The 69809-nt window shown below is 34.1% G+C and overlaps 8 protein-coding genes, 1 long non-coding RNA gene and 3 other non-coding genes across 14 annotated transcripts; 3 read left to right on the top strand and 9 right to left on the bottom strand.

Annotated features, from left to right (window-relative positions):
• The first annotated feature begins 15882 nt into the window (after positions 1–15882).
• Positions 15883–17762, top strand: LOC106402529 (ubiquinol-cytochrome-c reductase complex assembly factor 1). The gene is made up of 7 exons (XM_013843286.3): positions 15883–16183; positions 16295–16508; positions 16598–16764; positions 16861–16985; positions 17105–17165; positions 17279–17327; positions 17523–17762. Exons 1-7 carry the CDS (start codon positions 16031–16033, stop codon positions 17588–17590), a joined length of 837 nt encoding a protein of 278 aa, XP_013698740.2. The 5' UTR covers positions 15883–16030; the 3' UTR covers positions 17591–17762.
• Positions 17763–18145: 383 nt separating this feature from the next.
• On the bottom strand, positions 18146–18999 carry LOC106402530 (oleosin 14.9 kDa). Its single transcript, XM_013843287.3, has 2 exons — positions 18606–18999; positions 18146–18470 (listed from the first exon to the last, which is right to left on the bottom strand). Exons 1-2 carry the CDS (start codon positions 18920–18922, stop codon positions 18338–18340), a joined length of 450 nt encoding a protein of 149 aa, XP_013698741.2. The 5' UTR covers positions 18923–18999; the 3' UTR covers positions 18146–18337.
• A 4592-nt stretch (positions 19000–23591) lies between these two features.
• On the top strand, positions 23592–24589 carry LOC106375664 (ethylene-responsive transcription factor ERF105). Its single transcript, XM_013815633.3, has one exon. The coding sequence runs from the start codon at positions 23704–23706 to the stop codon at positions 24370–24372; it is 669 nt and encodes a 222-aa protein (XP_013671087.2). The 5' UTR covers positions 23592–23703; the 3' UTR covers positions 24373–24589.
• A 745-nt stretch (positions 24590–25334) lies between these two features.
• LOC106402485 (putative lipase ROG1) lies at positions 25335–27838 on the bottom strand. Its single transcript, XM_013843236.3, has 10 exons — positions 27472–27838; positions 27320–27387; positions 27174–27244; positions 26869–27087; positions 26589–26752; positions 26430–26485; positions 26293–26345; positions 26102–26213; positions 25782–25879; positions 25335–25600 (listed from the first exon to the last, which is right to left on the bottom strand). The coding sequence occupies exons 1-10, from the start codon at positions 27603–27605 to the stop codon at positions 25529–25531; spliced, it is 1047 nt and encodes a 348-aa protein (XP_013698690.2). The 5' UTR covers positions 27606–27838; the 3' UTR covers positions 25335–25528.
• Positions 27839–43353: 15515 nt separating this feature from the next.
• LOC125579692 lies at positions 43354–43446 on the bottom strand. Its single transcript, XR_007317747.1, has one exon. It is a non-coding gene; the product is annotated as a small nucleolar RNA snoR31 (small nucleolar RNA).
• Positions 43447–43522: 76 nt separating this feature from the next.
• On the bottom strand, positions 43523–43620 carry LOC125579616. The gene has a single exon (XR_007317675.1). It is a non-coding gene; the product is annotated as a small nucleolar RNA R30/Z108 (small nucleolar RNA).
• An 81-nt stretch (positions 43621–43701) lies between these two features.
• Positions 43702–43811, bottom strand: LOC125579675. Its single transcript, XR_007317733.1, has one exon. It is a non-coding gene; the product is annotated as a small nucleolar RNA Z107/R87 (small nucleolar RNA).
• A 281-nt stretch (positions 43812–44092) lies between these two features.
• On the top strand, positions 44093–45947 carry LOC125578934 (U6 snRNA phosphodiesterase 1-like). 2 transcript variants are annotated; one of them, XM_048742082.1, is made up of 6 exons: positions 44093–44328; positions 44428–44520; positions 45004–45250; positions 45327–45423; positions 45492–45557; positions 45664–45947. In XM_048742082.1, exons 1-6 carry the CDS (start codon positions 44157–44159, stop codon positions 45859–45861), a joined length of 873 nt encoding a protein of 290 aa, XP_048598039.1. In that variant the 5' UTR covers positions 44093–44156; the 3' UTR covers positions 45862–45947. The 2 variants fall into 2 exon arrangements, with proteins under 2 accessions (XP_048598039.1, XP_048598040.1); XM_048742083.1 differs by having other exon boundaries at positions 44154–44328; positions 45327–45427; positions 45497–45557; positions 45664–45721.
• Positions 45948–46183: 236 nt separating this feature from the next.
• On the bottom strand, positions 46184–48623 carry LOC125578933. The gene is made up of 8 exons (XM_048742081.1): positions 48189–48623; positions 47969–48108; positions 47800–47899; positions 47635–47733; positions 47157–47504; positions 46974–47066; positions 46688–46894; positions 46184–46613 (listed from the first exon to the last, which is right to left on the bottom strand). Exons 1-8 carry the CDS (start codon positions 48504–48506, stop codon positions 46347–46349), a joined length of 1572 nt encoding a protein of 523 aa, XP_048598038.1. The 5' UTR covers positions 48507–48623; the 3' UTR covers positions 46184–46346.
• Positions 48624–49675: 1052 nt separating this feature from the next.
• Positions 49676–50708, bottom strand: LOC111216001. Its single transcript, XR_002664709.2, has 2 exons — positions 50175–50708; positions 49676–50064 (listed from the first exon to the last, which is right to left on the bottom strand). It is a non-coding gene; the product is annotated as an uncharacterized LOC111216001 (long non-coding RNA).
• Positions 50709–52752: 2044 nt separating this feature from the next.
• LOC106406416 (zinc finger transcription factor YY1) lies at positions 52753–55274 on the bottom strand. The gene is made up of 6 exons (XM_013847077.3): positions 54918–55274; positions 54790–54848; positions 54516–54721; positions 54348–54437; positions 54113–54256; positions 52753–53528 (listed from the first exon to the last, which is right to left on the bottom strand). The coding sequence occupies exons 1-6, from the start codon at positions 55001–55003 to the stop codon at positions 52965–52967; spliced, it is 1149 nt and encodes a 382-aa protein (XP_013702531.1). The 5' UTR covers positions 55004–55274; the 3' UTR covers positions 52753–52964.
• A 6899-nt stretch (positions 55275–62173) lies between these two features.
• On the bottom strand, positions 62174–64105 carry LOC106402814 (polyadenylate-binding protein 1-like). 2 transcript variants are annotated; one of them, XM_048742223.1, is made up of 6 exons: positions 63801–64105; positions 63606–63708; positions 63261–63328; positions 62838–63029; positions 62647–62762; positions 62174–62524 (listed from the first exon to the last, which is right to left on the bottom strand). In XM_048742223.1, exons 1-6 carry the CDS (start codon positions 63957–63959, stop codon positions 62479–62481), a joined length of 684 nt encoding a protein of 227 aa, XP_048598180.1. In that variant the 5' UTR covers positions 63960–64105; the 3' UTR covers positions 62174–62478. The 2 variants fall into 2 exon arrangements, with proteins under 2 accessions (XP_048598180.1, XP_048598181.1); XM_048742224.1 differs by having other exon boundaries at positions 62653–62762.
• Between the last annotated feature and the right edge of the window lie 5704 nt (positions 64106–69809).

The following is a 69809-nucleotide window of genomic DNA, read 5'->3' as shown; positions in this document are numbered from 1 at the left end:
CGAAAGTGGAGAAGAAAACGCTTGGTGCGCAAGAAAGAGTGGATGGTGATCTCATTTGCTCGGATCTTGGTGTTGGTGGCTTGGTACGGCTCATATGGTAACGGTGCGGATCCCGGTGGATTGTGAGGATTCCAGCGTCGAGTGATGGTGAAGAGCGGCATCTCCAACATTGCTCTCTCCTCCACGTCTCAGTTCCTCTGCATAACAGCAACAAGAGTAAAGATGAGATGACTCTATCACTCTATGGACAACAGTGGTGGTGACGATCGGAGACGAAGAGGAGGATTTCAGGGACGAACCAAGAACAATACGAAGTCTGAAGGAGGGGAAGAAGAGAAGATATAAGTATTTTTCAAAAAAAAAAAAAAGAAGAGAAGATAAGAAAAAGGAGGTTGTGGTGAGAAGCATCAGTGTTTACTACACAAAGAAGATGATTGGCTTTAGGTAGATGGAGATATATATATACTTATAGAATATATACACGGGTTAGGTTAAAGTGAATAAAAGAATTGAGTTTTGGTGTGATAAAAAATATAATTAGACAAACCAAACAAATTATAGTAAACCAGGTTATTACAATTTATTACTAAATTGGTGAAATCGGAGACCATATAACATGACACTATTAGGGATCATAAGTAACATTCAAACATGCAGAAGATCACAAATTTACAATCCATAATTCCCTCTGGTGAAGAAGCCACAAACAATCAAACCGATGGTGGGATTATTTGATGAGTTGTTAAGTTCAAACTAAGCTGAGATTGCCTCAAGAATAATTATTTTTGAAACTATAGAAGAGTCGGTCATACTAGATTTGGTTCTAACTGCTAAGAAGAGTCGACCATACTAGCTATGGTCTAATTATGATGCAGATGGCCGGTTTCATTCTCAAAGTTGGTAGCCAAGTTCATCAAAATGAAAGAGCAACTACATCAGCAAATAAAGAATGCACAAACAATTATGTGACAAATTTTATCAAAAATATCACATAATATATTCTATGTAAAATATTTTTCAAAAGCCAATACTAATATTGGTGATGGAGAATATTTACTGAAATCATTTTACAAAATATATTATTTTAACAAAGGTTAATTATTTTACTACAATATTGAATTTATAATTTGAAGTGAAGTGAAGGACATTTACTACAGTAGAACATCTATAAATTAATATTCAATAAATTAATAATCTCTATAAATTAATAAATTTTGCTGGTCCCAATTTGGACCGGTTTAAAATTTGACACAAATCGATAAAATAATAAGATAATATTTTTTTAGAAAACTCTGTGTAAATATATGGTCTCATTCAAATTATAAATTAATAATTTATATATATATATATATATACATATTTTATATAAGTAAGAACCTTTTATTATATTGTTTGTTTTATATTCACAGTAAAATTATCTATATATTTTCTTGATACTTATTATATTTTTGATGAAATTTAGTAATTTTATATCTAAAACTTCATTTAAGTTCTATGAAATTTATATTATATACCCAAATAATATAATAAAGTTAATAAAAATGTCAAATTCAAAAAAAAATAACAATTAATGTCTAAACACTAAAACCAAATACTTTTCCTATCTTAGAATAAATCTTATATATTAAAATAGAAGTCATGACTTCTTTGATGTGTGATTTTTTTTTTTAATTTGGACCATCACTTAAAATTTTTATTAAATGTATTTTATTAAGACTAATAATACATATAATCTTTAAAATACTGTAATCATAATATCTTTTGATATCTTTTCATTTTAAATATAAATATATTTATTTTAAAATTCTAACAAATCTGTTTTAAAATATTTTTACAAGATCTTCATTTTCGAAATTATATTTAAATATTTTCACTAATTTCGAAATTAGTTTGAAATATTATTATACATTAATAAATTCTGAAATCGTTTATAAAATGAAAAATAAAAACATTGTGTAATATTTTATATATTATATAATCATAATCAATCATATATTAAAAGAAAATTGTTATATTGAGATAAATATAATAAATTTTTATTAAATTTATAAATTTTATAAATTTTATTTTCGTAAGATAAAATATTTATGTTCAAAAATAAAATCTAATACGTTGGTAAGATGGGTTAACATTAGCAAGCTATATAATACATGTAAATTAACATGTATTTCTTTAAATCTAATAATATAAAATATTTGTAACTACTTTAATCATAATATATTTTTATTTTAAATATAATATATATTTATATATTATATTTTAAAATTCTAATAAATCTGTGTAAAAATATTTTAACAATAATTTAATGTATTTTAAATTATTATTTATAAAATGAAAAATAAACAAATTATATCATATTTTATCTACTTTACAGTCATGATCATGTTAAAATACAATTACTATAGTTAAATAAATATGATAAAAGTATATTCAATTGATAAATTTATAAATTTTATTTTCATAAATATAAATTATTTATTTTAAAAATATAATATGATGATAGAACGGCTTAAAATTAGCAAACCATATAATACATGTCTAAAAATTAACATATTTTAGACTTTTGTATATACAATAATATATTATCTAAAATGAATAAGCATAAAAGATATTAGTAAAAAGAAATCCAGCTTTGAAACCCGGGTCAGAATTTAGCAAAATTAAATACTAAATAATTTTCAAATATGTTTTCTCATGAATATATTAATTTTCTTAATAATTAAATGCAAATACAATAAGATAAATATATAATAAGAAATAAAAATACATACGGTTTTAAACAATTGATTAATTATAACATGTAAATTATAAAATTATTGTATTTGAAATAGTAATATAAACATTTAAGTATATGATTAACATTAAAGATATATACCACTAATGTTTAAAAACAATAATTTATGTATAGAAAAGTGAAAACAAACACCCGCGCGGTTGCGCGGATCAAAATCTAGTATATCTTAAAATAAGAAATCTAAATAAGGAAACTTTTGCAAATTAATATCTCTATAAATTAATAAAATTTCAAAGTTTCAACATTATTAATTTATAGAGGTTTTACTGTACAATGTTGAATTTTAAATTTGGTGAACCAGAAAAGCGTAGGAAAAGAAATGAATTGGACTTCTATCCTTAACCTTAAACTCAATTTAAAAAAATAAATGAATAATCAAGTATAACTATAAAAGTGATAACAAAAATTTAGCGTATATCATTTAGTAAGAAGGATAGAATACGAAATCGAAATAAGGATCAAATACATAAGTCTTGTTATAAAGCGGCTATCAAATATACACATTAAGAAAATTCTTAAGTTCTCTATATTATTTTAATTATAATTCCACATTATTTTTTATTTGATCGATACATAAGGTAAAAATAAGGATTAAACTGATTTCTTATATATAAAAATGTAAAACTGATATTTATATTGAAACAAAATTTTAAATACAAAATACTTTTATGGAATGGAAAGAGGATAGTATAAGAGTCTTTTAGACCACAAACTGGAACCTAAAACCCCAAAAAAAAAACAGTGAGATTTTACACCACCAACTCGAGAGAAAAGGTGCAAAAAAATTAACTTGGAAGCTAATCTGTTAAAGATTAATATCAAATAAATAATTATTATACAATAACCAAAATTTAAAAAATACAATGTATGTCTAGATTTTAAATATTTAGATACAAAACTTATATTAATATAATTATTCATTTATAAAATAAAAATATTTTATAAACAATAAAATAAAAAATACCGCAGCGTAGCACGGGTAATTACCTAGTACTATTTAAAATACGTTTTGCTTTTCAGGAAACCTTGGACTTTCACTTTGTCATACAAGTAGTGACAACACAACAACTGTTGGTCTTACTCACTCTCATGTGCATACCAGTTCCCAGTACCGGCCTTGAGGGGAAGCCAAAGAAACATTAGCTTCCGGCCTTCCGTATTATTAACAAATATCGGCCCTAATTTCGTTAAAATGTCTTTAGTGTAGTGGTTTACTTAACATTGCATTTGTGTAAAGGGCCTAGGTTCAAACCGTGATGGCAGCCTATTTTTCATATTTTGCTTCCAGCCTTCTCAAAGTCAAGACCGATGCTGCCAGTTCCTCTCCTCGGAAATGCTCTTAAACAGATAAATATGAATCTTGGTTTAGGTCTCAGGCATAAGAACGTGGTGTCGTATCCACTGATCATCATGCTTTGAAAATAGTTGTATATATATTGATATTGGGTTAGATAGATCTGGTATAACATAACCGGTTTGATGGGTTAGCTGCTTATCGTCTTGAGAATTTTTTGGGGAATTTAATAAAACAAACCCTGAACTATCCGGTCATCCATTTTTTAACCCTCAGCTATTTTATTAATAAGACAACCTCTAAACTAAAGTCTGTTAGTATAATTAACCCTTTACTTTTAAGAACGTTTAATCCCTAGACAGCTTCCGTCAACAATAAGAAAGTGTTGTTTTATTGTAACAAAACAACATGTTGTCAAAATTCTACAAGTGAAACAACAAGGTGTCTTAATCTTTAGTAAAAAAAAACACACTTTCAGAAAACAGAGTGTGCGACAATCATCATCATAACTAACCTAAGAAAACAAATCTTTAATTCTAAAATTTAAGACTTGAACGTGAACAAGCATTATCATTGTCATTCCTTAGTTTCTACGAACAAACTTTCAATTTTCTTGTAAGATTAATAAAACTATAGAACTTGAATAAGCTGAAAACGAGTTATAAAACTAAATATTCTCATTTAAAAAACATCTCCTTAAACCATTATCTTTTGTTTTACCAACAACATAGATCAAACTAGCATAATTTTATCATTAAAACAGAGCATCGCATTGTATACCAAAAAAAACAGAGCATCGCATTGTATACCAAAAAAAACAGAGCATTATATACCTAAAAAAAACAGAGCATCATAAAGTGTAACATAGTTTCACCAAGACAAACGGACATCGTCAAAAGGCATTACGTAAGAAAAGAAACGTTTGTATCATCTTCTAAGAAACTATGGAGGATTGTGTTGGCTGAGTGATAACGTCTTCTTCTACCATTATCTTCTGCTTTTTGCTCGGTCTTCCTCGAGGTCTCTTAGGTGGTTTAGACACGACTTCACGCTTGCATGAGCGTACATTGTGTCCGACTTGTTGACAATTACTGCAGGTCTGTAAACGCAAATAGAGACCAGAAGATGATAATGTCAATTGATACTACTCAGTGTAAAACAGAGTAAATGTGTAGTAAATGCAAATACCATTTAAATCTTTTCAAGTGCAGATAAAACCTGGGATGGAAGAGCTTCAGCTGCCTCACGGATTCTATCATTGTTCTTTGGTCTTCCTGGCATGATCCTGTCCGGAGGAGGCATAACTACAACATCAGTGTGAGTTTTCCACAATTGCATTCCATTCACAGGACGAAGCACTGAAGCAGTGAACTATAACATTGTTTCCACTTCTCAACTGAATACCATATATGGTCCACAAGCACTGATAGCATATATCAGCCCTTTTTGCTGATCCGATGATAGTGCAAGTCCATTTCCAAGCTCTAAATCTAAATATTCTTGAAGCAATGTCATGAACCACTCCCAGTTGACTTTGTTCTCTACAGAAACGATAGCCCATGCAATGATAAATATTTGGTCATTTGGATCTCTTCCCACAGCAGTTAACAGTTGTCCTTTCATCTGTTCTTTAAGAAATGTTCCATCCAAATGAATAACACGTCTACATGCACTTTTCCATCCAGTTTTCTGAGCTTCAAAGCATGTGTAAAACTTATCAAAAACCTTATCTTTTGTCCCTAATATCACAGTCGAACCAGGATTTGACTCACGAAGCTCTTCTACATAATCAAACATCTTTGTAAACTGCTCAGCATATTCATCACTAATTATGTGTAACATAATTTGTCTTGCATTCTGACATTTTGTTTTAGGAACCCGAAGACCTTGGATTAGCAACATTTGCATCATCTGATCTGCACTCAAATTTTGATTAGTCCTAAACTCATTCAAAAAATCAGCAGCTATCTTAGGTGCGCTATATAATTTGACTACACCTGTTGAATAACAAGTGTGAGTGCAGTTGTATGATCTCACAAGCATATTAGTTGACCGGCTGTTTACTGAGGCATATATCCTCCAACTACAACAATCTTGTAAACATGCTGCCGCTACTTTCTTACTTTCAGATTTTTGAAAACGAATATTGACCTTCTCTTTGATAGCATACTTCTCAATCGTTTTCTTGCAACTTTCCTTGGAGAGAAACGCTTGACCAACAAAAAAAGAAACTTTCTGGCCATCATCATCTGAATCATCAGTCTCAGCATAATCATGACGATAAAAATCAGTAGGTTCATCTTCAGGTTTTTCTTCCTCTTCCTCTTCTCCAACAAGCACATCTTCCAAATATGGATCATCATCCCTAACAACATATAGATTCCTACTTTCCAACTCATGAGTGCAATTAATCATTTCTACAACATCAACATCACAAGACAATTCCTTCTGATTATTGTCTTCTTCAGATGGGAAATATGAAAACTTCTTCATATTATCTGCAAACCCTTCATTCTGAACCATATCAACTAACATTGATAAACTTGGATTTTCGAACTCTACCTTGCACCGCCTTATATCACCGCCAATATATAAACTTTCTAAGGTCCAGTATCCACCACATATAATCGAAAAAAGCTGGTCCTGCATACAAACAAAGAAAAGCTCAGTATGTTATTATTTTGTTTGCTTCTAAGTTTTGATCATATATTTTGTGATACAGATCAGTTTTTGTTGAAACTAATGTTGACATACAAAAACCAACAAACGAATTTGATTTACCTTATCATATTAAACCTATAAGAAGTAGAAATCTCAAAATCTTAGTTGACTACAGAGAATGGTGAGTAAGGAACACTCAAATCGTACTAACAAACTGTCTTTATCGTCTACACCAATTATTTTGAGACATGTATCATACTTGCCGTAACCTTTTGAAATTTTAGGGTTTTTGATACCTGATTTTTCTTGGTCTTCAAACCGATGTTTTTTTATTGTGGTTTAGTGAGAGCCAAACTTCCTGTGGCTTTTAATAAAAAAGGCTTGCCGTTTTTTTGTAATAAATCCATATGCCTCGTCGTTTTGTTCATTTAATTGGCATTACAACAATTGTTTTTGGGTTTAACGTTTCCATTGACGGAAAGTTAAATTTTCTAACAGTTTTTAGTTAAGGAATTATTTCATTATTATAATACTTAAGGGTTAAAAAAAAACGGAGATTAACTCCATATACCCCATACCCCCTTAAATGAATTCTTACTGCCCCTTCTCTATTCTTCCTACCCTTTTATCCTTGCACTTCCCAAACTAGCCTTTCATTTATTCTCCAATTAAATAAACCAACCATAATTCAACAACCAACATGGCCCACAAAACAACCTTAACCAATCAGATTTCTCCTGACCCACATGTCTCCTTCTTCATCGTACAAGCTTCTTCCTCTCATCCTCCATTAGCGTTTTTTGAAGCTCAAAAAATAGGCAATTCAGGTTCGTTTTCGATGATTTTTTTTGTGATATTACATTTAAAAATCGTGTATATGATGGGTAACGTTAAAAAAGTAAGATTTGATGAAAATTTGAGAGATTAAAAACGATTTCAAAAACTGTGTTTAGGGCTATCGGGTATTTTTAACGTCCGTTTTGGATGAATTTTTTTGCTGAAATGTTATTAAAACAAGTGTATATCTCGGCTAGTGTAAAAAAAAGAAGATCCAGTGAAAATTATGAGAGATTTAAAAAGATTTTGAAAACTGTGTTTATAGATTTTGGGTATTTTTATGTGTGTTTCGATGATTTTCTGTGTGTAATTTCATTTAAGATGAATTATACATCATGGTTGATGTAAAATACTAACAATAGGGTCCTAAAAGCGAATTAGTTAGTTCAAGGATAAGTTCTGGGTATTACTGGTATAACTAGTTTTACTAAAGAAAAAAGGTTTACTGGAAATACTAGGATTACTATATTGATATTTCTTACTGTGATTTCTAGTATTACTATGTATAGTACTGAATTAAATTAGTATTAGTAAGAGAAGATTGTACGGTGTGATAATTAATTCTAAACATCTTAATAATGAGAATTCTAATGATATTCTATTTTATTTCAGGAAAATGCAAAATCCGAATTGCACAATCATTTGTTTTGATTATGGGGGATATTATATGAAAGATGGGGCTGAAATAAAATGGATCTCAGGAGGTGGTGAAGGAGAAGATGAAATCCACACGATTGTGTTGAGGAAATCAATGGAAGATATCACTTACTATGCTTTGGTTGAGCGTATTTGCAGAAAGATAAGGGTAGATGAATCTAAGGTGCAAGTGAAGATTAGTTACTTTCCAATGGTATTGTATTCGTACAAGCCATCATACATCTGGAATGATGAAGACGTTTTTGGTTATCTACTGCAAGTAAATCATGAGAAGTGTAGAAGTGTTCTACATGTGGAGTTCATCAATGAAGAAGTGCAACTTTCAGAAGAGGATGATGAAACTGATAGCTATGTCGGTCTATCTGATAGAGAGGCTACAGAGGCTGGTGATGAGGAAGGAGGCAGCTGAAATACCATACACACTGAAGCTTGTGCCTATTTTGGAAACCGAAATGTCTAAAAGATGTATTGATGCGGGATTTCTTACAATTGACGAACTAAACAGCTTCCATCTTGAGTACAGTGTGCATGGTACTGACGGCAAGGTTTATACTGTTGACATGGCTAGGAATACTTGCAGTTGTGAGCAATTTGATAAAGACAAATACCCTTGTGTGCATGCAGTGGCTGCTGCCACATTCATGTCTAAGGCAGCGGGAAGGGAACTTCATCTATCTGAGTATTGTTCAAAATACTATTGGGTGGAGCAATGGGCTTTGGCTTATCACAGGACCATATATCCTGTTCCTCATATGTCTGATTGGGTTATACCAGAAGATGTTAAAGCAAAGAAAATACTTCCTCCAGATTATGACAAGAAGAAAGGAAAACCACAACAAACAAGATTTCCATCAGTAGGAGAATCCCGTGGAAGAGGCAAGAGAGGCAGAGGGGGAGCTAGAGGAGCCAGAGGCAGAGGCAGAGCCAGAGGAGAAGGTATGGCATCGTATTTTGAATGTGGGAGTGGTTCAGGTACTACCTAGGGTTTACTGAAGATTACTAGGTTTATTATGTGCAATTTGTACTACTAGAGATTTCTGGTATTATTATGTGAAATTTGGATTACTGTGTTTGACTTGTATTATTATGCGCAATTTGGATTACTAAGTTTTACTGGTATTATTATGTGCAATTCGAAACCAATATATATCACTAGGTTATGTGTAATTTAGAATATCATTATATGATTATTTTAAATTCGTAGGCTACGTATGTGATAAATATATAGATTAGACTATTTTTGGTAATTATTTTCAATATTTTAAGAAAATCTTAACGGTTTCCCCAAAAACTTCCTTAACTTTCATTGTTAGTATGTGAATGGTAGAGAATATAGTAAGGAGAATTTAACAAAATACATATTTCTGGTATATTGTTTATGTAAATATCTTCTATGACGATAATAATAGGGAAATGACTTTGGTTCTACTACCAAACATTTATCTCGGAGATGGTTTTACTAGAAAAACGTAAAAATTGCAATAGTCTTACTATGTGTATGGTAGTATTACTACCACCTTGAGGATTACCATAGGTATTACTAAGTGTTAAAAATAATATTTTGATATTTATGACGGCTGCACGTTTTACATGTGAAATGCATTTTTTAATTATTTTTTAAATAATATTTTTTTCATTTTTAGTGTTTTACATGTGTTTACTAGTTTTTGGTATATCTTTTTTTCTTTTTTTTTGTGCTTTTGAGGCGTAAGAAACCTAGTAATTCTAGTTATCTATCTTACTCGTTTTTGGACATAGTAACACTTGTAAATCTAGTTTTCCATACCTGTTTCAAACATCCAAATTATGCAGTTCAAACATTCTACTACCAAGTTTCAAACATCCAAAATACTTAACATCCCAAATACATAAAAGCCAAAATACTTATCATCCCAAATACATAAAAGCCTAAGGCTTTGTTTTACGCTTCTTCCCCTCCGTGAAAGGAGTCTGCACCCACTGTGATTTCCTCTTTGGTCTGCCACTCTTCTTAGGTGCAGCAACAACGACATTCTCCTTGCACCTATGCATGATCCAAGGACTCGGTGCTTCCTTGTAAACGACCATGATCCACCTTTGCTTTTCTTCCTCACTGTATTCCTCAACAACTTCCTCAGCATGTTCCTTCACAATCTCTTCCTTTTTTTTCTCTTCATCCGCAACTTTCTCCCTGCTTTTTTCCTCTGTTTCCACAGCCTCTTTCTTTTGTTTCTCTTCTTCCACAACTTTCTCACCTTTTCCAGGTTCATCCTCCATACGCCTAATTATTGGTCTCCTTGCAGCCATTGCCTTAGTCCTACCACGTGGCGGTGTTGGAGTTCCCTCTGACTGACTCCCACGTGGTGGTGTTGGAGTTTCACCGGTTCTGTTTGTCTCAACCCGAGGCTCAGTGTTATCAACTTTGGGAGTTCCCTCTGACTGACTCCCATGTGGTGGTGTTGGAGTTTCACCGGTTCTGTTCGTCTCAACCCGAGGCTCAACCCGAGGCTCATTGTCATCATCTTTGGGAGTTCTCTCTGTCTGATTCCCACGTGGTGGTGTCGGAGTTCCTTTTTCTATCTCTGTCTCCCGTGCTTCTGATTCCACCTCCTCAGTCTCATTTTTCTCCTTTTCTTTCTCCCTGGTTTCAGACTCTTTCCCTTCAACTTCTTCTTCTTCATCCTCCTTCCCTTCAACTTCTTCTTCTTGATCCTCTTTCCCTCCAACCTCTACTTGATCATCTTCTCCTTCAGCCTCAGATTCCACCACTTTTTCTTCATCTTTCTCATCATTGTTCTCATCCTTTTCCTCACTGGTTTCAGCTTCTTTCTCTTCACTTTCTTCTTCATCATGTTTCCCTCCAATCTTTTCCTCATTCGCAATTTCCTTCCACAATTTAGCAGCTTGTCTTCTACTTCTCTCCTTCATTTGCTTCAACTCTTCACTTTCACTCTCATTGTCTTCTTCCTCATCAGCCTCACTATTTTCCTTCTCTTTCTCACCCTCTTCCTCAGTATTCTCGATGTTATCCTTTTCTTTTCCAGCCTCGTGCTCAGCATTAGCTTTCTCCTTCTCAGAACAAGCTTTGTCCTTCTCTTCATATGTATCATTGTCCCACTGTCGAAAATCCATGTCTTCACCATGACTCGGCTCCACTTTACTCTCAATAGAAGTTAGCCTGTCTTCTATTTTCTTAGCCCTTCTTCTCAAAAGCCGCTGGTTCTTTTCAAGAACACTCATCCTTGAGCTTTGAGCCTCTAACATTGTCTCCACCGTGACGTGAAGTCCAACAAATCTTTCTCCCATGAACTCCAAAATCCTCTCTTCCATACCTTGCAACCTCGAATCTAATCCAGAATTAGAGGATGATCCTTCTGCAAACGTCACCTTCTCTTTGTCTTTCTTTTTTGGCAACACTCCTCGTGCAGCTTGATCCAACTCATATAGCTCTTCCCACCAAATATTCTTCTGCTTCACATTTAACCAGTAGTTCCAAGTATCACTTGGGCTGCCCTGACGGTCATACTCTCGCTCCTCATCAATGATACGAGCCAGCATAATTTGCTCACCAATAGTTGGAACTAAGACACTGTTGATAACCTGAAAATAAAACAAATGTTAGCTCAAATGAGTTTTTTGTTCTACTAGCTTCTACTATACATATATACATGTACCTTTGTTTCTCCAACAGCAGCATATATGTCTTCCAAAGGATAACCCCTAAGACTGGACTTTGTAAACCGGCTCTTACACATCCTTGGACATTCTTCACTGGCGTCCTCTGAATAGATTCTAAACGTCTTCCCCAGATCCGGAATACACTCAAAAGCCAGAACCTAGAAAATCCATTGTCACAGGAATTATAAAACAATTAAAATTTTTCTAAACTATATGCTTTACCTCTAAAGGGATGATGAAACCAGGAAAGGCGCATGCCTCTTTCACTTCACCCTTCAGATGGTTCATCACGTGCTTAATCTCCTTTATTGCATCCTCAAACGTTAGACGACCCCAGGGAAATGATCTGCAAGCATCTAAATCGTCCATCATCCTTAATATGAAGTCGTCTAAATTTCCAGCATCCTTCGGCTTTCCTCTGATAACCCGACCAAGAAAAAACAAGACTGTCATCTTCAATCTATCTGGACACGGCGGCATAGACAACATCTTCTGCTTCACATCAGTGATGGTGATCTTCTTTCTGTCATGGAAGTAATAATCCACAAACTTATAACCTCCCAACTTCTCATAGTTTGGTGGATAATCACCGCAGTCTAACCCAGAGATGAGGGCATGCTCCCTCATAGAATAGCGGATGGGTACACCATTAACCGCAAACCATGCAACATCATCTTCTGGAGTACAAATGGTGCGCAGTAGTAACATCCACATCCCCTGAAGCTTCAGGTTATCTTCGTCTGGCATGTGGAAGAAATGTCGAAACTGAGGATGGCTTGTGAACCACGCAGCCTCAGGCTTATCCCTGATGAGCTTTACTGTCCTGGTCACGAAGCACTTAGTTTGTATCTTCGAACTCTGGGGGAACTCGCTGCTTTTGAAGTAGAACTCAAGGGGTTGATTCGGTTGCATTTCCTGCAATCAAAATAAATTTATACATGTTAGTAATGCTAGTAATACAAAAAGTACTTGTATTACTGCTAATTACTACTCAGCATTTCTCACAAACAATAACAATGAATACAAAATATATACCTCTCTTTCAGACCCCTCACTATCGGACCCCTCTCTTTCGGACTCATCTGAGACTGAGAGCGATTCTACACTCGGTGCTCTCGCTGGCTCTCTCACTGGCCTACTCTTCTTACTCTTCTTACTGCTTTTCTTGCTCTTCTGAACTCTCGGTTCTGGTTTTTTTTGCAGCCGAGTCCGGTTTCCTGACTCTAAGAGACTGACGACGACTTTCATTGGGGACTACCTTTTGATTTTTCTTCATAATTTTCCTGTACAAGACATTACAACACTCAATCACTCTAAATTCAAACCGCAAAACAACAACACAACATCAACTAAGTTTCCCCAATACAATTTTATTAACAAAAATTAAATACAATTTATAACTCAAATCGGAAACAATAGATTCTATGTAATATATACCTAAACAATAGATTTACCAAGTTCTTATCCAATTTCAAAACCAATATCTAAACATAAGACACATTCAAAGTTTTCCCCAAATTTGTTTTCAAATCTACATACAAATTCGACCAAATAACAACCAAATAAAGGGAAAATAATCACTTACCACAAGGAACAAAGATGGAGCCTCGATTTCGACAAAGGAGGATGAAGAAACAAAGCGGTCTCGACTTTAGGGTTTCAGACAAGAGAGACAAAGAGATAGTTGAGACACGAACCAACAAGGAAGAAGGAAGATGGATTTTCGATTTAGATAGAAAACAAACAAGGAAGAACGAAAATAGATACTCTAGGGTTTCAATCTCCGATTTTGCAATAGAGAGTGTCGCAAGAGGAGGGAGAGACAGACCCGATGATTGAAAATTTTGGAGAAGAGAATGTTGAGTGATACAAAACGACATCGTTTTGGTTTAGATGGGTCGGGTTTTAGGGTTTGTATTGTATGGGTCGGATCTTTCTGGTTGGATCTTGTAAATAACTAAATTAGTTTAGGGCAATCTGTCTTTAGCCACGTTTTCTATTTAAAAAAAAATGAAAAAGAAATTATATTATAATAAAGGGATAAATGGGGATTTTTTTGGAGGGTAGAGGGCATATGGAGTTAATCTCCAAAAAAAACAGATGGGCCTATAATTGATGGTTTGTTTCATTAAAATCCCAAATTTTTTTTGGTAACTCAGTTTATAGACATGAAGATTTCTGGAAACATGATTGAAAACTGTTAGGCATTCAAGGGGAGATTTTAAATTGAGGAGCTTTCTCAGACGATGAGCAGAATGATAACTGAATAAACAAAGATCAACTCTAAGAAGAATGGAGGATGAAGCCACTGATAATTGGTTCATTTTTCTATGCCGTATTGCCAGAGCTCACGAGAGAGGAGGACATTAATAAACTCTTCTCTAAATTTGGTCTCATGCAAGAAACATTCTAAACTAATTTTCATCCATGGTTTTTATTTTTCTATTACAGCTCTCTATAAGGTTGCAAGGAGCTTTGCTCTATGGGAAGAGCCAAAGATATCTTATATATTAAAACATAAGTCATAACTTTGATTCATGTGTGATTTTTTTTTAAATAGATCTAATGGACTTATTCCTAGAATGTCATATTACATTTAATATTTAATCTTATCATTTCAGTTTTGGGCCTGCCAGAAATATTTATTGGGCTATCAATAATTGAATTTAAAGATTAGATGATCCATTGGATTTATAGATAGTATAAACTAAATAGATATAATTTAATGTTGTAATACTATACTTCTATATGTTAAATATTTAAATATTTGTCGATGTTAACTTTTAAAATTATAAAGATTTTTTTAAAAATAACAAAAATCATATTATCTAACAATGATTAATTTTTACTACCTTAAACCAATGAAAAAAAAATTTAAACAATATTGTTTATTTTAAAAATTAAACAAAAATTAAATGTTTAATTATTTACTCGATAATATAAATCAATGAAGCAGAAAGTTTAATTTTTTATAAACTTTCTAAATTTGTGAAATGTTACAATATCTTTGAATATAACAATAAAACAATATTTTACTAATCTTTATATATATTGTTACGATTTTAATAATGAAATAATAATCCGAAAATATATACATAGAAGAAGATACAAATACATGTGAAAGTTTAAAACAATCTATTCAATGAAAAAGAATACTATAAACTTATTATGTTTTAAAAATTGATAGACACATATATTATAATATATACCAATTTATAATTGAAAACAAAATATTTATATAAAAATAAATGAAAACAAAAATCTGCGCGGTTGCGCGGATCGGGATCTAGTTTGTGATTAAACTTTTAAATTAGATATAAAATCTTTATACAACAAATGTTGGGTTTGCGAAATCTCATGTCAAACTCTATATTGTCCGATTAGTATGATATTGTCCACTTTGTGATAACACCAAATATATTTTACATCTAAAATAAGATTTCACTTTTATTCATAAATTTAAGATAAATAACGACAAAATTAAATATAATAAAACCAAAAAATGTCAATTATAACACATTATTTCTCAACTAGTTTTTAAATATTTAATTAGAAGAAAAAAAAGAACAAATTTATACGCATTGCAGGAATGAGAGTCTCATTGTTCTGAACCTTTAGAGGGTGTTATTGAATTGGGTAATTGGAGTAAGTATTGGAATTTTAGTATGCAAGTACTTTGATGGAAAAGATATTCAAGTCTCGTTTCCTTCAAAATATTGATAAAAAAATGTAAGATTTGTTTTAGTTAAAAAGATACATTGAATTCTAGTAAAATTCACCATAACTGAATTCTAACTAAATCTAAAAAATATTGAATAACAGGAGTTTTTAATAGATTTAAATTTTATTTACCAAATACCCAGTCCAATAACACTGAATTTAGGTCTAGATTTAAATTCCACTCAATTCTATTAAAATCAGACATTATTAATTCAAACTTTTCCAATGGGTTTTGCGCAAAATTGATGTCTTCGTGACGAAGGCGTAAGATAGCGTTATTAGTAAATAATAATAAAAGGCTGAATATAGTCGCTAACGTAGAGGAGTAAAGATCCACACGAAAGTCGGCGACGGAGAGGGTTTTAGAGAAACGCTGCATCAATCCAATCCCCTCTCTTACTCGAGTCAAAATGTTTCCCAGATTAGGTCGAGCTGTCTCTCAAATCTCAAAGCTCCGATCTTTCTCCTCAAATGCCTCGCCCTTTTTCTCCCGCTGTGGCTACGCGACTGTAGCTCAGGCTGATGATGCTCCGTCGCAGAATGATTTCCCCAGCAAATCTCCGGTAACATGCTTATAGAAATTCCTATTTGAATCTTGTGGGTGTTTTAGATTAGTGCTTCTTCTACTGGTTCTGGATGTTATGTGTGTGGTCTTTGATTAAACGTTTTGGCAGGTAAACTTGGATAAGCTGTTTTGGTCAAAGCCATGTTCACTGGCGCTTCCCAAAGACTCTCCTCTCAGAGTTGATGAGCCAGACTACCAAGGGGTTCGTCGCTTTATACTAAAGATGCTTTTGTTCTATAGCAAACAGAGCACTTCTATCCGTGGGGCAAACGTTATCTACAAGCGCATCATTGCTCAAGTCGACACACCTGCTATTTATGATGGTATCATTTGCTTTCTACCACAATTAAGATTATCTTTCTTCTTTCCTTTCTTTAACGCATTTGATCTTTGTGCTTTGTCTCTGCTGCAGTGTTCAACTTGGAGAAAACCTTCAAAATAACATATTCCTTGCTTGTCCTTCATATGTGGCTCGTCTTACGCCGTTTGAAGCAAGAGGGAAAGGAAGGTGTTGATCTTGGTCAATATGTGTATGAGATCTACAATCATAATGTGGAAGTCCGGGTCTCTAAAGCCGGGGTTCGTCCTAGACTTGGTTCTTGCTATACACTAGTTTCCAAGATGAATCTTATCCTTAAAAATGAGATGTGTCTTGATCTTTCTTTGAAATTGCAGGTTAACTTGCTTCTCTTGACATGGATGAAGGAACTGGAGAGAATCTTTTTTGGAAATGTTGTTGCCTATGATGAGGCACTACTTCCAGATGCTAAACCAAATGATCTACAAATCAAATTATGGAGGTAAAGCTTGTATAACGCCGTGCTTTTATGCATTTGAGTTCGGTAAAGATTACGCAGCAGCGAGAATAGCTCGAGTTGAATTGTATATAACAGAACCTTAAATGGATTTGAACTTGTAGGAATGTATTTTCTGATGATGGAACAACAACACCTGATGAAACGGATTTGAAAGCAGCAAAGGCATGATGAGTTTCCCCCCTCTTCCTCTCTCACAAACACATAAACATACATACAGGTTTAGCCTTTTTTGTACTAAACTGTTTGAGGTTTGAGACATCGCTTGTGTTTTACAGGCAATGGCAAGATATGTCCGGAGAGAAGTTGGTTCTCTTTCTCTAACAGGTGAATTACACTAACCTCCATTATCTTATAATGCTTTATAAGCTGGAACCCCCCCCCCCCCCCCCCCCCCCCCCCCCCCTCAAGGTTCATTGATGCAGATGCTCTAAGAAGCTGGAGTTGGCATGACTGAATCTGTGACTCGCATTTGCAGTTGAAATAGATGTGTATAATGATCTGTTTTTTTTTAATGCACAGATAAAGAGTCCATATTCTCCGGCAACTTCTCCTTCACCCCCTTGGAGAACAAAGCCTCAGGGACTTGAAGGAACTGTGGCGCTTTGAGAATCAATCTTTCATCTGTTTCTTTTTTTCTCTCAATATTTTCTTATATCCAACAAGAGAAACCTACACAAGCGAATATGCTGGTTGGTAACAGCCGGATAATCACGAAAACATGGTGAAAGTTAAATAAGATTACTGCATTGCTTTTTCTAATATGCAAGATTGTAGTATTTAAAAAGACCGCTCGACCAATAATAATAGGTTAGGACAACAAATCAGTTATGCCAGTGAAATTAAACTAAGTTACTGACTTGCAAGTGTAACGTGTATATAAAGAAACAAGCACAACTTATGAAGATTAAGATACAGAGCGATGCATATATGCAGCAGAAAGAGAATTGTAAACATTGAGAATATCAGAAATGTCACCTTAATTCGTCTGTCTCAAGAATATCCAAGTCTGTTCGTTAGAAAACTTTGATATAGATGTAATGATCATTCAGGTTTTGCTTTCTGTAAAAAACCCTATTAATTATATCTTTTTATGAATAAAAAGGAGCTAAATAAAACCGTACACATGCCGATGTATGACAAAGGATAAAACATTACTTTGATACATTTTGTTTTGAAAAAGATAAAAAAAAAAAACTAAGATGACAATGTTGACAGCATACACTCATGTTATTATTACACGTTACGTTACAGCACAAGCAGTGAGAAAACGAAGAAAAGAGATCAAACGATGGATATGACAATTTGTGTGGAAATAGTTTTATCTGACATTAATTTTAAGAAGCTGCTTGTTGGTGTTGCTGATGGACTCCAATGTTGTGCTGCCCAGACTTGGTATCATACGCTCTACTTCCCACCTTCATTCGAGCACTCTCTATCTTCTGATCCGATCCAGACCCCGTCATGTGCCTAGAAACATTCACCGTATATATATTATTTCTCCAATATTCAAACTCTTTATATAAATAGGTGAAGAGAAAGGTATGATTTGGAAACGTAGGTCACAGTTTTGTGTGTTTACGTCATCTATATATTATATATTACCTGTAGAGCCAAGAGAAGGCGGTTATGGCGGCTATACCAAAGCCACCGGAGGCAAGGAACCCAGTGATGATGAGAACCACGGTGATCACCGCTGGGACCAAGACAGGGCTAAATATAATAAGCAGAGGAGTGGCTACAGCGAGTGCTATCACTGTACCGGCGAGTGTTAAGCCTGAGAGGACTAGGAGGGATCCACCGGCTGCGACACCAGTCGCTACCTTCACCATCTGCGCCCCTGTCTTCGGATGGTCTCTGTCTAGGGTACTTCTACTGTCTCGGACTATGATGTCTTGATGAGTTCTTGTTTGATTCGCCATTGATTCTTGTTATGATCTCTCCGACACAAAAATAGAAGAAATCAGCAGAGGGAGATTAGATAGTAATATATTGGGCGTGAGCAATGATGATATATGAATAAGGGAGATGGGTAGAAAGCTGGTGAGTCCCCTTTGCTTGGCCGTTCCACGTGTTGAGAATGTTTTCATGCAGCCGTAGCATCTGTAAAAAGGGGGCTCCCTTTTGCGACACGTAAAATTTGTTTGTTTTGAAGTTGTTCGTCGTTGGAGTAAATAAGACCAAACGGAGCACAGAGGGATCGGGTCGTCAGTTATGGGCTTGATCTTTACTCTATGGGTTGTCATCAACTGACCCTATGTACATCCAAACTTTTAACTCCTCCATTTTTCCTCTACATTAATTATTTGATTAATTTTCCAAATTTTTCATCTAATTATATCTAATCATACATAAACAAAACCTAGTATTTTCAGTCGAGTAAAATCTAAATCCGATCCTTAATCCTTATCGGAGAGTCAAGATTTATATTTATGAGTTTAGGATAAAAAAGTCGAACTTAGGTTTAATCGGCTGTAACTATTGGATAATCACATTAAACAAAACACATTTATTAATTAAATATGATTATACGTAACTAAATAAAAATTGTGGAAATTGATTAAATAATTAGTATAGAAAATAAATTGAGGAGCTAAATTTTTTCGTGCAGATAGTACAGAGAGGTCAATTGATATTAAACTCTTACGTCTTACCCTATAAATACATGTTTTGAATCAAGTCCAACTTAGCTAGTCCAGAAAGAGTAGTTGTAATAGTTTGTTGCCTCTAAGAGTAAAGCGCTTAAAATTTAAAATTCGATTCTTGATTATAAACTTAAACTAGATTTTGATCCGCGCTTCAAAAACGCAGATTTTATGGGTTATATACGAAATTGGATATGAAATAGTATTTTGAGTATATTGTGTATTATTATATTATAAAGTCGTATTATATCGAATACAAAAATTTGTTTAAAATTATATAACTTATATGTAGGTTTATTCGAGATTTTTTATATACACTCTTATGTAACTATTTCTTAAGTATGAAAATTTTACCTAAATTTGATAAACGAACCAAACCAATACGAAATATAGGTTGAGGTTCGGGATTGGAAAAAAAATACCTATTAGAATTTTTTGGATCCGCGGGTCTCTGTTGGATTTCGGGTACCCTGTATATTTGAGTAATTCATATATGTTTTCAGTATAAAAATATTATTGTAAAATTTGGATTCGTATTTTCTGTTATAGTTTCAGGTTTTGGATAAAATTTCAAATTTCAAAAATTTATTTAAAATATTGGATATTTTTGGTTCTCGAGTAAGATTTTGGTCTTTTAGATATTTAGTTATTTCTCGATTTTATTTTTGGTATTTTCGTGTTTTGATTTTTTGGCTTTTCGGATTCTTTAGATATTTTTGTCCTAAATACTCGAACCGAGCTAGATTTATTACGTAGCCAAATTACATAGTAAATTTTACAGATACTTGAATTATTGACTCAAACTGAACTGGAATTAAAAAGAACCGATCTGAACAAAAAAAAATTCAAATAACTAAAGACATATTTTTAAACTTATCTTAATTATATGAAGTTGATGAGATATATTTAGAGAAGAATATAATAAAGTGTATGTAATATTCTATTTTCGTGAACCAAGTCTATGTGGTTGTATATATATATGGTATAATCTTTTCATTTATAAAAAAATATGGGTCCATAAATAAAAGCTTTGACTAAATGATTGTTAGAGAAATTTAAGGTAACATATTGTTTGTCCAAATTAAAGTAAGACCAAAATATTATTAGTTAATGAAAGGGTCCAAACAATTTTTTTAAGTAAATTTATTAAAATTCATTCCCTTTTAATAGTATTGATAACTTGAAATATCAGGGATTGTTTCCAGAATGTCATGTGAATCTTTCAAGGGAAATTGCCACAAATACCACATTCATAGTACCACTTTTCATGTTTACACTAACCACTTTTACACTCCCTTTTAATGAAGGGTAAAATACAATTATACCCTTAGGGTTAACTAATCTAGACTTAGGGTTTAGAGTTGAGGGGTGGGGTAGGATTTTTGGAATGTGAAATTTATGATTCTAATAAATATATAAATACTTAAAAAATATATAAAAAATAGTTTCAAACATAATTTTCGTTTTTCAAAAAGAAATTTGAAAAAAAAAATAAAAAAAATTCAAAAAAAATTCAAAAATTTTTTTTATAAAAAAGTTAGAATTTGAAAAAGTATAATTCGAAATTATTTTTTTTATTTTTTTATTTTTTTTTATTTTTTTTATTTTTTATTTAAATAATAATTTATTATATATATAAATAATAAGGGCATAAGAGTCTTTTGCCACTTAATGAAGAAGGTATTTTTGAAAATGTCTCATTAGTGGTGGTAAAAATGAAAAGTGGTACCATGAAAGTGGTAAACATGTAATTTCCCCATCTTTCAAACTATGTAAATCCCATATCAAAACCAAAAAAAAAAAAAAAGGTTCCTGAGATGAGCGCTCAAAATATATCACTCACATCTACGACATCTGAAAAGGAAATAAAATCGGTATTCATGAAAAAGCTTATGGCCAGATGATATGACAGCGTTCTTATCAACAGTCCTAGACTATTATCAAAGCTGATATCATTAACATGGTTGACGAGTTCTTACAGACGAGTTCCTACAGATGAGTTATTTTGATGAGATGCTAAATTTAACAAATATTTCTCATTCCAAGAACAATGAGACCATGTGTGAGGTATACGTTCATATCGAAGGTATTATGTTAGTGGCTGAAACTTTTAGACTCCCACAATTGATTTTAGAGATTCAGTCTACTTTGTTTCAAGAAGATTGATTTCGGATAAAATTCTTATAGCTCAAGAAATGTTATATTGGCTTAGAACGATGTAAGTAAAAAAATTTGGCTATCAAAATGAATATGAGTAAAGCAAATTATAGGTTAGAATAGCCATTTATACAAGGTTGATGATGATGGAGTATCTCATCGGTTAAGTACAAAATACTAATAAATAGACAACCAAAAAGACATATTATATCAAAGAGGGTGTTAAGACAAAGAAGATCTTTTATCATCATATTTGTTTATTTTGGGTATGGAAGCACTCATGGTAAATATTCAAAATGAGGAAAGGAAAAAATATTAAACATGTTTAAAGATAGCAGAAGAAGTCCAGTGATTTCCCAACTATTATTTACAGATTACCGGTAAAGAGAAATCTAAAAATATGAGTGATGAAATATGACACAGTTTGCAAGATGTAGAGCAGACGAGAAAACGATGAACCACGTCCTCTTTGAATGCCTCCCAACGATTCATATATCGACTCTCTCAAGGATTCTCACAAAGCCAGTTTCTTATGCAGTTGGCTTTGCTAATATGAATTATTTGTTTTGGAGAATAACACCACATCAATGATCATTATTTCGCTTGGATTCTATGATATATTTAGAAATGTCGTAATAACAAGATATTTAACAGTATTGACAATGATCGTTCAGATATTTTGTGGTTACTAGAGACAAAATCCATACTATGGAATAAAGTGCAAATGGCAATAGTCCAAACTAAAACACAAACATTAAACACTATGAAAGAGGAAGTACAAAGTATACCACCTAGATTAAAAAAATAGTACTTGAAAAAAAAAGAGTTTTCGAAGGATAAAGACAATTCTCAAGACAAAAATGGTATAGTACACTAGTAGGGTTTGAAGGTTTAATGTCGCAAGCAATACAAGAACCAGCATTTACACTTTTTCACACCGAATTTGAATCCCTCAGCTGGACGTAGAGTGTGAAAACTTGTATACAGTTACACCTGACTTTTGCGATAGATTGTTGTTAATTGGTGAAGATGATTTAAAATCAGATGTATGGTATGCATTTATAACTCACTTAAAACTTAAAAGAAATATAACGAGCAAAAAATAGTTTTAACACGATCATGCATCCCGAATTCAATATACAAAGACAGATAAATTTACACAGTGTTCGAAATCAATCAACTCATAGTTACCAATTTGATTAACACAGCGTTGATAGTTTATGTTGATCACAAAAAAAAAATTAACATTTTTTTTTTAATTTTGATTCAGATTTGGTTTTAATAATTAAGAAATATATTAATTTTTTATTTATCAAAAAAATAGCAGAAAACTAAATTACATACATTTAATTATTTTACGTATAATGAATATCTATTTTTAGTTATAAAATTAGCAATTTAAATTTATATTTTATAGAAAAAATTGTAGTTTTTCTATTTTGACAATTTGAAATTAATGGATGTTTATTTCAAACTAAAGTTGACGAATATTAATTTTGAAATTGAAATTTATTTAATGTATTTAACATAAACAAAAATCAATATATTAAAATAGAATTTCTTCAAAAGGAACTGTGACATACACAAAAGAACTTTATAAAAAAAGACCATTTTTATGTCTCTCGGATATGAACAAGTTCGTAGATAGACACTAGCTGATGGTCCCTCACAAAACAAAGGACAAAAACAATAAAGATACAGTCCACTTGCCACACTCCAAAGCAACAGTGAAGCCAAACAAGTCAATAAAATTGAAAAGGATCCTTCCCCTCTCCAACCCAAGAAGCTAACTAGGAAACTTCTCAGTCTCACTTCCTTCTTCTATATAACCTCCCCAAATCTCAAATCCAAAACTCCACAACACAATCAAAACCATAAACCAACGACTCCAAGTCTCATATATGGCTTCTTCACAAGACCAATCAGCTTTGGACCTCATCACTCAACACCTCCTTACCGATTTCCCTTCATTGGAGACTTTCGTCTCTAGCATCCATCAGAGCACCACCTCCACTCTTAGCCAACGCAAGCCATCTCTTGCCACCATTTCAGTTCCTACTACTGCACCGGTGGTTCAAGAGGATGATGATCATAGGCATTACAGGGGCGTGAGGCGTAGGCCGTGGGGTAAGTATGCGGCTGAGATCAGAGACCCAAACAAGAAAGGCGTTCGTGTCTGGTTAGGTACTTTTGACACGGCCGTGGAGGCTGCAAGAGGTTACGACAGGGCGGCTTTTAAACTAAGAGGAAGCAAAGCCATTCTTAACTTCCCACTAGAAGCAGGCAAGCACCAGGACTCTGGAGAGGACAACAAGAACAACAAGACTGTGTCTTTGAAAGCCAAGAGGAAGAGACCAGTATCAGAGGATGAAAACCATGAGAGAAACCTGATCAGCCATAAAGCTGTGAAAAGGGAAGAGACGGAAGCTCAGGGTGAAGCTTGTCCGTTAACACCGTCAAGTTGGATGGGGTTTTGGGACGGAGTAGACGGTATAGGGATGGGACTATTCTCTGTGCCTCCGTTATCTCCTTATCCATCGCTAGGACATTCTCAACTCGGAGTTAAGTAAGCTTATGGTGTCAAATTGGGAACAAACCAACATTGGGTGACATCTGCAACTTTGGATCATCGGAAAGCAAAACGCAAATAAGACAGTAATGACACAAAAAAAAACTTGTTAAGGATTGTATTCAAGATTCCTCATGGAGTGAATTAGTTTCTAGATTGGTGATTGTAAATGATTTGTTATATTCATTCGTTCTTTTCAATGCAATTATCTCTACTAACGAGTACTTCGTACAAAATGAGGCCGCGAATTCAAGACTTGTGTGGTCATCTGAAAGGACAGACTACCATATGCAGATGCACCTTGCTTAGTTGCTCTGACTTTTCACACCATAGAACAAAAGGAAATCTTAGCAGCTAATTAAGTAGATGGCAGCACATTGGTTTGGTAATGACCGACCCACTGGTCCTACAAAGACAAGAAAGCTACTTGGGAACCCTTTAGGCTAAGCTGAAATACATGCTGCACAACATCAAACCAACTGAACTCTTGATAAACACACAGAGTTCAAAATTTTTTTTTGATCATTAAGCTTTGGTTCAAGGAAAGAAAAAGAAAGATCCTTAAGCTTCTCTTTCTCTGCATGACATCTGAAGTAGAACACTTAAGAATGAATGAATATTGCAGATCATTATCAGCGTCTTGGCTGCAGATACAGAATGCCCAAGAGGCCTAGACGCATTGAATTCGATATGATAATGAAAAACAAAGCCATTCCGCTGTCATGCTCCACCAGTGCATCTGCTTCCAGATGTACGTGTGATATGTTAACATATGTTCTAACAACAATGATAAAATTACATTACCTTTTCTAAGTTCCAAATCAAAGGATAACATCTGTTCTTACAACAATGATAAAATTTTCTTGCCTTTTCTGAGTTCCAAATCAAAGGAAACAACCAGTGGGGAATACTGAAGATCGGAGTTCAGAGGTTGATTATTAAGTGACTCAGTTGGAAGGAATATATAGGCACAAAACTTCCGTTCACGCTACTTTATACTTTCAGTGCATCACATCCATGAATACATGATACAATTGAAATGAACAAAATTTCCTTTGTTGCTAACATCATGTATCATGTGAACTGGTCATAACTGACGTCAATCAGTCCTTAGTTGTTGTGTCCCCAGACTCGTGGGTGATGAAAATTATACTGATTTAGGGATGGAAATGATCAATGATATGCTCTATGACATCTGCTCCTTCTATATGCATAGTTTCGCTTTTAACCTGCAAACGGCATAACACATGCAATTAGATTTCATGTTTATACAACAAGGCATGTGGACACTAATCTTATCTGGAAATGTAACGTTCAAGGTTACAAAAACGGAACGATAAACATCAAGAGAAGATGCATTTAAAACCAACCCTTAGGAGGGAAATGTTATATCTTAGGAGAGTGAGAGACCTGTATAACACTATGAGCAGCGAATCTCTGCCTACTACTGTGAAAGCTAACATCAACTTTTTCCCATGAGACAGTGGAGAGTCCTTTGATCATTTCTTCTGCAAATTTGAAAAGGCACCACGTTATTAAAACATGAAAGTAAGAAAACAGAAGCACTACACATGGGTAGACAGACCCACATACGAATTGTTTGTATTCTTTTACCAGCTAATGAGATCTAAAACATAGAAAACAGAAATACAAATAAGATAGAGGAGCAGTGAGTAATAACTCTGCAACAGAACCAATAAATATCTAAACAGGTACCAGCGCAAGCTTACCTTCAATGTCGTTCGAATGATTTTCGCCTTCTGGTACGTCCTCACCATCACATGACTTGCAGAGTTCTTCGTAAACAATATGAGGATACTTCTCGTCCAGAGAATCTTCCCACTGGTAAACCAAGAAAATAATTCACATATAAGAGACCCATCGCATCAAAATCCTGAACCAAATGGAGTAAGTCATATACCTTAGGCAACTCACTGTCACGTCTAATAGAAGCCGTCCTCCAGCCAACGATGTCTATTCAGGTCTAGTAAAGGAAAAGAAATGTAATGGCACATGATAAATAGCATATTATTACTAAAAGTAAACGAGACAGGATACGATCATGGCCCACATTTGAATAAACCACCCGCCTTTTGAAGGCACGCAGTGCAGACCTGCAATAGAGGAAAAACATGTTTAGTGAGAAGAGATTCCCAGACATGGTTAAGTGAACTAATAGCTTGTGACAAATGGGGGGCATAGACTGCATTGGCATACATGAAATGACAATCATCGGTATCTTCCACCATGCGTCGAAGCAAGGGAGGTTTTCCCTCTTCTTCATCTTTCAAGAAAAGGTGACGTCCCGTTCTTTTAAATATCCAGTGGATAACGAGACCTGCAACTTTCTCGAAGGAAGAAACCCCAAATAGAAACGGAACCTGGAAGCAAATACCAAAATTGTGTATAAGATAGTCATGTCACCAGAATCAATGTTATGAAATGAAGTTTTGGCTTCTTTTCAATTCCAAAACAAATGAAGAGAAAGCAGAGTTACCTGTCTATTACCCATAGAACCCAAATGGGGTGTAGCAACAGTGATGAAGTTCACAGCCTCTAAGCCACAAATAGTGCCTTGGGAAGGCCCAGAGGAGTCTCGCAGAATAGGTGGCTTGTAAAGCTTCCCAATAGCATATCGTGCAGCAAGCCCTCCCAAAGAATGAGCAACAAAGGAGATTTTGCGGATGTTTGGCCTTGTTTCAACAATTTCAAGGACCTGACACATAGAAAGAGCGCGGACTTGGCTACTATGAATGAATGAAGGAGAGAGGGAAGAGAATGTAAGGATGCTTGCTTGCTAACCTCAGATGCAAGACGCTCGCCCATTACATCCACACCATCTAGAGTAAGGGCAGACGCATTTTTCTCACTACCTGCTTAAACAAGAAGCATCATTAGCAGAAAGATTAGGCTAAAGGAACCATCTCTATCTAGTTGTTAGTTGTTACAGTGAACAAAGAGTTTGTCAGGTAGCCTTTTAACGAATTGCTCAGCTCCAAACTTCCAATCGTCCGTACTGAATTTACCAAAAATCAGGAAATTAAGATTACAGATAACCTATTTAATCAAGATTACTGTACAAGAATGAAGCAGTAACCACCTTCCCAAGATGCCATGGACCATAACGACGAGGTGATCGGCGGAAGAGGAGTCGGAGTTCTTGCAACTCCAAACGTCGAGGCTCCCATCGACCACAGACTCCGCCGAGCAAACGCCCTCCTCCTGCTTCTCCATGTTTGCAATTCGAATTCGATCCGAGATCAGATCCAAAAATGGTTTGGGGATTGAATTAATAGAGGAGGATAGGGTTTGTGGTTTAGGAGTAGAAAAGACAGACTTGCCAGAGAAGGAAACCGACTAAAATGTAACGTGGAAGAAATGAATCTTGGTATGTCGGCTTCGAGACGGAGTTGCCGACTTCCGGGGTCCCAAAACAAAAAGACAATAATATCTCTCTCTACGGCTTCGCTTTGGTAAATTGAAATACAAGATAATTGAATCTAAGGGAGAATTTGTGAAATGACAATTCGATAGTAGTATTGATTTTGACAGAATTAAATATTTAACAATCAAGATCTGATATTGGATTTACAAATAGCCATGATGAGATGATATTAACAACATGTAAAGTTCAAAAAAAAACAACAACATAACATGTATGATCATTATTTACAGCGAACTATTATCTATACCTTCCACATAACATATTAAATAACCGCGTACATTTCAATTTTACTGTGTTCAATAAATAAATAGATAAACTGCAATAAATGGTATATTCCATTAACTTCCTATCAACAAAATAATAAAGATCACCAATTCCATCTCTACTCTAAATATTAAAGCCTATCACAATCACATCCATAACTCCTAAATACTACTCCCTCCGTTCCTATAAGATAGACTTTTTAGTATTTTCACACATATTAAAAAAACACATTAAACTACCATAATAAATGTATTGTTTTCTGTAATTTTCAATTTTCAATAACTTTTAACCAATAATAATTTAATAAAGTCAATTAATTTTCTTGAAGTTTACAATTTTTTTATAGAAAATACAAAAAAATACATCTTTCTGAGACAAACGTTTTTTTAGAAAGTCTATTATTAAGGAACGGAGGGAGTAAATACTAAATCCTAAACCCTATTCACTAAAGCCAAAACCAAAATATAAATCTTAAATCCAAATATAAACTTTAAACCCAAATAGAATAGAATAAAATAAAATAAATAGCATAATACATATTTACGAAATTATGAAATGTTTAGGCTTGCACGTAAGAAGTTAATGATGGTCTCAATCTCAACTTCTACCTTTCAAATACTAAATACTAAACCCTAAACCCTAATCACTAAATTCTAAACACAAATATAAATCTTAAATACAAAAATAAACTCTAAACTTAGATAGAATGGAACAAAATCAACAGTGTAATACATATTAGTGAAATTATGAAATATATATACTTGCATGTAAGAAGTTATGTTGACCCCAATCTCAACCCCCACCTTCCAATTACTAAACCCTAAACCCAAAATCACTAAACCATAAATCCAAATTTAAATCCTAATCAAGCTAAACCTAAATAAATAGATGAAGCTAAATCCTAATCAAGGGAGTATAAACCCAAATAAAATATATATAATATGGTTTACTATACCCAAACATTTACTTAGTAAATCTAAACCCTATGCATGAACCTATAAATCCAATACAATCTATAAATTATTTTTCGATATTAAATACTTGAAAGCACATTTAATTGGTTAGCATGTTGCATATCTTACATTCCCTATAGTCTAAGTAGTATAGTAAACGAATGTTCCAAATAATCAAATTTGTCCAACACTCGAAAAATAATTTTCATATTACAATCAATCACACAAAATGACAAAGAAGAGAACTATCAAATTTAAAAACATGACAGATTATTACATTTTTAAGTAATAGTATAGAAATATGTCTCAAATAGTATGGTAACCTTACATAGATAGCTACACTTAAGAATATATAATATACTATTCCTTTCACCGAATATCGTATAGACGACGAGTTCATCTTCTTCAATTCTTCTTTTTTTAGACAGGCGGATACACATACATTACGTTCACCATCATTATTCTTCACCCCCATATAGAGATCGTCTTCATCTCCTCTCTTTTTCTCGACACGACGATGCTTTTACCGACTCGATGTCGTTGTTTTTCACCACCAGATCAGTAAAACAAAAACATAAACGAAAACAAAGTATGGAAACAAAAGCATGATTGTGAGAATCATTTGATTTAAGAAAATAAATGAAAAAATGAAAGAATTGTTGTGGGTGCTCGCCGTCTACGCCTTCATCCTTGTCTTTTCTTCACCACTGGATCTGTAAAACAAAAACAGAAACAAAAACATAGTATGAAAACAAAAGCATGATTGTGAGAATCAATTGATTTAAGAAAAAAAAGGAAAAAAAAAAGAAAGAGTTGTTGTGTGTACTCACCGTCTACGCCTTCATCGTTGTCTCTTCTTTAGAACAATTGATTGTTCTTTTGGTGAGAAGAAATTCAGTTTAAAAATATGTGTGAGTAATGAAAGACCAAGTTTTACCTTTTAAGTTACAAATTATTAATTAAATTTTGTTTTCTTTGTACAGGTTTCATCGCTTGTATACAAGGGTATAATAGCATTTTTATACAAAAGACACAATACATATTTGCAAGCTAGGTCTTTTTGTCATAAAATGAATTATATTTGTTTGAAGGTTATACAATGCGATTTTCCTTGAAACAAATGCCCATATCCTCACTAGAAAAATAAATTCTCAGATATTTTTATCTAAATGTATACTATTATTTGAGAAGTAAATGTGTTTACTTATCATATTCTCCATTATTTTAAAATAAATCATTAATATAAATTATTTAATTAGTATTATTATTTGAGTTTTTTATTTATATATCATGGTATCTAAGATAATTAATAAACATTAACCTATTCAACCGATATATACTCTTATTTTTAAAAACTATTTCAATATATATACTTATCATGATAATAAGATACTTAATTAATAAATAAATATTAACAATTGAATTGATATTAACAATATCTACCAATAATATTATAATTACGTTTATCTTATATTTAGTTTATTATTTTAATGACTAATATTAGAACCAGTTTCTTTGATTCTTATTGTAAATAAAATCCAAATAATTGTTACAATATTAAAGTTAAGATTATTAGGTAAATCATTATTGAAAATATGTTGTAAAATATAAACTATATACATATGTTAAATATTTTTTATATATTTAATATTAAAATCATATTCCCAACCTAAAATAAATTTATTTATATTTGTACATGGCGAACATCAAAATCACAAATGAATTTATGCTAATAGTGAATTCGCAAATGTTTAATATATCTAAAACCCAAATAGTAAATATTACATAAACTAAAAATGAATTAAATTAAAATATTAATATATATATATAAGCATGAAAAACTAGGATTAAAACATTAACTAACACTAAAAATTTGACAAACAATAAACATAATATAAATATAATCTAAGATAATATTTTTTAACTCATTACTTTTGTGTTTTTGTCTCACTGCTTTTAAAATCTAAATTATAGATAATATATAATGTTTATTGGTTACTATTATTTGTTGATTATGAGATGTGATTGTTTATAATTCTTTCTTTTCAGTTTCAGTGCCACTAGATTTTTTCTCAGTCCACATATATAAAAAAGAAATTTTTTATTTCAAATCCAAGATTCCTAACTTGATTATTGCTATAAGATATATTTTGATCCAACATTTACATCCCATAAATAAAACTATGAAACCAAAGAATATAATTTGATGCGTTAATTACCAATATGAATATTGAAATTTTATAATTTATAATATTAATTTAAAATTTATATCTAATATAATAATTAATTTTTAAAAATAACACTAAAATTAAAAATTATTGTGTATATATATTCGTCCGCACAAGGTGCGGGATATAACCTAGTTTTGTTTTAGTTTGATTTATTTTTAATTTGAAATCTTATTAAAAATCAGATATACCCTTAGTAAATTCATTTATTTACATGCTATGTCACTAGACCTAATTTTCTTTCTTATCTCTACAGATCTAGATCTCTCTTTTATTCTTCGTCTTTTTTATTTCTCTCTCTCTCTTCTCTTTTTTTCCTCTTTTCTTTCATTCTTCCATCCAAATCTTTTGTTCTTCGATTTTTTTTTTTTTTTGAAATCTCTATTTCTCTTTCTCTTTCATTATGTTTTCCTCTTGTTCTTCAACAAATATATTATTCTTCGAATCTTTTCTACTCTTTTATGAATTCTTCATTCTTCACTCTTCATCTTTTATTTCTTCTTCTATTTCAATATGTTTTCTTCCGTTTTTCTTTTTTGTTGATCTTTCTTCGCGATTTAGGATTCTTCTACGATTTTCTTCTCTTCTTATTTGATTTTCTCTCTTAGAATTGACATGTTACATGATATATGAAAGCTGTAAAAGTAAAACTTCGACCCAGAAAAAAAGGTTTAGCAAGTTATACAATCGTTCAAGTACAACTTTGTAAAACTGGTTAAATTAGGTACAAAGTTTTACAAAGTTCTCGACAATGGTACAACTTAGTAAAATTTTGTGCCTAGTTTTACCAAGATATACAATCGTTTAAGTACAACTTGGTAAAACTGTAGAACTTGTAAATTGTAAAACTTTGTAAAACTGTAGAATTTAGAATTATGTAAACTGTAAAACTAGGTGAAACATGACCTTGATTATTAAGATCTAAAATTTTGAAATTTGATTTGGAGGGAAAAATAAAGGCAAATCAGAATTATCTTATTTAATTAAAAACTAGTGTGTTTCACCCATGCTACGCATGGGTATTAATTAATTATTTTACAATAAAATCTAAATTCTATTTTTTCGTTTATCTATAAATTAATAACAAACATTTTTTTCTAGTTCAACCTAACTATGTAACCATAGAAATCAATGTTATTTTACATGAAATTAAATTTAAACAATGAGAAGGATTGTTTCGACGGAAATATCTCAAAAAAGTTATGTCATTTTAGTATATCTATACTGTAAAACAAATACTAATAGAAATGTTGCATAATTTAGGTATTATAATTGGTTGACCAGCATGCTAGATAGTATTACAGTGTAAACAGATTTAACAAATTACTTATTTTACTCTCATTTTGTTTTAGCAGATTAAAAGCGGCCTCAAAAATATCCATACATGCTTATATACTACCCATGATATTTATTATTATATAAAATACTACTGAAAAGTTGTCAATCTTAAAATGTTTTCAACATTATTTGATGGTTAAAGGAAAAAAAGGAAAACAAAAAAATATTAGTCAAAGTTTTGCATCTAACCTATTAACTAAAATATGATAAGCACATGGGTTGAAAATATCTTCGTAAATTGGAGTTTAGTGTTCGAGGACCACTGTCTTCCGTTGATGAAGGTTTTTAGTACTTCCATGAAACATGTAGTCACATTCATCCACCGGAGCAACCAGATTTGGAGGCCTCCTGCCTGGCTAAGTGTCTCCCTCCTGCATCTGTGAGGCGCCCTTTGCTCTGAATTTGTCTGATGTACCCTCTGAGGAGGTCTCCTTGAAGTACTCGTGCCCCACTTGTTTATCCGCGAGACCACTGACTAATACCTGATAAGGTTCTTGGTGATCTTGTCTATGTGAGGCGGGGGACGAGGGTCCTGTGAAGACCAGGTCTTGCGAGCAGATGCAACTTCGAAGGGCTTCGGGGGAGGCCATGCGGAGTGGTCGACATATGTTCTCTGAGGATTCCTCTGGTTCTTGGAATGGTTCAGGGTCCGCCTTCTCTGGAAAAACCCCCAACTACTCGTATCACTGACCTCTGATCCATGGGTTCGCGGAGTCCGAGGTCTTCTCTGTAATTGCTATAAGACCTTGGTATTCCCCTTCATGGTGGTCTGGTAGCACGATCGAGAGTTCTCTTGGTCTCCCCTGATTACTCTGATGCCCCAGGGTGTAGGAAACTTCCCCATCTGATGAAGGGTTGAAGGGAGTGCTCCCATGTCGTGAATCCATGGTCGTCCCAAGATCATGTTATATGTTGATTGGCAATCTACGACCAGGAATTTGGTAGACATGTTGACTCCTTCAGCGTATACTGGGAGGATAGCCTCTCCGGCGGTTTGCTTGACCTCGCCGCTGAATCCGATGAGTGGGGTTACCTTTCGCGTCAGGACGCTTTCCTCCAGCCCCAGATCTTGGTACGCCATCTGGAAGATAATGTTTCTGGAGCTGCCGTTGTCTACAAGTACTCTTTTCACCAAGCAGTTCGCTATGGTGAGAGGGGTAACTAGGGCATCATGGTGGGGAGCCAGGATCTTCTCTTGCTCCTTAGCTGTGAAGCTTATCTCATCGGTGCCTAGAATTAGGCGCTTTGGTTGGGTCGTTTCCAGACCATGCTTAGCGTTACGGGTGCTTTTCTTTGCGGCTGCGTGGCTTACTCTGCTTACTTCTGAGCTTCCGAATATGACATGGATCACCCGATCTTGGCGAAGTGGTGAGGTTGGTGCAGCTCCTTTGGACTTCCCTGCTGTCTCTTTGCTGAGGTGGGCCTTGGCTTTCTCTGAGAGGAATTCTCGGAGATGCCCCTTTTAAAGTAGTTCGTTGACCTCGATCTATAGGGCAATGAAGTCTTCGGTTTTGTGGCCATGATCGCAGTGGAAGTCGCACCAGAGTTCCAGGTTCCGGAACGAATCAGGTGCTTTCATCTTTGAAGGCCACTTAACCTGTTGGCCCATCTGTCTCAGTGCGTTGACCAGCTCTGGTGTTGATATTGAGAGATGAGAGATATCGGGCCAGGTAGATACCGACATTCCTTCTTCCTTCTCTTGAGGCCGGTATTGGAACCTACCCATGTTTCTACTACCGGAGTCCTTGGATCCTTTTTGGGAAGATCTTCCCTCTCGGTCTCCTCGATCTGATCAGACTAACCTTTGGTCCTGCTTTGGTTGAGCCTTGGCACGGGTAGCAACATCTTCCTCCCACTTTACCTGCGCCCAGGCTCGGGACATCACATCTTCCATGGTTTTACAAGGGTACATGGTCAACTTTTTGTATAGCCCCTCGTCTGGAAGTATACCTCTTTTGAAGGCAGAGATCGCGGTAGGGATGCTGAAGGCGGAAATATGGAAGGTTCTCCTTATCAGAAGTTTTCCATTTCTTGGAAGGGAGCTTGGTTCCAGGGACCGAACTCAGGGTTCCTCCCAGCGGGGAGCTGAAGCGTTCCCTTATCGGGGACCCGTGAGTCTGGGTCCTGCCTGGACGCTGGAGGAAATGATACCAAGGTATTTTTTCCCAATAGGTTTAACATAAAGGGAGAGAGGGGTGGTGGAGACAGCCAAAGGAGCAAAAGGGTTTGATTGAACAATGGGTAAAATCTTTGGGTCAACAGATTTATGCTTATAAGAGGAGGACTTCTTTGAAGAAGAGACTTCGTTGTCTTTATTCATCTCATTCTCAACAACTTTTTTACCGGCTTATCCTTTGAAGATGCTGAAGGGTTGTTCCTTGCAGAGACATTATTTTTAGGAGCAGCAGGGAGGTGGAGAGAGTTCTTCATTATGTGCCTATGTTCTTTACAATGTGCACAAGAGGGGAGAAGCCAAGGAAAATGAACTGAAACTTCAACAACTTCACTAGACTGGGGGGTGAACTCAACAACATCCAGTAAGGACTTGGAGAGATCCACTTCAACTTTTATGTGAGAAACCGAAAGATTGACCAAATTCTTAGTGAAGTCATCTATTTCTTTAGGTTCTCCTACCAGACCTGCAACCAGACTGAGACCAACTTGATGGCGCAAATCCAAAGGCACACCTGTAAGATGAGCCCAATGCTGCAAATGTTGCATTGGAGGAGAAGTGGTCGAGTGACCTGAAGTCCATTGAGTAGCGTGAAATAGAAAGTCCCCAACAAACCAGTATCCTTTTTCAAAGATCTTTTGTCAGAGATATTCACTTAGAATCCGAACAAGAACATAATTGAAACAGAGGATTATTGTGTATTTCGAGCTTTCTTCCTTTTCCCCATATATGGTTCATGACGCTTTGAATTTGGCTATACGGAAGAGCTCTACCATTGAAGAAGCAGACAATAAAGTATTTATGAAGTTCAGCTCCCTGCTGGAAAACTTCATCAGGAATCATGACAGTTAGCCTACCACTGGGAGAGATTGAAGTAGGGGCCAGTCTATTAAGAGACTTATCTTCAAAACGCCTAATCCTTTCCACCAGAGGAGAAGAATGAGGGTTCACATGAGAAGAAGTATGAGGTGAGGGGCCAAGGGGTAGGGTGTTTAGTGTGAGAGTTACGGTGGAAGCAGGAGGAGCAAAAGGGGCAGTGGAATGTTTGAGAGGAGTATTTAGGATAGGGGACAGCACGGCGGGAGGAAGGGTAAAGGTAGGGTTTGAGACAAAAGCAGAGATATGAAAAGCCAAAGAAGTAGGGGAGGGGGGTAAAGGCGAGGAGGAAACTCTATTGGTTTGAAGGGGGGAGGAAGCTTTGAAAGCTAAAATCGTGAATTTCTCTGTTGCAGACACTGCTACAATATTTGCATATCTAGAAATAACAAAGAGATTAGTTACTATCTCTACATTTGGGGCTTGAACCGTTACAGCATCAGCTGTCTTGGCTAAAGGTGAAACTAAAGAACAACCTTTTGCAACAGAAGAAGCTTTAGTTGAGGTCCGAGCAAGGAATGAGGAGGAGGGGGAGAGAGGAGGGAAGAGAGCAAGGGATAGAGGGGAGGAAGGGTCGGGCGGGTCAGGAGGTAAGGAAGGGATGAGGGAATGCTTTTCACCAGAGTTAGTTGTCGCCAAAGCGGAGCTACAGCGGCCTGAGGACCACGGATTGGACATTGGGAAAAGAGTTAGAGAGGTTTTTGACTCTTTTTGCAAGATAATCATCACGGATATTATAAATTATAAATTTATAATCACCAGATATATATATATATATATATATATATATCTTTTTTTGCTAATATATATATTACAAAATGATAATTAATATCTTAAGTTTTTTAAAATCTTCCTGAGCAAAAATAAGCATAATAAATTTAATAACTTCCACATTAACTTGGCTGATTTATTTTGTTTCTGTTTTCTTATTTGTTTGATTTTTACTATATTTTATATTTAGCAAAAAAATTAGTGTATTTGTTTGCTTTTCAACAGAATTGGGGAAACAATAGTCTGATTATTTTCATCGTTTCTTTTTTGGATTTTTTTATTAGGTTTTAGTTTTTTTTTTTTTGGAAAACACAAATGATAATTTAAAATTTTTAATTTAAATTTAAATTTTTTCCTTTTAAAATTACTTGATAAACAAAAAAAACTATTAATAATATATATATATATATATATATATTCTTAAAATAAGAATTATAAAGTATTGTTATCAGATGTATTTAAGAAAACAATTTTAAAATAAAAACAGCATGTACAAAATAAAATTTCTCTTTTATGTAATGATGCTTGCTTACCTCAGATGTAAGATGCTTGCTTGGCTTCTCTTATTCTCTTCAAGGTCTATCTAATTACTCCGTGCTACAAAACAAGAAACCTTGATTCTGTCACTATCAAAAAATCTTCGAACATTGTCCATCGGTCACAAATCATTAACCACCATTGTTCTTCAATTGGATCTAATTTGCTTATGGCTCAACTGTTGGACCGAACGTCTATGCCTACATCAATGTATATCCTCTGATTACTAAGATTGTAGCCATTCGTGCATTGCTTGCTCATGCACATGTTCATAAGGTAGTTCTATATCAAATGGATGTGAAGTTATATTCTTGAATTCTGGTTTTCCTGACAATTTATATGATGCAACATAACAAAATTACTATGCATGATAAAAAGTGTACAAACTAATTATCTTTTATGATTCTTAATAAGCTCATAATAAATGTATTTTTCTCTTCAGCCTTGATGTCTGAAGCTCTTGATGTTTGCTCTGCAGTCTTGATGGCTGTCTCGTCCAATATACAATCTCTCACGATGTTGTCTGATTCTTAGGTAATAAAAGGCCCAGGCTGAAGGCTGAGGGATCAAGAGAGACTCTGTTTGGGAGAAATCGGTCAATTCATACGTTAACATGGATCAACGGTCAATACATAAATACATGAAATTCAATTTTCTATACATGAACCTACAAAATCAACTAGTATAAAATCAACTAGTATAAAACCCAACTAGTATACATGAACTTACAAAATTGGGTTTTAACATACATTGACCTAATTTTCGTTAGTCAAACGTTACGTGAATAAGAATTTTCGTTAACCGGTAACATGAAATTAGCTAATTCCTACATCAACATGAGTCAACGATCCCGATCAATACATAAACACTTTACACGTGCGAAACATACATCAACTAATACAAAATTTAAATTCAATACATGAACTTTTGAAATCTAGTTTTAATATACATTGACATAATTTTCACTAGTCAAACATTACCGAAGATAAATTGTCTGTCACGTATTGACTAAGTGAGGTTTTTATCATAGTATGTAGTAATTAACCCGTATTACGTAATTGACTGAGAAAGATAAATCATTTAGGTCAAATGATTTTGTTCTAATCAAACCGTACTACGTGGTAATTAACTGAGAAAAATAAATCATTCAGACCAATCGATTCCGTTCTCATGTAATTCATTAATTAGCTTTTCTCTTTAATTTTTTGTTCTTGCTTTTTCGGCAAAAAACTTAATATAGAGAAGACAACAGAGAACACAATCGAATATAGAGAAACAAAAATAGCTTAGCTTATCCAACCTTAATTCCTCTTTTGTTTGATAAGTTAGACATTTTTCGTTTTTTTATGTTCAATTTTTACTTTATTATATTCTCTGTGTTAATTTTATTCGCCAAAAAAATTGAAAAGCAAAAACTTAAAAAGAGTATAACTAATGATTTACACGAGAATGAAATCGTTTGACCATATAATTTATTTTTCTCAGTCATTTACCACATAAAACGGTTTAGTTACTATATAATACAATAAAAATTGTATTTAATCAACACGAGACAGTCAATTTATCTTCGGTAATATTTGACTAATGAAAATTAGGTCAATGTATGTTAAAATCAGATTTTAATAGTTCATGTAGTGAATTTAAATTTTGTATTAGTTGATATATGTTTTCGCATATATAAAATATATATATTAATCGAGACCGTTGACCATATTGATATAAGAATTGACCAATTTCATATTACTGGTTAATGAAAACTTTTATTCCATAACGTTTTGACTAAGAAAAATTAAGTCAATGGATATTAAAACTTAATTTTTTAAGTTTATACTAGATTTTGACCCGCGCTTGGAAAGCGCGGGTTTTTTTTGGATTATATTATAATACAAAGTTTTATTATATCAAAAAATATAATTTTTAACAGTTATATAATCTACAAATTAGTTTATTTGAAATTTATATGCACACTTTTACGTGAATTTCTTTTAGGCATTAAAATTATATCCGAATCAAAAAAACAAACCAAACCGACCCGAAAATATAGGTTTAGATGAGGTCCAGAGAAGATAATCTATTGAGTTTTTTCTGGACCCGCATGTCTTTGTTTGAGTCCGGGTCCTATCCTACAACCGATCATAAATATGTTGGGTTTATTAGGTATATTTGGATATTTCGAATATGTTTTGGTATTATGGATATTTTTTAGTTTTTGATTTACGATTATAGTTTTTGATTTCAGGTAAATTTTCAAATTAAAAATAAATTGAGTATTTGGATAAAATTTTGGGTATTTTTCAGTTCATTGTGCTAGATTTTGAATAATATCTTGAATTTTTTAGGTATTTGAATTTTTTAGCTATTTGTTTGGAGTTTCAAGTACTTTTCGTATTTCAGATATTTTTCAGATTTTTTAGATATTTCATATTTTTTTAGGATCCTAAATACCCGAACAGATGTGGACCCATTACGTCCATATCCGGTCCAACAACCTTTTGATATAGATTTTTAACGTTATTGTACAAAAACATGGTTGATGAAATATTTTTCTGAGTAAAGGTTTCATAAGAAATAATATTAGGATCTATTAAAAATATTTAAAATATTGTATGGTTAGAATGATTAATGGTATTACCAAAAAAAATAGTAAATAATTATACATGACTCCAACAATTTTTTTTATATTAGATTTTTAAGACTAATTTCCCTTTTAATAGTATTGATTCATTTTTAAATGAAAAGTATATAAAAGTATAATATCTAAACCAATAATTTTCAAAATCGTGAATAATCAATACTGATATCGTAAAGTCGGGTTAACTTTAACAGAACCAATGAATTTCTACATTTTTTTTAAGGTAACATGACTATTCATAAAATCAATACTATTAAAAGAGAAGGAATCCTAAAAAATCTACTAACAAAATGTTGTTGCACCTATTCATTATTGGTCCTTCCTTTATTTTCTGAAACTGTTCAATATTATTGTTATTAACCATATTAATACATAAACATTGAATACGACAACAATAATTAAAGCAATATAAATTTATTCTCCCCATAATCATATTAATATCTCCTACTAATTACGTTTTCAAAAAAAAAAGAGTCTCCTCCTAATTACTTGACACCTTGATAAATTCTTCTTTGTATGTTTGAAAAATAGACAACCATTTTTAATTATTTTGTTATGAACATTTTAATCCTTGATTTAAGTTCTTTTTCAATATTTACACTACGAAGACCTCTTACTCATGTTTATTTGTATTATATTATTAATAATATACGCCAACTACATAGCAACAAGATCTAAACTTTTAAACCCCAAAAATATTAGCATTTTCAATACAATTCAAAATTGTCAAACATATATCGAAATATGTAGAAAATCCATTTTGATAAAAACCACTTTAGCAAATATCTCTTATAACAAAATTATATATTTTACGTTAATTTTTTAAAAAAATTATTAGTAATTAAAAAAATTTAGTTAAGATAAGTTTATAAATATTAAAACCCCTACAAATTTATATTATTAAATTAGCTAAAATCTAAAAAGTAAATCTTAAGCTTCATCAATTCAACAAATGTAATTGTTATAAAAACACACACACAAAGTATATTGAGAGAGAGTAGGTTTGAGCATTTGTGTTTTGGGTTAGGTACGGATTGGTTCTTTTCGGTTCTCGATTTTTGAGTCTTAAACATTTGGACCAAATTAGATATTAAAATTTTTTTGGTTTGGGTTCGGATCGGTTTCTTTCGTGCTGAGATAATTTCGGGTCCATAATTTAAATACCTATAAAATACATGTAATTGGGTACGTATCGGATCCGGTTCGGTGCCGGTATTTAGGACCTAAAAATCCAAAGTACCCGAAAACCAAAAAAACACTCAAAATCCAACAAATACCCAAAATCCCAAACATGTATCCGAAATTATTCAAATACCAAAGTTATATGAATATGTGATAAATATTTTAATTTTTTTTAAATTTCCCTTGAAACTCGAAACTATAACCGAAAACTCGAATCTGAAAGTTAAAAAAAAATATCTGTAATACCAAAAACATATATTCAGAATACCCAAATATACCTAATATAAACAAAATATTTAGTATACTTTGGATATCCAATCGGGGGTCGGCATGTCTAAAAAATACTCAATAGGTATTTTACCATGTATCCAGATCCAAGATAAACCTATATTTTTGGATCGGTTCGGTTGAAGTTTTTGGATCCGGAAAAGATTCTCAAATCTAAGAGAGAGTTACATAAGAATGTACATACAAAATCTCAAATAAACTAAAATTATATAATCTTAAACAAATTTTCTTCTTCGATATAATATATACTTTGTAACATAATAATATACAATCCCAAAATACTAATTCATAAATTTTGTTATAAAAATAAATCCGCGTTTTCGAAGCGCGGGTCAAAATCTAGTTCTTTTTTAAATATGAAAATATATACCAAACTATAGACAGTTGAAAGTTTAGTATATGATATGAGATTTTAGTCGAAAAATTTATATATGATATGCTTACTTTATTATAAAAGAAAGAGGAAGTTAGAATGTACACATATATGTCGTGTAACTTCTCTTGCTTTAAATTATATATTATATGATAAAAGTGATATATAATATAAAACATTAGTTTCAATGCTTTTATGATTAAAAATAAAAATAGTAAATATTGTAATAGTAGTGATTAGAATTTACGAGTGAGATTTGAATAAATAAAAGAATTGAATAAATTATTGTTAGAGAAATATATGGTAACATATTGTTAGTCTAAACTTAACGTAAGACCAAAAAATAATGAGTTAAATGAAAGAGTCCAAACAACTTTCATATGTAGATTTTTTAAAACTCCTTCCCTTTTAATAGTATTGATATGAAAAATTAAATTTTATATTAGTCAGAAGTATGTTTTCGGATAGGGGTGGGCATTTTACCCGAAATCCGAAGTGGCACCCGAACCCGATCCGAAAAACCCGAACCGAAATCCAAACCGAAGTAGCAAAATATCCGAACGGGTATTGAATTAGGAAAGATTGGATATCCGAACCCGAACGGGTAATATCCGAACCCGAATGGATATCCGAAAATAACCGAATATATGATAATTAACCTTATATTTATAATTTACATCTTTCATTTTATATAAAATATTTATATTGATAATACACATACTTTAAATTCATATGATATACATACAATTACGTAGAAGATGATTTGTTATTCGCTTAAAATGCATGTCAAACTTTTTATTTCAGCAATTAACAAAAAGTTACATCCAAAATTTAACAACAATAACCAAATTAATGTCTTTTTAGTTTGAAAATGTTATGTCCAAATCTATTAACCATGCAATCTATTAAAAATAAAAAATAGTTAAGTGAAAAGTTATATATTTAAATACAAGAAATTTGAGAAATGAAAATTTTCATTTTTTTTTCTTCAAAATCTAAATATCCGAACCCGATCCAAAATAATCGAAACCAAACTTAAAATACCCGAACCCGACCCGAAGTACAGAAATACCCGAACGGGTTCTACACCTTTATACCGAAATACCCGAAAATCCGAAATACCCGATCCGAACCCGAACGCCCACCCCTATTTTCGAACATGTAACATAACCCATGATTGAAACTCAAAAAATTATTACTATTCTCGCTTATTTGAAACTCACTATTTCCTAGTTAGGAGTGCAGGCTTTATTATGCAAGTATTTGATAAAAAATGTTTCTTCTCAAATATCCATGAGTATGAATATTTATCAACTGCTTATAACTTATAAGTAGATTTCAACTTTCTTTTTGAAATTTCTATTAAATTTATTTTCAAAACTAAAGTTTTTATTAGTTGTAAATTTGTTATGTAGTGTCCATACTTTGAATCAAGGTTGTAAAAATTGATTCGAACCTTTAATTAAGGTAATCTCTACTAAAAAGACTGTTTATTTTATTTTTTTGGTAAAAAAAGATTGTTTCGTTTTACCTTGTCAAAACATAGTAAAGATCTATTTTATAAGTATTACGTTCAAGTACTAATTTCAATAGTCGACTTTATGCTCTTTTATAGTAAGAATGTCTTATTATCAAGACTACGGAACGTTGATTTTGTGGGAAATACATAAATAAAAAGATGAAATATCGGATGCATATACTAGCATTCATTTCATCTCACAAGAACAAGTATTGGATTAGATCAGATTACATTTTCACACTGTAATCGTAACAAATAAACTTTGGAATAAAAGTTATCAATTATGGAATTAAGATTTTTCCGAAATCTAAGAAAAAAAAATATTTTCAATATTTTTCAAATATAAAAATACGGTAATAAATTGATAAACATAAGTCGTATACAAGGATGAAATTGATATAGAGGGGATTCAGAAGCTAAACTGTTATAGCATCAGATGCACATAGCATAAATCAGATCAAGTGTTGGATTAGATTAATTGCTTCATCATTATCACCGTATTTATGCATTCAATAAACTAACAATTAAAAACCAAGTTTATCAAATAAAACAAAGATTTGGGAATAAGGAGACGACTCAGTGGTGGCTAGTGATATTAGGTTCGATTCTGCCAGCAAATTTCTTCAGCTGAAATCAGAAGAGGGAGCGTTATATCCTCATCGCCATCTCCAAACCCCAAAACCAATTTATAGAGGAAAAACAAGTGACGGTAAAACTCAAATTCAAACAAGTGATGAAAAAAAAGAAGAGAGAAGGCTCAGTTCAGCGGGATTATCGACACAGAAACGAATCTCCAATTAAAAGAAGAAACGACTCATTCCGGTCTGTTGAGCTTGATATTTCCGAGTCATCACTGCCTTTCTCTGTCTCCAGAATAATCAAATAAACGAATCAATTAAGAAAAAAACAGAGAAATCTTAGCGATCAGAGAACAACCCTAGATAGATAGATAGACGCAACTAAGGATGATTATAGAATTAGGGCGATTGCTGTGTAAATATATAGTGTTCATAGTTAGGGTTTATCTAGGTCACTGTGGAGGCCCATTTTCAGCCCATTAGATTTATTCCCGGATGTTTTGGGTTTAAGTTCGGTTCGATTTAATAAGAATTGGTTTATCTCGGTTCTATTTGGAATGGAATTGAAATATTTGATCTTTTCTGGCTCGTCTTTGTTATTTTTCTTTTGATTAATTGACCGGCGGCGATGGACGCATTGAGAGCTTCTTACGGTGACTCTTCATCGGACTCCGATACTGATGAACTATCTCCGGCTGCTGAAAATCACGGCGAGGTACCAACCTCTGGGAAACAGGGGAAGGAGTCGATTTCTTTGCCTCCTCCGCCGCTTTCGCTTCTCGAATCCATTGGATCAACAGGTGATGATGATGCTCGCAGATTGTGTCAACTCTCACTGCTCATGAATCTAATTCATACATACGTATCACTCTCATCACGTTTTGAAAAAAAAATCTCAGGTTCTTTGGATGTCTACTCAACGGAGACTGTGACTCGCGTAAGGAACTTTCCTCATGTCGATGGAAACTACGCCTTGCATGTTTACATCCCTGGTAATCACTCCTTCAATTCTCATGTGAGTGCTTGTTTAGTTTAGTGTAAGATGCTTACATAGTCTCAGTTTTTGTATGCCTTACAATCAGATAAAAGAAATACCTCTTTTTTTTTTGTAAATGCCACTCTATAAGAAAATAGAACTTGAGCGGGCCTTGTGGTCCAGTAGTAGTGGACGGGTCTTGGATGCAAACACATTCCGGATTCGATCTTCTTGTTTGCGGAAATTACGTCCGTATGAAAACCCGGGAGAGGGCCTGCCGTGGGCTGCACCTCCCACCCGGAGGTTAGGTCTGTGTCTTTAATAGACCCGGGTTTAATCTTTTTCTTTTAAAAAAAAAAAAAAAAAAAACTATATCAGATTATGATCTTGATCTTCCATGAAAATTTTATTACTGCATTGATAATGATCTTCCATGAAAATTTTATTAATGCCTCTTCCTTTACTCATGCTACTTATTTTATTTTGTATGAAATTTTAGTTTTTATACCGCTATTGGCGAAGAAGGAGATAGCCTGTGTTTTAAAGAGGGTTGCATCACTTGTTCCCAATCTTCATTTGGTCGAAGCTGATATTCCACTCAACATTCTTTGCAACGATGACCAGAAGCTTGACCATGCTTTGGGGAAAGAGTTCCACATAAGCTTGGGAAGAAGTGTTCCTCTTCGTGTTCATCAGATTAACTCTGTGGTTTCTATGCTTAGGCAAAAACTTCAGTTACACAAGAGGTAAATAAACATCGTTTCTTGTGAACCAGTTTGGATGCTTGGATTTATGAATTGTTTCCTCTTCTGTTTTTGATAGATATTGGATTGATTTTAATAAGTGGGAAGTCTTTGTGAATGACGACTCTACTCGTTCTTTCCTCTCTCTGGAAATCACCACTTCTGGACTATCCGAGGTATGCTGTACAACAAGAGTTACCTTGAATGTGTTAGGTATTGTACTAACCTCATATTTCTGATTTAGATAAGCAAGCAAATTGATGCTGTTAATGAAGTTTACAAGCTTCACAATCTTCCAGAGTTCTACAAGGTCCATTTCCTTACTTTACAGCTAGTTAGCTTTTTACTATTTCAAAAATGAATTCATTAGTCACCAACACTTAACCCATCGGTTCTGCTTCAATTTTGTCATATAGGATCCACGACCACATATCTCCTTGGTCTGGGCGTTGGGTGATATTAGAACTTCCCTAAAGAGAGCTGTTGACGGGGAACTGAGGAAGCTTAGAGCTGGTGGTTGCGTGCAAAATCGTATATTCACCTCTAAGTTTTCTGGGATCGAGTGTAAGACAGGAAACAAAACACACAAAATATGTAAACTCCCAGATGAATAATATCTCTGTATTACAATACCTATCAGGTATGCATTTGTAACGACATAGAAGCATGAGTTTACTATTTTTATTTGGGTGGTCCAATAGTCCTTGTGCTTAGGAAAAGAGAGTTAATGTGTGCTTAGGAAAAGAGAGATATCTAACATGATGGTGAACATAATAGATTTTGCTGGTCCATCCATAAGGGAGAATATGTATCACTGAGACTATTTACGTATCTGTTTTAACACAAGCTTGTTAATGTACGATTCCATAAACGTCTCTCTTCCCATTGCAATGAAAAAGAGAGTTCTTTTTTGGTTATTTTGGGAAGATAGTTAAATGAAATCAGACACTTAAAAACTCCTGAAATCCTATAAAATCACTTTAACCTCTCAAAGGTTTTTTTTTCTGTGTATGGACCCTTTTCTTCCAGGGGAGTTTCATCAAAACAATGATCCATGATATGCTAATACAGCTGTTGAAACTATCAGAGAACTTAGCTACTAAAGACCAGGAATTGCCTCCAGGTTATACTTCTCTTCAGCTTTTTGAGTTTCACCTTCTCGGTTCTCGGGCGCTTTTGGTTTCTCCAACGCATCTAGAGTCTGGAGATACATATAGGAAGAACTCTTACTGATTTTGCTACTTGGATTGCTTATTTGACTAGCAAGAAACCGACGGATGAGTCCTCTCAGAAACGGAGCCAATGTATCAGGTTCATGTTCTAGGTAATACATGATTCCTCCCATACATCCACAGAATACAGCAACCTGATTTCATTAACGTTGTTCTATTGTTTAAAAGGGGAAGAAAGTTTGAAACAAGAATATTTGTTGAATTATACCTCGGCGTTTTTAATATTGGGAAGAATGTGGCGGTTAACAAGTATCTCCCACAGAGAATCTCCAGCTCGGGGAAGAACATATAGAGCAAGCTCAGAGCGTCTTGGTTTTTTCTCCAACATAACCGAAAGAGCAGCTACACCACCCGCAAACCAGTAAACGAGCTTGTGGTCCTTGGATGCAACTTTTCTATGGACACATATGAAGGCCTAGTGCAAAATGGAAGGGTTTTAGGAAACGAACTGTGTGAAATGAAAGGACACGATCAAAATGTCAAGACCAGCTAACCTGAAAAATCCCAACAAAAGCAGACAAGAAGGAAGTGGATCGAACTGAATCTCTGATTGCATTCCAAGATGTCCGGTAAGGAGAAGCCATGAACTGAAAGTGTAGTAGGATGGCATCAGAAAAAAAACAGACATTTATCTCTGACTAGAGCCAAAATCAATAGGATTCTAAAAGACTCCTTACCTTTTGCAGGTGTAGGACGACATATGGGACAAATGTCAGGGAGAAGTATAATGGAAACGTTTTCTTGAATGTAGCTGACATTGCATTAGCATTTTGAGCCAGACACGAATTAGTGTGTGGATGAATCGCTGAACAAGGGATGATGGAAGCAAACTCTTGGACCTTCACATCGCTGGCTTCGTTTTTACTAGAAATATAGGCTGATAAGGAGGCTACATCGATTGGACCACCTCTGCAGCATTCTCTTACAGCCTGGTAGACAGGCCTTGCAACTGGACCTGTCTTCTGAATAAACTCTCTATATGACTTCGGCAAGGTTTCAGGACGCATTATAAACGCATACATAACCTGCACCCAACAGAATTAGCACAACTCAATAAATATGATAAGTAAAGCTTATCTTCTCCACTAGATATCACCAACTACTTCAGACTACTAGGACAAGCAAAATAAAAAAAAAAGGAGGAATCTCAAATACCTGGGAACAAGCAAGAGAAAAAAGTAAAGAATCTCCATGTCTCCAATGGCTTCCCCAAAGATGGAATTTGTTCTTTGACTTTGCGGAATTGTAAGCCGCCTGTTGAGAACAAAAAAGATGAGACTCTCAAAGATAGACAGACCAGTGTAGTGATAATGATTCTACCTGGCCTAATCTAGCCAAGAGGTAGAGAGCAAGTGTGCGCCGCTGGTTGGAATCATCTAACGCGAGAACCGACAAACCCGCAATTGAACCTGCTAAAACTCTGCTCCACCCTTAATCAAACAGCAGAAGCATACAAGAAACGTGAGATACATACAAAACATAAACTTACGAATTCAATGGCGTCTCCTTCTTTCTCCACTTCCTCAAACAGCATCTGAGTGCGTGATAGGAGCCGGTAAAGCCACCAAAGAGTAAACCAATACGACATGCTTCTTCCCTAACAATCAAGTCTTTCTCCGACACAAGTTGCTGCAAAACCAAGGCATATATGAAGATTACGGCTTCTTGTTTTTAAGAAAAGCAAACATCAAATCGAGATTCTTGCTCACCTTGAGATCGAGCAGGGACGAGTAAGACTGCCCTCTGGCGAGCTTGAAGGCGCGGAGAAGGATTCCGATCCCTACTCTGACGCCGTAGGAGAGGAGGAAGCTCTGGCACAGATTGCCGATCGCATTGGCCACGCAGGAGACGTCTGCGTGATCGCACAGATCGCCGTGAGATCCACGCGCCGCCGAACGCTGTCTACGCTGAAGCTCCGCCATGGCCTCGCGTAGCCTCTCCTCCGCCTCACGGAGCCGGTGCTCAGCCTCGGCGCCGTCCAGGGACAAAGGAGAATCCAAAGACGGCTTGGAGAAGGACGATGGCATCTTTGAAATTTTAATCTTTTCAAATTCACCGAAGAAAGAAATGAATCAACGTTGGGACTAGTGACGACGAAGAATCAGGATAATGCCTTGACACGTCATCATTTATTTTCTTATCTTTTCACAAATGAAATATTACTCTACACGAACAAATGGTGAGTGATCAAGATGACTCAATTCAGTTATAATATTTTTTAAAAAAATAGTATATGAACTATTAAAAATTTGCCTAGATCTATAACATAAGGTTCGCATGATCTAGATCAAGCAGATCACGCAGATTAAGTAGATCAACTGTTGGACTAGTCCAACCAGATTTTAAATTTAATTTTTATATTAATTTAAATAATTATATATACAAGTATAGCTACAAAATTATTCTGATGTAATTTTATCATTGGTAGAATCTAAAATGATATCAAAATAAAATAAAATGATATAAAATAGGAAAGATTACTCAAATAACACTAAATCATGTTTTTATTACTAGATTAGCTTATAATTTTTTTTAATTACTAGATTGTTTTTTATACCCATAATACCCTTATTTTCTTTGTTAACAAAAAACATATTTACAAAAATACCATTATTATTTTTTTGCCACGTCATAAAAAATCTGCCACAGACAAATAAGTTTGCCGATAAAAATCTGTCACACGAGATAACAGTTTTTTCTAGTCTCTGACAGATTTATTACATACCGCAAACTTATTAAAACAGACTTGATATCATTAAATACTTTCAGGAATAAGTCTACTATACGTTGCAATAGATTTATTTACGTTGGCAGGTTTTTTTCAGCTAACAACTTTTGTATAACAGATTTTTGTTGTATGATAGCAGGTTTTTAAAATGTGGAAGACTTTCTTGCAGCCAACGAAATTTTTCTCGTAGACTTTTGTATAGTTTGACAGATTATTTTGTTTTTGAAGTAGCATACATATTTTCTTCGTTTACAAACGGCTAACTTTTCGAATAAGTATACTTTGTAGCAGACTTATAAATTAATAACATAACTAACTCTATATCATAGCATGTTTTTAAGTACGTTATGGCAGTTATATGTAGTAACAGACTTTTAACGTGGCTGATTAATTCTCTTCTTATAAAACTTCATTTCTCACTCCCTTTGCTGATTTATTATTTGTGGTGTCCTTTTATGCGAATTTCAGTGTTGGTAATTAAGAGTAAACGTTTGTCTAACATCCTTTCATGGTGAACTGAAAGTGAGTAATATTGTGGAGTTCAATTTGATCTATCATAACACAATCTTTGAGCGGCACACTCTGAAAGATTCCTCAAACATTGTTGAACGAAGCTCACTACCATTAAAAACTTGCTGCTGTATGGTTCGTGTCAATTTTGCATACCTCCAAGTTCAAGACTTCCTCCTTCCCTGATGATCCTCCTGCTCCTCGTACTGCAACTTTTGCTTCTTCCTGGACTAGAGATAATTCAGGTTTTTGATTGGCGGATTCTAAATGAAGCTGCCAGCTGGTTCAAAGATCTAATAGCAGAATCAAAATCATCTCCAACATTCGTTGATTGCTCGCTCAAGAATCTAAACTCATACAAAAGTCAAGAAAAGTTACAATCTTGCAAATACCCAACAACAAAGTTTGAAAAAAAAAAAAAAAAAAAGTTTGAAACTTTCGGGATCGAAAAGCTCACATGAGTATCCATGTCGGGGAAAATGGCGGTGAGGTGATCGAGAAGAAGAGAGGAGGAGAAACGAGAGGGAGACAAGGAACAGAGTTTCTTTGAGAGGGGAGGAGAAGAAGTCTCAAACAGAGATCTCTTTCCGCCGCAAACAATCACAGACAACATGTTATATGCTTCCCTTCTTCTTCCATTTACTTAATCAACGAACAGTGTCACTAGCTTGGCTACGCTTACGTTGCGCCAAGAAAGTGCAAACAAGATCGAATCAAGGTGAAATCATGTTAAACTGAGGAATTTGAGAAATCGAGGGATTTAGGGTTCATGGGTTACAACTTAGGGGGCTGGGGAGTGAACTTTAAAGAAAAAAAAATTCCACTCCAAGTGTTTTAAATAAATGAAAATTTTACTTAAAAAATTCTTTTTTTGTTTAATTCAGTTATTTGATAGGGTTATTTTAGACTTTTGCTGGTATTTTTTTCCTTTTCTCTTTTTGTGTGTTAATCTAGTCATTACACAAGAAATATGAGTTATTATAGGTAATTTCTCTATAAAATATGACAAAATCAATTTATTTAAATGGTTATTAGAAAACATATGAAATTTTTATGATTTTTATAAAATTACAATTTTAAACTTAATTAAAAACCAGCTTTTAAAATCGAACTAGATTATGATTTTAGCATGTTTGACCGGTTTTTGATTGGATTTACTGGTATAACTCAAATCCAGTTTTTAACACAACCAGAAACAAGTCAAAAAAATGAGTCACGGTCTGACCAGTTTGATCTACCGTTCCACTGCTCCGGTCCAATTTTTAAAACATTAATTACAGTTTATAATGATAAAAGCAATTTAAAAATATATTATATATTTAAATAATAAAAATAACAATAATATACATAATATACAAATATAATACGTAAATAACAATAAATATTTCACTAAAGTTATGTTACTAAATCTTTAAAATTAAAAAAATAAAAAAATTAGTAATTAACCAAATATTTCTATTTTCCATTAACAAAAAATCTCATTGTCTACTTGTCTCTCATATGTGAAATTTTAATTATGTAAATGTATAATATTGTAGTTTAAATATGATTAGTATTAAATATAAAAAATTATAGAAGATTATTAAATATATTAATAATTGGTAATAAAATGATTTTTTGGTCAAAAAAAAAAAGTGGGAAAATATCACCAAATAAGTGTCCGAATGGAGGAGCGGGACAAGTGCAGATTTCCTGCACATGCAGTTCTCTCGCACTACATTCACCATTCACCATTTTCTGTTTACAAAAGCAGATCAAGCGGAAGATCTGCATGCAATTCAATATTTTTTGTCTTTTTGAAGAAAAAGCAGGAGATCTGCATGAAGATCTCACCCGCCAACATTTGATGGTGTTGATCTGTTTTTTTTTTGTTTAGTCAATAAATAACTTTGTTACAACACATAACTTTAAAAATATATTTATCTAGTTTTATGAATACAATATTTTTATTTTGTTTTATTTACAACTTTAACAATACAAAATTATCATTCTCTACTTATTAGTTTTTGTCATATAATTTTTAATTTTTATAAATAAGAAATAAAAGAAGTATAAGTATCTTATAAAATATTTACAGGCATTTCGGCCGATCCTATAACATCTAAGATATTTGTTTAGATATCTAAGTGCCATTTTATTGTTTTAATATATGATCTATAGTTTTAAACTGATTTTATCATTCATAAGTTATAATAAATTATTTGATCTGGTTCTCTCTTGCATGATCCACTTGATCTGCTTGATATGCACTTGTCCCGCCTGATCTGCACTTGTCCTGTTTGATCTGCATCATGATCTGCTTGATCTGTCCTGCTTGAACTGCTTTTACTATTCGAAGTAGTGGACAGAACTGCACGTGTGGGATCTGCTTTTTTTTCAGAAAATGCCAAATAAATTTTAAAAACAAAAAATGGTGAATGGGTGATTAAAGTGCAATTCTCCTGTAACAGTAGATGATTTGCATTTTTCCTGCCTCCCATTCATAACCTAAGTTAGATAATTATAAATAAGACAAAACGACACCGTTTTTGATTTTTTTTTTAAATATGCCTCCTTCAGAGATTCAAACTTATTTATTATCGCGGAGCAAACACTTTAACTACTACAGTAAAGTAAAATTTTAAATATCAGTACAAATTTGAAAATAAAAATATTACTATACTTCTTCATCTTCTCTAGTTAAAACTTTGGTGATGATTATTTCTGATTTATATAAATACATTTACGTGTTTTTATAATTATACATTTAAATACAAAAATTATTATGTAAATAATTATAGCAAGTACATTTTTAGGAAATTGTTGTAAATAATTTTAGAAAGATAAATATAGTGTTACATTTTAAGAAAAAGATTAAAAAAAAATATTATACATAATTGTTTTTTAATTTTGGAATTTTTCCTAAATTAATTATTTGTTTGTTATTAATTAATTATACTATGCATAAATATAAGAGTAGCATCGCATTGTAATTGTTTTACAAAACCAAGGGCCTAATAGTACTTGGGAATCCCTTGATTTAATAGCATAGATAGTTTAACAAGAAAAAAAACAGAGAAATAAACGTTCTGAAAATGTTGAGAACACAGTAACTGTACAGTGCATTAAAACTAGAAGATTGTCAAAGGGATGGAAACGAAAAAAAGAGGAATGAAGAAATACAGCTACTCACTCAACTTTACCTTCGCATAAAGATATGGAAAGTAAGCAAAAATAGCAACCTATGGCTTTCAGACGAAGTAATACCTTAGTCTTCATCCTCGGTCTCTTCATCATCATCCTCTTCATTGTTTCCCCCAAACCTCCAGCCATCATCCACGTTCTCTCTATCTTCCTCCGTCTCCTCACTATCTTCTTCCTCTTCTTCTCTTTCTCCTTCATACGTTTCTTTTACCTGCCATGGTTTTTTGACCATCCTTGCTTTGGCCGGTGAAGAGGTTGAGCCTTTCTTTCCAGCTTTGGCTGGTGGTGTCCTCATGTTTGGCTTAGCTCTGCTCTGTTGTTTAATATGCGTCTGGCTTTTCCCGTTGCTAGCGTGCTTCCTGTAAAAATCTTGGTCACTGCCTTCTTCCAGCTCGTGCTTGTTCGGTGTGGGGTTCTCTGCGTTCTCTTCTGTTAAATGCCCTGGATGCTCTCTCTTCAAGTGGAGTTTAAGCTTGTACTCATGTATGTAAGCCTTCTCACACCCTTCGTAAGGGCATGCATACGGCCGTTCCGAAGATGCTGAGCCATAAACCGTTGCAGGTGTTTTGGGAGTCCTTGATACTTTCTCTGCCGGTGGCGTGTATTTAGGCGTCTCTCCAGCAGCATTCTGTCAATACGGTTGTAACAATTGAAAGAGAGAGAGAGAGAGAGAAATCAGTTCTAAGATGCTCAAAAAGATGAAAAAATAAGCCATACTTCAATGCTTACAAAGATGTACGCATGGAAGAATCTACGCATTTATTCTAGCTATGCATTGCAACAGTCAACACTTCTGACACCGAAACATTGATCCTTCATAATAGAGAGAGAACAGTTCTAAGACGCTAAGAAAGGGATAAATAAAGGTTGCATTTCTCTCGCTATTATCAACACGTGAACATTTCTAACACCAGAATCATTATCTTAAGAACTGCTAGTTTAACCCTATCTTTCTTAATAATAGTGGACACCACAAGACGGTTACAGATAATATCAATTAGAGTTATATATGCACCAGAAAGGAAGATAGCATAGCAGAGTAACATGCTTCCTTTAAGTGAGATTACTAAAGCCTTAACAACACTAGTTAACAGCCTACCTCTAGGACAGAGAAACTAAAGCAATTCTGATAGATTTTCAGGCTAAGGAAGGCTCTGTCTACGTGCACAAGGCACACATAATTCAAGGAAAAGAATATGAGAAATGAAAAACCTTTTCATGGTAGGCAGCAACATGGTTCTTAAGCTTGTATTCATGAGCATATCTTTTTCCACACCCGGAGTAGGGACAGATGTGATAGTTTTCTTGTGAATGCGTCTTCATGTGAGATCTGAGGTTAAAATCCAAGGAGAATGCCTGTTCCAATCATCTAAAGTTACTATAGTACAAGGTAATACATGCAAAAAAAAAAAAGAGCTAATAAAAGAGACTAAAAGGAATCTAGAACCTTGCCACAGCCTTCATAAGTGCAAACAAAGTCCCTAGCTCCAGTATGAATGAGCCAGTGTCTCTTCAGCTTGGAACTATCCAGAAATTTCTATTACAGAAGAAGAGTGAATCAGTTAAGCAGGCCCAGGGAACACGTTTAAGGTTATTATTACAATAATAATACTACCTTGTCGCATCCAGGGTAATCACAAACATACTGCCTTTCACCATGGATGTGGGAATGCTTCCGCAAGGCACTAACATCAAAGAACATCTTCCCACAACCCTCGTAACTGCAGAGAAATAAAATCTCAGAAGTGGGTTCGGGCTCAGGGTCTGGGACATCTGTGGTAGACTCTTTCTCTGTTTCTTTCAGTCTCCTCACCGTTTCCTCTGTTACCAACACACCAAATACAATTCAGAGCAAGTAATATGCAGAAAACAAGAATAATCACTGTTACCTGTGACCCATTTGCGAAGAAAACACTTTCCACCTGTAGCAACAATATCTTGTGGAACCCTGAAGAAAAAGGACAATAATTTATCCTCGATTACATATATGTAAGGAGACGAGGAGAAGAGATTTTACCACTCCTTGACCCACTTAACAGCAGGAGCCTTGGATTTGAGGATTGGGCGTCTTTCGAAGGGATTTTGATAAGGATACTGCTCCATCCAAGGTTGAGTTTTGGAATTGGTGATAATTAGGGTTTGCAGTCTCCGTGGAAGAAAACGATAGACCTTCCTTCTTTCACCTATAATACTTTTTTTTTTTTTTTTGCCGATGGAGCCCCGATTCGATTCCTTCTCCTCTTTCCAACTCGAAAGATAGGTCAATCAAGGGTTACTTACTTCTCTCCGGTTTGGAAATTGATTTTTTTCATAAACAGATTTCTGCAAATATACAAAAAATAAATAAATAGCCTTTTCTTTACATGTTTGGTTTGGAAATTAGTTTTAGAGCAATTGCACTATATAACATAAAAAAAGCTTATTTTGACCCAAAAAAACATAAAAACATATTTTACTAAGTATATTAAAAAAAATTATCAAACATACTTAGTAATAAAAAAATTAAAAACATATTGTTCTTAAAGTAAAAAAATTAATTTTAATTTAAAAAAAACGGCTTTGGCATTTTCAGTATAAATATAAATACTTTTCATAAGTTATATCTTTCTTATCAATTTTAATTTTTAGTATTAAATTTCATTAAACTTATATTAAATAAATAAATTTTATTTATTATATAGTGTATTTATGATTCCGTTTAGAGAAATTCTCTATGATTACCTTTTTTTAAGTTTTTGTCACAAAAATATCACTTAATAAAGAAAATGACCAAAATAAGTTTTATTAGAGGGTAAAAAATATTTTTTTACCCTAAAATTAACTAATATAGACTTAGGGTTTAGGAAGGGGTGGGTTTTGGGGATATGCTTTCAAATTTTTAAAAAATAAAAAAATTAAAATTATATTTTCAAAATAAAAATGGGCTATTTTGGTCACTTTTTTCTTGATTGTTTTTTTTTGTGACAAAAACTTAAAAATTACTATTTGAGAGAATTGCTCTTATATTTATTTTAATATATATATATATATATATATATATTTTTTATTCTAGTTAAAACATATTTATTTATTTATTAAAGTAATAAAATATGAATTATATTATAAACTAATTTATTAATTAACTCAACAAGTTGACTAAAAGTTAACGTTGTTCAACAAACATATTTTATGGTGATCATATAAGAATAAATTCACTAGTTTGAAATTTGATTTCTTTTTATACCAATTAATGAATAAAAGCATAACTTGAGCAGTTAACTAACAAATATTTTCATAAGTAAAATTTCTCCATTTTAAAAATGTAAAAATTACATATTTTCATTTAATTTTCAATTATAAGGTAACGTAAAAAAATTATATACTTATAGTTATTTTATTAATTTAAAGTTTTCATTAATGGTGATACATATAAGTTATTGTTATATTTGGAACATTTTATCAAAAATGTAAAATTTCATAAATGCAATTTAACATGTCATATTAAGAATTAAGACATGTAATCATTGTCAATTTTTCTAATGAAATAAATTTGGTAATGACCCATAAGAAAATAAAAACATTTTTTTAAAAATGTCTAGTAGATGAAAATGAGTTCGAAGATCAATGTGCATTTTTCTATAACCCAATATTTCCCTACTCCGTATAGATATGAGTCTATATACCTCTTTAGCCATTATTTTCTATCTTTTTCTCTTTCGTTTTATTTATCTCTTTCTCTTTTGTTTCTTATTTGATCAGGGAAGTACTTTGTTTCTTCCCTGAATAAATAACTAGTTTTTTTCTTTGTGAATGATCTCATTCAATCATATAAACCCTAATTTTCTCAATGTTTTTGGTAAGAATCCAATATCTCTCATGTTTTTGATTCATTATTATTTTGGAGTTTGATTTATCTCTCTTTCAGGAACTGGAAAAATCTATAAAATCATCTAGTGTTTCAGCGTCTTCCCAACATGTTCAATTTATTTTATCCACTGAAATGTTTGTTCTTGTTTCAGTTCATACTTCGAATCAATTTTTTTTCCTTGTTTCTGGTGACATATGGCCACCGACTGTTGTTGGTTTTTGTTTAAAAGAGAGAAGGTGGAGAACTTTATGAAACGTACCCATAAACATACGGAGGATAATACATAGGGCCGGGCATGAAACCCTTCATGGGTCTAAAAGGCCGCCTTCTTTAGAATTGTCTCATTCGAGGGACGTTAGTTCTCTTTGCGGATACCTGAAATAATGCATTTAAAAGCAAGTATGAGAATGATAAATCTTTAGCTATGCAAAAATGTAACTACAACACTTGACCGCACTTTACTATGATGATCAACACAGATTGTTCTCAGTTGGTGAAGATGGTTTCGGAACTAGAAGAATGGCCAGCATTTGCAAGTTATTTGGCAGATATTAAGTCCCTGAAAGAGGTTTTCACACGTTCGGAGATTATCTATGTACCAAGGACGCAAAATTCAAGAGCGGATAGCCTAGCACGCAGTGTTAGGAAACAACCGTCGTTTGTCGTTCACATGGATCAAAATCTACCGGAGTGGTTCACAGAGTCAGTATGAGTCTGTAGTTGATGACAAAAAAAAAATGATGACCATGCAGTTATAACTCGTTCAAAATAAGTGAATTCTGAACAGCATCTTTTTCCACGAATTCGACATAGGAAAAATCTTTTGGTTGGCCAAACTTATTTAATTCATTGGTAAATCAGGTAAGTCGAAGTGATGACTCTTCAATGTTAACTGCAATCTCCTGTTTGACTTTCTCAATTTTGACTAGCCTCTCAATTTCATCTGAGTGAGAAATATACATCAGAGCCATTTTACGATATACTTTTGATCCTTGTTCGGAAACTCGCTAGGCGCTACATGTGCGTTCGGGTTGGGCCTAGCGCCTAACAAAGAAATTGGATTTTAATCGAAGATTAATCGGGGATAAATCTTAAGTTTTATGTTATTTTTAAAATAAAGTTATATACAAAATATAGTTTATGTAACAAATCACAAAAATTTCGTGTGGTCAATTGGTTTAGTCATTGCTTGTTAACATATCAGTCATGGGTTCAATGTCCAAGAGAGTCAGTTTCACATATATTTTATATTTTTTACTAAATGGCAGTTTTGTAATTATCTCTTCATCTTCTTATTAGGGCTTTGTCTGTTTCTGTAACTTTTTTTTTGCGGCTGCCATAGATTTTCTTCAAAAATTCTTCATTTCTCATGCTTTTTTTGTTGTTGTTTACACATAACAACTATAGATCTATCAATACTCATTGATTTGAACTTCAAAATCGCGAAAACAAAGATTTTTTTGTATCACACCGCCTAACTGTCTGATTGGTAGCATATCGCAGCGGTAGGGTGCCGCTTCATGCCTAGTCGCCGGAAAATCGGACCTCCTCCCCACATTTTAGAACATGGCTTTTGATATTTCATGAAACAGAGTAGGGAAGCCCGAAGGTCCACCCAGATATATAGATTTTGCAAGAGCATTCAATACCCTATTGCGTTTAACTACCACTTACACACGCGCCTTGTTTATTCTCTCTCAAAACACATCTTCCTTTTGTGTTAGGGTTGGAGTCGCTACGGTGACGGCGGCAACGCCGGAGCTTTAACGACCTCCATACCCACTCGGATTCTGAGCTACAAGACGGAGCAGTCGACATATGTGGTTCGATGAAGGTTCTTCTCTGTTTTTCTGGCGAGACGGGTAGGTCATCTGTGCGGTTTGACCTCTACGGTTTCTCATTCTCTGGTGGCTCGTCGGTTCGATGGTGGCGGTTTCGGTTTTGAGGACGACTGAGAGGCTGCCCGTAGCTGCTTGTCAGTCATCGGGGGTGGGTTTGTTGCTGTTGGTGAGAATGGTTTTGTGTCGGCGGAGCTTTCTAGAGAGATGGCGGTTCACTTGAGCTTGTTTCTCGTTGGCCTAGAGCCTTCTCTTCACCGCTGGGATAGTGGAGGAGTGGGAGCGTCTCGGACCTGTGTGGTGGCGGATCTGCGAAAGCGGCAGCGTTAGGGTTTCAAGAGTCAGGTCTTCTCCTTGGATCTGGTGTGCTTAGGCCGCGGGGCTCCTCCGGTGTGCTTGAATGAAGGCGTTTGGTGATGGATCCTGTGTCGGCTTGGACACCCGCCAGGTGATGTCCCGGACTTCGGAGTGATAGTCACCGGTGTTCACCGGAGTAGGGAGCAAACTCCCTTTTGCCTTCTTTCCCTAGCCTTGAATCTCTCTTGCTTAGCATGTTTTGTGTTTAGATTTTAGCTTTTCACCTTGTAACCTAGCCTGCCGTTTACTTTGTCGCCGGGATCTATGTATTGCTCCAATTTGCCCTTTTTGGGATGAAATATTAATATAGAATTATTATTAAAAAAAAACTACCATTTACACGAATCTGGAATAGTTTTATTTCTCTTCCAAACCCTTTTTCATAAGTGGACACTGAAGTTTCTAGTCTGTGAGCACATTTTATGTATTTTTCATACTTTAACTCAATTGTCACCATCCCACCAGATGGCACATTCAGTTTCTCTGTCGCTTTTTCTGGTTTATCATCGTCACAATTGATATTGGCTCTGATATAGTCATTTGTCTATGAGATATTAGGATCATAAGGAATCTCCCCAACCTTCCAACCTCCGATGCTATAGTGAACATTGTAAAGAAGATCTTCGGGATGTGGCGAATCCAGATCCAAATTCCATCAAGTTCAAAAATCCCTCTAGAGGATTTGATGTTTATCTTTCAAACACCATTTCCCAATGATTATAGGACTAAGGTATTGTAACACCCCGACAGCCTATGGTTAATGAGCCTTTCACGTCCGCTCTCTTGGTCTGTGGGCCCTATTCCGTGCGACGAGCGGTGCGTTAATTATTTTGGAGGCTCATTAGCATGTTTACTGACCCTGCAATCACCACATGACATTTCCCCATGCTATGACCTCACTCGAATGATATCGCGAATTATTTTCCGGTAGGTCACCCATCCTTCTAGTATGTCAGCTCAAGCACGCTTAACTCTGGAGTTCCAAATGGATGTGTGCCCGAAAAGGTAAGCTCACTCTGGTGACATAGGTAGTCAATCAATTCTCTTAAGCTTTTCCATATATACAAGAAATTGGGATGTTACAATTCACCCCCACTCACAAAGCGCAACACCCCCATTGCACACCATGACATGTCTCAAGACCCCACTCGGGTCAGAACCGAGATGACTAACTAGCTCTAATATTACTTGTAACATCTCGACTGCCAACGGCTAATGAGCCTCACACGCCCGCTCTCTCAGTCGTGAGCCCCATTCCCTGTGATGGAGGGCAGGTTAATATTTTCAGAGGCTCCTTAGTCATGCTTACTGACCCTGCAATCACCATATGATATTTTCCCGTGTTTTGTCCTCACTCGCACGATATCGCGAATCACTTCCCGATATGTCACCCATCCTTCTACTACACCAACTCAAGCACACTTAACTCTGGATATTTAAATGAATGTATGCTTGAAAAATTAAGCACACTTTGTTAACATAGGTAGCTAAATAAATTTTCTTATGTCTTTCCACATATACTAGAAATTAGGATGTTCCAAGTTTTTCTTTAAAACAGTATGAATATCTTCTTCATATTGGAAGACAAACTGGAAACTATCTTTTGATAAAGTGATACCCCAAACTCTTCCATACATACACCATGCAATTGTCTTGTACTCAATCATCCTTGCCATAGACTGACAATTCAGGTTAAATAGGGACCAAAAAGGGTTGTTTCATTCTTATCAATGATCCTAAATATCGGCTAACAGGGAGTGTGAGAAATTCTTTTTCATCCAAGGACATAGTACATCTCGCGTTGTGAAGCATATCAGGCATCAAATTGCTCAGCAGAATTTCAGTAGCAACAGAGGTACATCAAAAGTTCAACTTTTCGAAAAGCAGGTCAAGCGTAATTGAGGTGAATTTATCACTAATGATGCTGAATTCTGTAATTATCTTTTGAGAAATCATCAAAAAGGAAAGCTTGGCTGTCACGGCTTGAAAAGAAAGAAATAGATAAACAGAAAAAGCAGAGCCGACTTAATAATAAGAAGAGCCCTTGGAAAAATTTATTCTTTAAGATATATAATTAATTAATTGTAATATTATTGTCAACTTACTATTATAAATATACAAATTTCAAAACAAATTAACTAAATTTATTAGAATTGCTTGTATTTTTAATATTTTTAAACTTAGATAACCATATTATTTAAATATTTGTCTAAATTCAAGTAATAAAATTTGTGTTAATGTAATATAATCGAGCTACACTAACTAGAACACACAATAACACATGAATATTTCTTTTCAACAAATACAACTGGATTAATCCTTTTAAAAGCACATACAAGTTCTTTTTAAAAGTAATCCTTCAAGCAAGCTCAAGACAAACCTTGACTTGTGTTGACTAGTCTCGCTCATTCACATACTTGATGCAGTCTATGAACCACTCAAGCTCTTTACCCCTAGTGGTTTTGCTTCTCCTTATTCGGACTTGCAAACCTTACTGTTGCTAAAAGCTCTGTGTGTGTGTTAAACGGTCACGCAGTGCCAAGATTCCTCTTTATACTTTTAGAGGAAAACCCTAAATCTAAAATCTATCTAATGGAAAATTTCCATATATGCTTCTTCAGCGAATAAGCCAATCTTCCTTTTCTCTAAGCTCGATTGCTTCTTCTTCAATAATTCCTTTATACTGACTTCTTCAGTAAATCTTCTTTTAATGCTTTTTAACCGACTCGAACAACTGTTTATCCTCGTCTGATGTCGTAGTTCATGTTGTGCTTCATGAACTACTACAGCTACGTCTTGACCATACATCTTCAATTTGGACCCTTGTTGTATAAGAAAAAAAAATTGGGTCCTGGAAAAGGTGCACTGTTTGCCCTCCCATTTAGCCAGCTCTGAGAAAAGGAAACGAAAGAAGTCAGCAGTTTTTTTATTCAACAAGGGAGTCGCAGTTTAGAAAAGGAAGAGATTACAGACGAGTAAGGATTTTAGTTCCTTTCTTGATACCGTAGCTAGCTGCCGGAAAAAAATAGCTACTCAAAACGAAGAAAGTCGGAGAAATCTTAAGAGGAAAATCTATATAGGCCGGAAGTCCCGTCCCTCAAAAAGAGAATAACATTGGTCACATAACGGCTATCTTATTTTCACACTTCTCAAGTTCCTTTGATCTTGTTTGGAGTTTGTTTCTGTTTGCACCTATTGGTTGCTGTTGTGTTTTTTAATTTCTGCTGTTCCTTGAACTCTGAAGTTGATTATTATTAATGACAATAAAAGAGTTTTGAGTTATCAGTAACATGGATGTCATTCTCAATGGAAAGCTTTATGAGTTTTGCCCAAAGATAAAAAAGAAAGGAACTCAAAATTAGCTCCTCTCATCAAATATAGTACATAAAATCTAAACATAAAGGTAGCCTTTGCCATAAAATTCTTCAATTCAATTCTGTTTAATCGAACAACTGTCTCAAATGAACCACCGGTTGATGATAATTGCCTTCCTGAAACAAAAGGCAGCTGCTACTTTTAACACCAATCTCCCTTGATCAGTATGGTCTGTAGCGCATTGGCCGTCTGAACCTAGGAACTCTCCTACACAAACCATAGATCAACATATCATTGATGAATATAGACACTGAATCAAAAATATGGAACCCCAACAGTTGCTAGTTTTTGTTTAAAAGAGAGGAGGTGGAGAAGTTTCTGAAATGTACCCATACGCATATGGAGGATAATACATAGGGGCGGGCATGAATCCCCTCATGGGTCTAAAAGGCCGCCTTCCTCGGAACTGTCTCATTCCAGGGACGTTAGTTCTCTTTGCGGATACCTGAAAAAAATGCATAAGTATGAGAATGGCAAACCTTTAGCTATGAGAAAATGTAACTACAACACTTCACCGCACCTTAATCTGACGACCATGCAGTTCTGACTCGTTCAATATAAGTGAATTCTGAACGGCATCTGCTTCCACAAATTCGACATAGGCAAAACCTTTGGGTTGGCCAAACTTATCTGTCAGAATCGTAACCCTGTTGACTGTTCCACATGACTGAAAATGCTGCTGGACTTCCTCTGGAGTGCAAGCATAGTCCACCTAACATATTCAAAGAATCATTTGAGGACTAAAGCTTTAGCAGATACAGATAAACGCAATGATGGAGAGTTAAGGTTCTGCAGTCTTAAGAAAGTAAGTCATTTAGCAATTTACAAACAACAACCAGCCTCCAAATTCCGTTGATGCCAAAAACAAAATAAACATTCTTTCGAAAAGATACAAAACATAAATGAAAAGAAAAACGTAAGAAATTAATAATGGAAGCCTCACATTGCCAACATATATTGAGCGGGAATCCACTTCTTCCTTCTCAGCCGAACTAATAGCATTTGATGGATCTTCATTCATATGATGCAACAACCAAAAAGGGATAAAACATTCACCAAATTAGCTAAAGGGTCTTCTTGCCTAGAGGACTAGAATCATTTAATTAGATCCCACTACCAAAGCATTAGATTACTAATGATTTTAAAATTAAAAAAAAAATTCATTAATTAGATAAAAGATTTCAATACAGAAACTAAGTAATATCATAATCAACAAGACATGCTCTAAACTTAATTTATCATAATCAAAGATTCTAAGCATCCCGCACAAGTAAAGATAAACACAAACCTTGGCCAGCACCCATATCTTTCTCAGCTTTGGCTTGCATTTCACGCAAAGCTCCAGCTTCTTCCTCGATCTCCTTGATTCGTTTCTTCATGTCCTCTAAATCCTATATCGAAACCATAACAAGAGACTTAAAACAATACAGTAGGAAGGGTCAATTGGATAAAAGTAAAGCTGGATCGAAAGAAAGCACAATACCCTAGAGGCAGAGCCTGGTTCAAGCTCCTCATCTCCTCCGCCTGCAGCGCCTTCTTCTCCGACGTATTCCTCGTACTCGTCTGTTTCCATCTCTCCTTCCTCCTCCTCCGGGATATCTCCACCGTACACCTCGTGCTCTTGCTCATCGCTTAGCGTCATCTTTATCTCTTCTCTCTCTCACTCGGTGACTGTCGTAAAGCGAGAAAAAACAAGTTTAGGGCTTGAAATCGGGAAAGAAAAGGGAACAAGACCTTTTTTTCGTAATAACAGGTTTCCAAAAAAAGGGTAATTGTGTAACTAACAAATCTTCAAGTGGACAGACACAAAGTACAAACCCGAAACTGTGTCGGTTGGATCTCACAATGGGCTTCTTTCGGGAAAAAGGAAACGAAACGTGACGTGCCATATGGATCCCAATTATGATTACGTGGCACCTCAACTTTTTTTAATCCCAATGAAATGTGTTCTAAAAATCGTTTTGTTCTCCAAAATAAAAAAATCTCGTCTCTGTTAAACAGAGCAAACTGTCTCCGATGACTGCCATGTCATCACCGTGTTATATCCCCGTCTCGTTCCTCTGCCATCTTCCTCATTGCACTGCTATTCCACTCTTAAGTTTCTCACCAACCCAACGTAAAATGGGTGGGTTAACGGTAACTCGGAATAATATGGCACATGATTTTCTCTGGGATTTGGAGCCCGTGACCCTTATCCGGTCTTTGGGATTTTGGATCTCGTGACCCTTACCCGGAAGAGATAGCGAGCCAGTTCGGAGATAAAGTGTTGGGAACCAAAGCACTGAGCAAAAGATTCTCATTCCTAATTGTTAGAATCATGAGAGTAAAAGATGCAGTAAGAGTTTAGTTTTTGGAGAATGAAGAACACAGGAGAGAGTGAGAGAGGATAAAAGAAAAAATGAGAGAATAATTTTTCTTAAATCTTAGAAAAGTCATTACAATACATTATAAGGAAGAAGAAGAGAAATAAACAAGAACTGTCTCAATCAAGAAGCTAAACACTCTTAGCTTACTAGGAAAGCTATAATAAAATATATGTTTGTAATGTTCATACTAGCAAGCCTTGCTTGATTCTCTTTGGCAAATCTTGTTAACATTAACTATGACGAACTTCTTCTTGGCTTACTTCAATGTCCTCTATTTATTGCTTCATGTCAACACTCTCCTTAAAGTTTAACTATAAAAACTAGCCAAGCTTGGAAACCAATAAGCATTCCCTCATTAAAACCTTTACTTGGAAAATTCACTTGGGATAAAAAACCAAACAAAAGAAAAAGAGTACAATACTCCATGACAAGAGGATCAGTGACATGTGAGATCTATGAGTCCAAGCTTAGGATGAATGAACTCACAAACCTTGATGATGGCTGCTTTGGTGAAGATGTCAGCTAGATGGTCTTCACTTCTTGAACATCATGGAAGGATCACTTATTGCTCCACTGCTTGTATCACGTTGTGACAGTCCACTTCTATATGCTTTGTCCTATCATGGAAAACTGAGTTGGATGCAATGTGTATTGCTACCTGGTTGTCACAGTGCATAGTCATGGGCGTGGTGATCTCAATACCCAAGTCCTTTAGCAGTCTCTTGATCCATATGAGTTCACTACTCATAGATCGGTACTTTGCTTCAACATTTGAGCAAGAGACAACCTTCTGATTTTTGCTCTTCCATGTGACCAGATTCCCTCCAATAAAGGTGCAATAGCCTGTGGTTGATCTCTTATCAACTCTGTCTCCAGCCCAATCAGCATCACAATATCCAACAACTTCAATGTTCTTATTGCATGCCATCCAAACACCTTGACCAGGAGCCTCTCTTAAGTATCCCAAGATCCTTTCCACCATATCCAGTGATGTATCTTGGGCCTTTGCATGTGCTGACTAACTTTATTGACTGCAAAGCACACATCTGGTCTGGATATGGTGAGGTAGAAGAGCTTTCCAACCATTCTTCTATAGTGTTTGACATCTCTATAGGGTTCGTCTTCAAACTCCCCTTCACGCAACAGTTTATAGCCATCTTCAAGTGGAGTTTCTGCTACTCTTACTCCAAGCTCACATGCCTCACTCAACAAATCAGGTGTGTACTTCCTTTGGGATAAAAACAGTCCTTCAATTGATCGGCATATTTCTATTCCGAGAAAGTACTTTTTGACTCACCCAAATCTTTAATATCAAAAGTAAACTTAAGAAAAGTTTTGGTTGTGATGATACCTTCCTTGTCACTTCATGTGATGATGATATCATCTACATAGATAAGAATCACCACAATTCCTTGTTTGGTTGTGAGGGTGAAGAGAGTATGATCAACTTCTGATTTTACAAACCATGTTCCATTAAGAGTTGTACTTAATTTGTGGTACGAGGCTCTTGGTGATTGTTTTAATCCATAGATTGTTTTCTTCAATCCAAGGACATTCCCTAGTTTAACAAGGTCTTCCATACCAGGGGGTAGCCTCATGTAAACCTCATCCTCTAGCTCTCCTTGAAGAAAAGCATTTTTGACATCCATCTGCCATAAATCACATTCAAGGTTCACTACCAAGGAGAGTAGAATCTTTATGGTGTGGAGTTTAGCTACTGGTGTAAAGATATCCAGATAGTCTTCTCCATAGACTTGAGTGTATCCTCTTGCAACAAGCCTTGTCTTCTTCATTTCTGGTTTTCTATTGGCAAGATACTTGATGGTGAATAGAAGGCGGCTTGTAACAGCTTTCTTTCCTTTGGGAAGCTCAGTTTCATACCAAGTATCATTCTTGATCATGGCACCAACTTCATCTCCAACTGACTCTCTCCACTCTTCATGCTCCATGGCTTCTTCATAAGTCTTTGGAACATACTCTTGATCCAAATTGCTGTTCAAGACTACATGTTCTGGAGGGTAACTCGCCAAAGAACTTGTTGCGTGGATATGATGAGCCACTGCATTGCTGTTGAAGTATACTTTTGTGTCTGCTCACTTGGATGGTTTCTTTACTCTTGTTCTCCTTCTCAATGGTTGAATTTGTTGCTCTTCTACCACTGCTTATTCCTGTCTTTGATCTCCATGAAACTGATCTTCACTAGACTGATCAGATTCATCTCCATCTTGATCATGTATGCTTGCTGAATCATCTCCTTGTGGCTGTGATTCAGGTTCATTTTCCCCCTCAGATCAGGATGGACTGTTTCACCAACTGGTGCTGCTTCTTCATTTTTTCCAGTAGATGGTGGTGAGGGAGAAGTCCTTGGCACCTCACTGCTGCGAGGCTGACTGATGCCTAGACTCTCCAAAATGATTCTCAAGTTGTTTGCCCTATATGAAGGTCCTTGTGAGAGGTCTTTCATCTGAAGGTCCTTGTGAGAGGTCTTAAAGACTTTCCCAACTATTTTCCTCATAGTATCCTTTAGATTCCACAAACTTAACATCCCTTGAGATCATAACTCTTCTTGCCACTGGATCATAGCACTTATACATTTTTTTGTGTTGGAGAATAACTAATAAACATGGCCTTTGAGCTTTTAGGATCAAGCTTGTTCTTCAACTCCCCGAGTATCATCCTAAAACAGAGGCATCCAAACACGCGCCTTGGTCTTGTTTAGAACCTCAAATGGAGACATGTCGTTGACGACTTTAGTTGGGGTCCTATTGATCAGACTAGGAATTGTACCCGCGCGATGTCGCGCGGCAGCTCAGTGCAATTAAAAATTTCGTTACATTGTATTGATAGAACTACAATGTAAGTTTCATTGATGTGGTAGTCTTGTAAGCAGAGTAATAGTTGTTATAATATGCTAAAAATGTGTGTGTACATAAGACAATGTCAACCGCAAGATAGATTTTATTACACTTGTTGTTATCTTATTGCCTCGAGTTTTAATGTTGAAGGACTGAGTTACTTACTCTGATTAATGTATCCTAGTAATTGGTATCTTAATAATATTTATAACAAAAAAATTAAACATAAGACAGTCAAGCTTTCTAGATATAGCTATTATTTTAAAGTAAACTAATATAACACTTTTAACTAATATTATATTTTAAATTAGTTCCTATATTAAAATGTTAAAAACCAGAATAATCTGTGGCTCTTCTTGTTGACAAAGTGGTAGCTTGTTTTTTTTTTGTAGATGCACTGTTATTTTATTTAACGGCTGATATAGATAGGGTTGGAACTCATTAGTTGAAATTGGTAGTGTATATAGGAAGATGAAGAGTTATGTTGTTTCAAACGTTACGAATATTCTTTGCTAAACTCATTTTCAGTAGGTGTAATCGCTGCTTTTCATTTTATTGTCTAACACATGTTCTAATTTTGTTGGATACTAATTGTATAGTAATTGTAATTTATAAATAAACAAAAGAAACAAAACTCACACTTAAGATTGAAAGGGCACGAAGTTCAATTAATTTATTTTTAGGCCCTTTTATTGGAGAAATCATTATTTTCCCCATCTTTCATCTTCCTGGTTTTAAATTGTTTGGAGAGATCTTAATCTATGGTCAAAATCGTTTTTGATACTAATTTGCGGCTGTTGGATTTATCCTCTTTGGTGTTAGCGGTTTGATCGGTTACGGTTTTACGCAGTTAAAACTGCCAACGTCTGTATTTTTAAGCCAGCGTTTTTTAAATCCTTACTGTAAGAATAAAGTGCAAATGCTTCATGTCGTAAGAAAACGGATGTTTTGTTTTGTTCCTCTCGGTTTCAAGATCATGAAAAAGTATTTGTGTTCTTCTTGTGATCGTCGCTCGTTTTGTATTTTGTAACCGCTATTAGATCGTGATTTTTAATCACTGAAACATCATCTTATTTTAATCCTCAAATGAAACCATAACCGTTTGGGATTTTATGGAACATAATTATTTTTCTTCTTTACCCACTTTTCTCACTAATTCTTTACACGGAGACTTGTGAAAAGGAAAAATTTTGTACATGTCACTACTTCTTTAGCAGGAATTGATTTTAAAAACGGTAACATAATAAAAATTAATGTGTAAATAATCCTTAACATGTAATATTTAAAAAAAAATATAAATACAATGTATGTTTAAATTACAAATTCGTTTACTTCCATGTGTAAGAATCAACTTTCATTCTTTTGTTTCTTGTTGGTCAATCAGTACTTGAGTTAACTTTTTGTTTCCCAGATTTCACTAAATTAGTTTTCTTTGTTTTAATTTCCTTTGCTTTCAAATGACTTCTAGCATAGTTTTTACTTGATCCTTCATTCATCTGCCCACTCTTCAGCTTTCTCACATTCTCATTTGAATCTTCCTCTTTTTTACAGTTATAATTAATATGATTGTCACTCTTATTTATATTTTCCTATATATACACAAATGGTAAATTTTAAGGTCTCAAAAAACATAAAATTAATACTTAATCAATAATCTTAATACTAAAAATATTTTACAATTACACTGTTGGTAGCAGAGTCTTTTTTATGAGTCTCAACGATTGTTACACCAGAAGAAGTGGATCTAAAATTATATGAATTTATTCTTATAGTAAAATAAATTCTTCACCAACAAGATTTTCATTTAGAAAAGACACTACAGCATTCTCTTCCGTTTCGACGTCATTGATGGTTTCCTATATATTAAATTGATTTATTAACTTAAAATTGTTAAAATTAAAAAAAATTTGATTTCTCGAACATCAAATAACTTACAATATGATCTATTAATTCAACTGGTGATTTATTTAGAATCTTGGTTAAATCTTTGTAGAACATTATAAAAGAGGCTGTATCTGAACCATCATCAACAATTAACTCTACACGATACCTTTTCAATAATATAACTTTTGTATATTAAAAAGATAAAAATAAGCAATACAGATGTTTAAAATATATTTATAAATGTTAACCTTAGTGAACCAGTAATATCTTGATGAGGACAGATTTCACAAACCAGTGTGTCTCCATCTTTCTTTAGTTTCTTTTTGCACTTATCACATGAAATGTAATTCCAGCCACTTCTAGAACATACTTCAATAATTTTGGCAT

Source organism: Brassica napus, chromosome A10 (genome assembly GCF_020379485.1).
Source record: "Brassica napus cultivar Da-Ae chromosome A10, Da-Ae, whole genome shotgun sequence".
Lineage (NCBI taxonomy): Eukaryota > Viridiplantae > Streptophyta > Magnoliopsida > Brassicales > Brassicaceae > Brassica > Brassica napus.
This window is presented reverse-complemented; position numbering and strand designations above follow the sequence as displayed.

Coding starts and splice junctions, on each gene's coding strand:
- LOC106402529 (XM_013843286.3), top strand. CDS start 16,031: ATGTTTCCCAGATTAGGTCGAGCTGTCTCTCAAATCTCAAAGCTCCGA. Junction 16,986..17,104: donor CTACAAATCAAATTATGGAG/GTAAAGCTTGTA, acceptor TTGAACTTGTAG/GAATGTATTTTCTGATGATG. Junction 17,328..17,522: donor TGGTTCTCTTTCTCTAACAG/GTGAATTACACT, acceptor TTTAATGCACAG/ATAAAGAGTCCATATTCTCC.
- LOC125578933 (XM_048742081.1), bottom strand. CDS start 48,506: ATGCCATCGTCCTTCTCCAAGCCGTCTTTGGATTCTCCTTTGTCCCTG. Junction 47,505..47,634: donor TTTCTCTTGCTTGTTCCCAG/GTATTTGAGATT, acceptor TGTTGGGTGCAG/GTTATGTATGCGTTTATAAT. Junction 47,067..47,156: donor TCGTCCTACACCTGCAAAAG/GTAAGGAGTCTT, acceptor CTACACTTTCAG/TTCATGGCTTCTCCTTACCG.
- LOC106402530 (XM_013843287.3), bottom strand. CDS start 18,922: ATGGCGAATCAAACAAGAACTCATCAAGACATCATAGTCCGAGACAGT. Junction 18,471..18,605: donor GCCTTCTCTTGGCTCTACAG/GTAATATATAAT, acceptor GAATGTTTCTAG/GCACATGACGGGGTCTGGAT.
- LOC106375664 (XM_013815633.3), top strand. CDS start 23,704: ATGGCTTCTTCACAAGACCAATCAGCTTTGGACCTCATCACTCAACAC.
- LOC106402485 (XM_013843236.3), bottom strand. CDS start 27,605: ATGGAGAAGCAGGAGGAGGGCGTTTGCTCGGCGGAGTCTGTGGTCGAT. Junction 26,214..26,292: donor GTGACAGTGAGTTGCCTAAG/GTATATGACTTA, acceptor TTGGTTTACCAG/TGGGAAGATTCTCTGGACGA. Junction 25,880..26,101: donor TCATTCGAACGACATTGAAG/GTAAGCTTGCGC, acceptor TCAAATTTGCAG/AAGAAATGATCAAAGGACTC.
- LOC125578934 (XM_048742082.1), top strand. CDS start 44,157: ATGGACGCATTGAGAGCTTCTTACGGTGACTCTTCATCGGACTCCGAT. Junction 45,251..45,326: donor AAACTTCAGTTACACAAGAG/GTAAATAAACAT, acceptor TGTTTTTGATAG/ATATTGGATTGATTTTAATA. Junction 45,424..45,491: donor CCACTTCTGGACTATCCGAG/GTATGCTGTACA, acceptor TTTCTGATTTAG/ATAAGCAAGCAAATTGATGC.
- LOC106406416 (XM_013847077.3), bottom strand. CDS start 55,003: ATGGAGCAGTATCCTTATCAAAATCCCTTCGAAAGACGCCCAATCCTC. Junction 54,722..54,789: donor TCTTCGCAAATGGGTCACAG/GTAACAGTGATT, acceptor TGTTGGTAACAG/AGGAAACGGTGAGGAGACTG. Junction 53,529..54,112: donor TTGCTGCCTACCATGAAAAG/GTTTTTCATTTC, acceptor CCGTATTGACAG/AATGCTGCTGGAGAGACGCC.
- LOC106402814 (XM_048742223.1), bottom strand. CDS start 63,959: ATGACGCTAAGCGATGAGCAAGAGCACGAGGTGTACGGTGGAGATATC. Junction 63,329..63,605: donor AGATATGGGTGCTGGCCAAG/GTTTGTGTTTAT, acceptor ATATGAATGAAG/ATCCATCAAATGCTATTAGT. Junction 63,030..63,260: donor GCTCAATATATGTTGGCAAT/GTGAGGCTTCCA, acceptor TGAATATGTTAG/GTGGACTATGCTTGCACTCC.